Below are 67,811 nucleotides of genomic sequence, written 5' to 3'. Positions count from 1 at the left end.
ACTTTCCTCTTGGTAAGGGTAGAAGAGACTCTTTAGCTATGGTAAGCAGCTCTTCTAGAAGGGCACTCCAAAATCAAACAATTGTTCTCTAGTCTTTGGTAGTGCCATAGCCTCTGTACCATGGTCTTCCACTGTCTTGAATTAAAGTTCTCTTGCTAGAGGGTACACTCGGGCACACTATTCTGTCTAATTTCTCTTGTTCTTGTTTTGTTAAAAGATTTATACTTTATATAGGAAATATTTATTTTATTGTTGTTAGTGTTCTTAAAATGTTTTATTTTTCCTTATTTCCTTTCCTCACTGGGCTATTTTCCCTGTTGGAGCCCCTGGGGTTATAGTATCCTGCTTTTCCAACTAGGGTTATAGCTTAGCAAGTAATAATAATAATAATAATAATAATAATAATAATAATAATAATAATAATAATATTAATAATAAGATGATGATGATGATGATGATGATGATGGAATAATTGCCGAGATGATACTGGCCGAAAATGAAGTTTTACTCCTAGACTACTTATAAGATTATTTTGGAGAATGTGGCATGAAAAGGCAAAACCTGATAAATGGGAGTTAGGAGTGTTGGTGAAAATGGCAAAAAGGAGAACTGACTGATTGCAATAATTACAGAGGCATAACGCTTACGTCAGTTGTTATTAAAACATATAGTATGCTAATTCTAAAGAGACTGGAGAGAAAGATTGGTGAAAAGCTGAGAGATGAACAAGAAGGATTTAGAAAAGGTAGACGTTGCATTGACCAAATTTTCATTTTGAGATATGTTCTACAGCAATGCGTAGAATATAGAAATCCACTTTTGATGGCATTTGTGGACTATAAAAAAGCCTTTGATGGTGTGCACTGACCAATTTTGTGGAGAGTCCTGCGTTATCATGGAATTCCTCTTAAATATGTAAATTTGATTAAGTCTGGTCATGAGCATAGCAAGTGCAAAGTTATTGGAGTCTTATCAAATAAATTTCCAATGAACAGCGGAATACTCTAAGGGAATTTGTTGTCACCTATGTTGTTTATCCTCCTCATGGATTTTGTAATGCGTAGAACAGTCGGAGATAGTGGAGAAGGATTGAACTGAATTAATGATAGGAATTTAGCTGACCTAAAGTATGCTGATGAAACTGTCCTTGATGGAGAAGGCCTGAATTTTAGAATGAACTGCATGCCTAGTATTATGAACAGGATGGAACTGTCCAGGAAGATCTGAATGTAAAGAATGGTCAGAATTATAGAAAAAATCTTATGCAACATGCATAATGAACTAATTGAACGATGGTGCCAGAGACTGATATCAAGATCAGGAATAAGAAATTTGCCAGAGATCAATGGTGCCCCCTTTCTTTACTTGGTATACGATATCTTTAACATAACACTACAGAAAAATGTCCAGGGAAGTGATATCTGGTAAGTGAGGTGGCCAAGAAATTGGGGCATTCCTTCCAATCCACAGGTATGGAAATATTTGATTCTCACATTATGTGTGTTCTGTTTCCGAAAAATGTGAAAGGTTGTGTCATCATTAATAAAATAAAACTTGGTTGAGGAACATTTATTTTCATCCTCAGAGATTCGTTCCAGCCTAGAGGAAACGTCCCAGTCTTGCGATCGCCGGACCGGGGTTCAAGTCCTGCTCAAGTTCAATAGTTTCTTGTGTCTGCAACCTTACCATCCTTGTGGGCTAGGAATGTGGGGTTTGGGGGAGCCTATAGGTCGACCTTCTGAGTCAACAACAGGCATTGCCTGGCCCTTCCTGGTCCTAGTTTGGGTGGAGAACGGTCTTGGGCGCTGATCATATGTATATAGTAGGTAGTAGGTTGGCCAGGGCACAAGCCGCCTGTTGAGATACTACCGCTAGAGATTTATGGAGTCCTTTTGACAACTCAGACAGCACTACATTGGATCCTTCTTTCTGGTTACGGTTCATTTCCCCTTTGCATGCACATACACCCAATAGTCTGGCCTATTCTTTACAGACTCTCCTCTGTCCTCATACAACTGACAACACCTTGATTATCAAACAATTCTTCACTCAAGGGGTTAACCACTGTACTGTAATTGTGCATTGGCCACTTTCCTCTTGGTAAGGGTAGAAGAGACTCTTTAGCTATGGTAAGCAGCTCTCCTAGGAGAAGGACACTCCAAAATTAAACCATTGTTCTCTAGTCTTGGGTAGTGCCATAGCCTCTGTACCATGGTCTTCCACTGTCTTGGGTTAGAGTTCTCTTGCTTGAGGGTACAATCGGGTACACTATCCTATCGTCTTTCTCTTCCTCGTTTTTGTTTGAAGTTTTTATAGTTTATTTAAGAAATATTTATTTTAATGTTGTTACTGTTCTCATGATATTTTAATTTTCCTTGTTTACTTCCTCATGGGGCTATTTTCCCCGTTGAAGCCCCTGGGCTTACAGCATCATGCTTTTCCAATTAGGGTTGTAGCTTAGCAAGTAATAATAATGATAATAATATATATGACCAGTCTTTTAGGCATTGTCCTGCTAGGCAGGGCATTGACACTGTCGCTTGCCTCTGCCATTCATGATTGGCCTTTAAACCTTTAAACGCGCTTACATAGCCTACATATGAACTCGTCTAAAAGTTAATGATAGGCCTAGTTTCTAAATTTTCATTAATAGAATCATGATGTTGGTTGTTGTTTATCCACTCAATGTTTAAGATTTTATTAAACTATTTTACCATTTGATTGGTCACGATGGAGCCTGAGATTCCAACAGATTGTTTTTTTTTCATGTGGCTCTTTATGGCAAAATGCTGTTTCGCAAAGAAAATTTGAGGCAATATGACAACATTGCCATCAATATTCGATAATCATCCATTTATTTGTGTCTTTCCTTTATACAATATTAAGTTTATTAATACGTGACTTATTCTCAAAACTCTGATTTGATCATACACAATCATTTCTTTTGACTGTATAATCTTTTGTTCTGCATTTTCTATCTTACATTTTATTTCCATCAATTTCCACAAATTTTTTTCTTTTGTAAGATTTTTCTTCCACTTTCTAATAATATACATATAATATAATAATAATATAATATACATATAATGAGAATGACAAATAATAAATGGACAAAAATAATAAAAGAATTAATCCCTAGAGATTGCAAAAGAAGCAAGAAAAGGAAGAAAAGACCCATTCGTGAAACAATATTCAAGATGATCAAATTTTCTTGAATTGAATAAAGAAAGATTTTAGTATTCCTATATTATGCAGAACATATCTGTATCAAAAGTTACATTTTTAACTATTTTCATTTAGAAGTTAGAACGCAAAAATCAAGTCATTTTGGCCATGGGACTAGATATCTCACCATATAAACTATTATTTAAAAACTTGCTTTCTAACATCGGCACTAGGTTACATCACATTTATCATTATTATTATTATCATCACTTGCTAAGCTACAACCCTAGTTGGAAAAGCAGGATGCTATACGCCCGAGGGTTCCAACAGGGAAAATAGCCTAGTGAGGAAACAAAATAAGGAAACTACAAGTAAATAATTATCAATTAAAATAAAATATTTTAAGAACAGTAAAAAAATTAGAATAAATCTTTCATATGTAAACTACTGTATAAAAAAAAGAAAAAAAAATAAGAGGAAGAGAAACCAAGGGAACTCTACTCCAGGACAGTGAAAGACTATGGTACAGAGATTATGGCACTATCAAAGACCAGAGAACAATGGTTTGATTTTGGAGTGTCCTTCTCCTCGAAGAGCAGCTAACCAAAGCTAAATAGTCTCTTCTACCCTTACCAAGAGGAAAGTAGCCATTGAGTAATTACATTGCAGTAGTTAACCCAGTGTTTCCCAACCTTTTTTAAATGATTACCCCAAAATTTTATTTCCAACTAATCAGTTACCCCATTGAACATATACCCGGTAACATCGGATGGTTTTTTGCAGCCACCTGATGAACTGTATGGATCATGAAGCCCGCTATTGGCTGCTTATAGTTAAGGACCCAAAACAAATGCAAACTTTTCCATTTTAATGGATATCAAAATGATATCAAATTATGGGAATGTGAATAACTTAATTTCAGAACATCTTGATTACCCCCAAAATACGGGTCCATTACCCCACTGGGGTAATTTACCCCAGGTTTGGGAAACACTGAGTTAACCGCTTGAACGAAGAAGAATTGTTTGGTAATCTCAAGTGTTGTCAGGTGTATGAGGACAGAGGATAATATGTAAAGGATAGGCTAGACTATTCGTTGTATGGGTAGGCAAAAGGAAATGAGCCGTAACCAGAGAAGGGATCCAATGTAGTGCTGTCTGGCCAGTCAAAAGACCCAATAACTCTATAGCGGTAGTATCTTAACGGATGGCTGGTGCCCTGGCTCAAAGAAAATATATAGTAACAAAAACTAAATATACCAAAGCTGAGCTTAGGGAGTTTGCAGCCTATATAACGACAATTTTTTTGCTCAAATTAATAACCTTCTCTCACCTGCGTTCAAAGGTAGGTAATTTAATTTCAGTTTAACGATCCCGTTTCAATGCTTAAAAAGGTAATTTGTCAGGTTCACATTTTTACGCTAATTAGGACAAATTATATTACTAATACATCAGTGCCAAACGTATTTTTTCTGCCTATTAGAATTAATGTTATTGTTTCTATAATTGTATTTCACTCGCACCTGAATATTCGTATAAAAAAATGAGAATAAATAGTCAAGATTTGGGAAGATTGTATTATTTTACGCTTTAGAATGGCGACCTAATGGGAACATTATTATTATCATTTGCTAAGCTACAATCCTTGATGGAACAGGGCTCCAACAGGGAAAAATAGCACAGTGAGGAAAAGAAATAAGACAATAAATTAACTACAAGAGAAGTAATGAACAATATAAAATATTTTAAGAACAGTAATAACATCAAAATAGATCTTTCATATATAAACTATAAAAATAAAATAAAAAAAGAGGAATATATAAAAGACAGAAAATTGTGCCCGAGTGTACCCACAAGCGAGAGAACTCTACACGAGGACAGGGATAGACCATGGTACAGAGGCTATGGCACTATCCAAGACTAGAAAACAATGATTTGATTTTAGAGTGTCCTTCTAGAAGAGCTGCTTATCATAGCTAAAAAATCTCTTCTACCCTTAACATAAGGAAAGTAGCCACTAAACAATTATAGTGCAGTGAAGAATTGTTTGGTGATCTCAGTGTTGTCAAGTATATGAGGACAGGGGCGGGGGGGAGGGCCCCAGCGGTAGGGGGAGGGCCCCAGGGGTGAGGGCAGGGCCCCAGCGGTAGGGGGAGGGCCCCAGGGGTGAGGGCAGGGCCCCAGGGGCGGGGGGAGGGCCCCAGGGGCGGGGGGAGGGCCCCAGGGACGGGGGAAGGGCCCCAGGGGCGGGGGGAGGGCCCCAGGGACGGGGGAAGGGCCCCAGGGGTGAGGAGGATGTGGATTAAATATGCCATACTATTCGTTGTATGTGTAGGCAAAACGAAAAAAAAAACCGTAACCAGCGAGGTGGATCCAATGTAGTACAGTATGGCAAGTCAAAAGACCCAATAACTCTCTCGCGGTAGTATGTCAAAGGTTGGTTAAGTGAATATTAAATCGTTTATGATATCAGATAGTCTATACGTACGTAGGCCTATGTAGGTAGTTGGATGATCATTTTTTACATTCCTGTAAAAGTGTAATGATAGCATTGCATGCTGGCGTTTTAAAACATAAGAGATATAGAAAAAAAAAATGAACACCTGAAGTAAGATATGGTGTAGCCTAAACAGGAAGTCTAAACGAAACGAGATTTGTCAGAGTGAAAAAGTACCCGACTCCCATTCTTTAAGAATAGGAGTTTGAGTCCAAGTCACTAACCAATAGTTTTCAATAGTGTCCACAACATTGTTGTCCTTATAAATCTATAAATTCACTGTTGAATTCATCATCAGACATTGCTTAGTCCTCCCTGTCCCTGGATGAGGTGGAGGGAGTTTTAATTCGCGAATCCTATTTAGACCTATTTACTGATCGGGACATGAATAGGCACAATGATTAGTCTCTTGGCTAAGCCACTTATGAGCGACCTTTGGTTCTTATAGGAGAGATTTATTATAATTTTGTTCAAAGCTTCAATTCGTTAAAATCCGATGAAAATAGCTGTGAGGAAAAATTATAGACTTGGAAAAAATACTACGAGTACAGAACCTAATGCCATTGCACGGCAAGCAGTACATGTGCGCTTACAAACGAGGCATTGCCTGCAATTACATTACTCGAAGCTGTTGTTTGGTGTAATTAGGAACCACTTGTGGCAATCTGCATCGCTTCATTATCTTCTTTCGCAACTAATCACCAATTTAGTAACAGCCACGTCATCATATACCATTTTAAACTCGCATCACACATTGTAAGAGAAAGTTTGCACGATGTTCCATGACATGGACTTAAGAAGAAGAATGTTACGCAATGATTATTAGCAAAGATACTGTCGATATCATAGAAAATTGGAAAAGATATGAACAAAGGAAAAGAAAATAGAAAACGTCAAATCATATTGACAATAAAGATGAGACATTTAGGAAATCAAGAGATTCAGCGTTTTTATTATCACTATCATTGTTATTATTATTAATCAATGAATCCATCTGGATACTTTTATAGATTCCCAATAGTTAAAGAGGTTAAACAACCAAGTGGGAAGATACCAAAGATAACGAAGGAAAGGAAAAAGACAGACCCGTTATGCTGAGGACAGAAGATATGCTGAAAAAAAAACATACAGTAGTACTGCTTATACTGTGCATGTAAGACACCTGGCAACCATTATATTTTCATGATAGATATATGGCACATTCTATAATATACATATAATGAGAATGACAAATAATAGATGGACAAAAATAATAAAAGAATTAATCCCTAGAGATTGCAAAAGAAGCAAGAAAAGGAAGAAGAGACGATGGATTGACGAGCTACGAAAATTTGCACGTATAGACTGGCATAGAAAGACCATAAACAGGTGGGAGTAGAAGGATATGTCTGAAGCCTTTGTCCAGCATTGACTAGCAACGGTTGATGATGATATGCTAGATAAGTTATAAGTTAAAACAACCCATTGTTACGTAAAGAGGGCAAAATAAAAGACAGTTACTTTCTAGGATTGATTGATAGATCGATTTAAGATTTTCAGGCATCCTGACATCTAAGTACTTTCTTGGAGGGATCAGATAATTTCCAGCTTCTCTTTGGGTAATTATTTTGGATTAATAGAAATTATTAGAATTTGGTTCCTAATGAAATTACGTGAGTACTGTAGGAGAAGAAAGTAAATAGAATTAAGAAAATGGGAGCGACAAGAAAAAAAGTAATGGAAGAAAATTTTGAGAGATAATTATGATGAGACCTATAACATGACCGGGTTTTTTAGTGAAAAAAATAAAGAAATTAAAGGTCAGGAATCTTATAAAAAGGAGGTACGAAATATCCACTAAGGGATAAACTTGATCAATTATGCAAGACAAGGTTATACAGTTAATGCAAAAAAAAAAAAAAAAAAAAAAAAAAAAAAAAAAAAAAAGCTCGATAAGAAGAGATGAAATTGCAGAAGGTGAGGATAAAAATACAAATGCCATGAAAAGATGGACCATAACAGTGATATAGCGTATCATAAAAAACGTTCACTTGATTGATGAAACGTTGTCACAAGGAAAAACTGGAGTCTGGAGACCAAAATAAAGGTGGACATACAAAGAGGATATTTCTGCAAGATCAAAAATCCAAATTATCAAAGTGTCGTTCACAATGCATAAGTTAAAGTAGGAGTAATTCGTAAAAAGAATCATAACATGGAGCAGGAGAATTAACTGACACTTCAATAGAGATTAAGTGTTGAAGAAGAATTATCGAAATCGACAAAAAAAAAAAAAAAAAAAAAAAAAAAAAAAAAAAAAAAAAAAAAAATTTAGGTGGAAACAAGAGACCTATAACGACTCAAGATCGTGATTTCTTACGATGTAGGCCTACAGTACAATAATTTGATTTATTAATGAAGTTGGGAAACCATCATAGAAATAATATTAGGAGTGGAGGAAAACAGATATAGTTCCTTGTGCAACTGTATTATATAGAAAATGAATGCAAAATTTGAAAATCTAAATTTTGAAAATTTTAAAAATTGAAAATATCGTATTTTCTATATATATTTCTAGTGTTTTTATCAAAGCAAGAACATAATACTAAATAATTTGATACCAATAAGCAATGTAATTATAGTATCTTGCTTTTCCAACTAGGGTTGTAGCTTAGCTAGTAGTAGTAGTAGTAGTAGTAATAATAATAATAATTGGAATTTGTGAAGATTAAATCGAGAAGAATTTAAAGCATTTCTATTACCTTTCTTATTCAGCGTCATCATCTAATTGCTAAATTAGATCTAAAGAATACAACACTATTAAAAAGAAAATTGAGAACATAGGACAAAGAAGTTGATAAGAACACAACTCAACAGAGATGAAAATAAATAGCTAATGTTGAGTGTATAAAAGTTAGCGCACATGCACAAAGCAATGCTTAATGAACACTTTTCCTCTACCACTTGTCTTCCTTACACTAATCTAGATGGTCTAATATAGATTTAAACTAAATACACAAGACGACAGATACAGACTATTTGTTTTCGATACATAGCCTTCAGTTCGATAAGTACTTTAACTATCTTATCAAACTAAAGCAGGATACCTGGGAGTCATGTTTGGTTTTCAAGTGAGTAAGGAGTGTATGTGTCCTCACACATACACAGAACTACACTCCATAGAGAATAGCAGCATCGTTTCTTTTTTCTAGAAGGGACCAACTTTGCAGAGCTCTTCGTACAGTAAACTGTTTCCTGATTTGGAATGTCCCTATGCTCTCATTTTCAACTTGAAATTATAAGATAAAAAGAATCGTGATTCATCTTAAACTCGTTATCCCTGCGTCAGGAACGTCTTATGCGGTCTTATCCTAATTTACCTCTGTTCATATTTTCTTTCTTCCCTCTTTAAACTTCTATTTCTTATTGCAATACGGTCTTCCCCAAGTGGTACCTCGGCGCTGAATGGTCTCCCTGACTCAAGCCCTGGGCCATATGGCCTGAATTCTAATTCAATCCAGTCCTGCGTTAGGAGACACGATAGAAATGTCAGACTTTGTAGATGTGATATATACCATAGGCATAGTTGTGTTTGCTGAAAGCCACTGAGGATTTTATTTTTTTTTTCTTGCGTTATATAGCCTTAGGCCTGTAAGAGGCAGTTCTATTGCTTCCTCCACCCTTTCCTGTTTTTCCTCGATTCTTCTCATTTATTGAATGAAAATGCAGTGATTAGATCAGGTTAACTGCACTACCTTCCACTTGAATGTTTACCTTTTTTAATATCCTTTTCTAATAATAATAATTATCTCTCTTTCCAACGTTCACCTTCAATACTTTTCTTTCTAAAGATCTCTTCCATGCTGAAACCATTTTTTGCCATTCTTCTGAGTTTACTATAATGACTAAATCGTCTGCAAAAGTCAGATCCTAAACTTCTTCGTTGTTCCTTAATTCAAATGTCAAAGTGCCTATAATAACGATGAACAAGAATGAACTCAAAGCCGATCCTTATTGGAGGTCAACCTCCACAGGGAATGCCTGTTTCCCCATAATTTGCCTTTACAGTCACAATACAGTGGTTCTTACTAACCTTACCAACTTCCCCGGTACCCCTCTCTTTCTGAAATGAGTTTACTTTTACTTTTACTTTTACGGGTTTATTTCTCGCCCTCCATCAGACACTAAAGGTCTGTTCAGGCGGGCCTTGGTGTGTGAAAATAATTTCTTTCCAGTTAATATTTTGCTCTGTATCTTATCATTAAAGTTTATCATTAAAGTATTCATGTTTAGTTTTTAGTACAAAGGGTACTAATGTACAAGTCTCATCGATAAAAGAAACACATTTTATAATGATTTGCAATGCTTTTCTTTGGAATTAGGGATTATAGCGTAAAATAGCATTTGAGATGCATGATGTTTAATATTTGATGATTTTTCTTTGTATAGTACGGAAATAAGTTACTGGGTCAATCAAAGAAAATACACGTAAATAAGGTGTTGAGAGTACAGTAATCAAATGTGACTAATAGAAAAAAAATAAAGAATCGAAGGAGCAAATAACAGTAAGAAAACCTTTAATACAAATATATGTATATTTATATACACACACACACACACACACACACACACACACACACACATATATATATATATATATATATATATATATATATATATATACACATATATATACATACATATATATATATATATATATATATATATATGTACATATATATATATGTATATGTATATATATATGTATATATATACATATATATATATGTGTATATATATATATATATATATATATATTACTTACAAGCGGGAGAACTCATTTTCGGTATACATTTACCTTACACGTAGAGTACACGTAGTCACTTTAGGTCAATATTCCAGTGCATTCTGAAATAAAATAAACATTGCTGGTTATATGCGAAGCTTGAATCCTCGCGAAAGGAAAATTGTTCAAGTGGTAACACAAACATTTACGCCATCACTGCAATGAACATATTATCATTATTATTACTAGCTAAGCTACAACCTTAGTTGGAAAAGTAGGGTGCTATAAGCCCAAGGGCTCCAACGGGGAAAAATAGCCCAGTGAGGAAAGTAAATAAATAAATAAACTAATTAAAATAAGATTTTTAAGAAAAGTATCAACATTAAACAGATCATAAACTAAATATAAAAACATCATTGGATGGTAAACCTTTTGTAAATGATATGGCCATGTAAGAATCGGTGCTGATACACAAACTGTTTACAATAACAGTGAAATATACTTCAGTTACCGTTGGTCCCCCCACATGCCCGAGAAGAGATTACAGATTCCAAAAGGGGCAGACAAAATCTAACGACTAGCCATTATTTGAACAGAGATAACGTTTATTGATTCATTTCTTAGTATGATTAATTTTGTCGCCAGGCTAATGGTCATCAAGATTCTATTGGTCTTCTATTACCTCTCGTCTAGTCAATATTTGCTTGTCTCTAAGAATTTAGTTTTTTTGTTAAATAAAGGGACATTTGACGCCATATTTGTTTGAAATGCATATTGATTCAAAATTTGTTAACTAAAAAAAAAAAAAACACCATAACAGATGAATGATAATTCTATCGGAAACATCTCTGTCTGTCTGAGTGTGTGGAAGTGGGGAAATTACCGTCTCTCGTCTTCAAAGTCTGTGGCTTCCTCATCAGACAACATCTCAGGTAAAAGGCAGCAGGAGATGAAGTCATACATAAGACAAGGCTTCTCTGGATGCTTGAAAGCCTGGTGAGAAGCATCTGTTTTCAAAGGCGTTAATTGGAGATTGACCGTGGTCATAAATAAGAGCTTGGTCCATTTATTCAAATGTCTTTATTATTGAACAATGACCACGGTCAATCTGAAATGAACATAAAACATATTTAGAATAAATGCTGAACAATGTATATAACTCAAATGAACATAAAACATATTAAGAATAAATTATGAACAATGTATATAACTCAATGTTTATAACCCTCTAGTCTGGCAACTAATTGGACTTGAGTTTGAGAAACGCCCAAGCTCGATAGTTTCTTTCAGTATCTGCAACTTGGAAGAATAATACTACATTATTCCTTCGATGTCAGTGATCTCCTCCTTCTTGTAAGCTAAGGATTGTAGGTTTGAACTTTGGGGGATCCTATGGGCCTACTACTGAGTCATTAGCAGACATTGCCTGGCATTCCCTGGTCCTAGCTTGATGGAGAAGGGGGTCGGGCACTGGTCATATGTATATATGCCCAGTCTCTATAACATTGTACAGTCCCTTGTCTCTGTCATTCACGTGGAACTTTAAAAAGACAACGAATACAGAGTTTGCGGAGTCATATAATGATAACTCCCATTGTTAATTCATGAATAAATTAAAACTTGGAATAAATCCATTAAAAAAACATACATTTTATTATGGCTACCGAGTTCATTTGAGCAAGCTCTGTAAATCACGTTTGACTCGAGCTAGTTAATCTCCTCCCTTTTAACAATAAAAGTCACTTAAGAGGGTGTTCTTTTCAAGCACACTCAGCTGTTCGCGCACAAGCGTGCATGCTCACTTATATAGAAATTTGTTTCTACTTCAAACGATATTGTGTATTAATTTCCATCATACATTATTATTATTATTATTATTATTATTATTATTATTAAATGATAAGCTACAACCCTAGTTGGAAAAGCAGGATGCTATAAACCCAGGGGCCCTAACAGGGAAAATAGCCCAGTGATGAAAGGAAACAAGGAAAAATTTAATTTTTAAAACGATAGTAACATCAAAACAAATATTTCCTAAATAAACTATAAAGACTTTAACAAAACAAGAAGAAGAGAATGTAGATAGAACAGTGTGCCCGAGTGTACCCTCAAGCAAGAGAACTCTAACCCAAGACAGTGGAAGACCATGCTACAGAAGCTATGGCACTACCCAAGACTAGAGAACAACGGTTTGATTTTGGAGTGTCCTTCTCCTAGAAGAGCTGCTTACCATAGCTAAACAGTCTCTTCTACCCTTACCAAAAGGAAAGTAGCCACTGAACAATTACAGTGCAGTAGTTAACCCCTTGGGTGAAGAAGAATTGTTTAGTAATCTCAATGTTGTCAGGTGTATAAGGACAGAGGAGAATCCGTAAAGAATAGGCCAGACTCTTCGGTGTCTGGCCAGTCAAAGGATCCCATAACTCTCTAGCGGTAGTATCTCAACGGGCGGCTGGTGCCATCGCCAACCTACTACTGTACCTCATAAATTCCCAGGTATGTAGGACCAACGTGTCACAGTGCGAATAGGGCAATTTTAGTTAATGTACCCTCATCGGGAAAGCCTATATCACTATTCGACATAGCTCGTGCAAATTAACAAATTCCAAAATAGATGACATTAAGAATTACCACGAAGTTTGTATACTAAACGCTGAAAAAAATTAGAATACATAAAATCCTAATTTCATGCTCCATATGTTCCGACTAAGTTATAAGAGAGTGTCACTTCAAACCTTACACATGTGCATTAGAAATTGCCATGTAGGCCCTATATGTTCCATGTTACAAAAAGTAGACTTTACTTTATAACATGAGGTTTTTAAGTAAAGTTTTAAGGCATATTTATACTGTATTTGTGGCTTTTTAGTTGATCATAGTATAGTAAATAAAACAAGCGGATCCATTTGGTCTATTGATAAAGTAGTTATTTCATTGGAATTTTAAAGTCCACTGTTTTTCCTATAATTGAAATCTGCTTCTAGAAGTCTAAAACGTTATAAAGTAACTAAAAAATCTAGTTTACATTCATCGAAGCTCATGATGACTTGATCATTCTTGCATTTTATTCGTGCCGTTCCATGTAGCCTACCAATTAATTGAAGTACTGCTGGCCAATAGCTCTTCGCTTGAGTATTATACAATGCTATACTGTCGTTGATTCTTGGGTATTGTCACCTTACTCCTAAGCGTATTCATAGCAGAGTTGGTCCAGCAAAGACCAGGTCACCTGGGTTATATATATATATATATATATATATATATATATATATATATATATATATATATATATATATATATATATATATATATATATATATATATATATATATATATATATATATTAAAAACTTCGGATGCAGGTCACTGACATGTGTTTTGCGAAGAGTAAAATGTGGTTGAAACATGTTTTGTTATTTTATAAGATATGTCAAATTTATAGTATAGCTTCATAACTGTCTAATTTGTTTATCAAATACAAAAGAGTAAAGAACAAATAATTTCTAAGCGACACTTTGCTTCATAAAGAATTAAAAAAGCAGCTAGACTGAGAGATGAGAATGAACATGACACGCAAGTGGAAGGAAGTTGTCACTCTGTTAATTAACCATGCTATTTTACCGTCTTTATTTTCATATGAATTTAATTTTTGTATAATATAGTGAAAAGCTTATTTTTCAAACTAATATTGTGATAAAGTTTTGAGGCAAAATATGCCTACATGAGAATATACATTAACGGAGACTGAATAGGATTGCAAGATATCGCTAGAGTATTTAATACAGAATCCCGACCAAGTCGCCATATGATAGATTCCAGTGTTGACAGATATGAGAATTTATCCTAGAATTGGGGATTTTGGGTGTCTGATGGGGAAATTCAGTACAAATTTTTATTAAGAAACAAAGATGAGTAAACTTTTATATTGTTGCAATTAGTTTTCTTGCGCTTATATGAAGCATGGTGAGTAATTTCAATATTAGTAAAGCCTACATGATCAAGAAAGAAGATAATATGTTTGTTGAAATGGGGATTTTTAGGTGGTTTTGGAGGTTTTCTTAATCATGAGTTTTGGGGATTTTTAGACTAACCTATCTGGCAACACTGCTTGTTTACACATCGGACTGTAGTACGACCTCGACTTGGTGCTGTCTTTCTGAAGAAAAGTAGCTGTCAAAACAACATTTTGTTTGTATTTTGAGTTAAAATATTGGATACTCGTGTCCCGGGGGCGAGAGATGAACTCAGCAGCGGTGCCCACGCCCGTAGAAGACGTCCAAGGGGATGGAAGGTGGCTAAGTATGGTGAGGAACTGTGAATGAAATTACCTGGGCGGGGGAGCCTTTGGTTGCTATACCTGTGTTTTGGTTGTCATTCAACCAATAAATTTTCGAAAACGTCTCTTTAGGCGTTATAATTGATCTGTATGACAGTATGTCGAGTCTGTTTATGAACATAAACAATTGACTATAGTTTGTTGTACATTATAGGGAGCTGTTTCATTCAGAAACTTGATCGATGTCGTAAAAAATAATCAATAATCACCATGATGATTAAGCTTGGCATAAGTCATAAGCAATTAGAATTATATGGAATAGGTTGTATGATAAACATGTCGCATGCAAGGCATACATTAGCAGTGATATGGTTAGGAATAAAGAAATGATATTGTAGGTAGCCTTTTAAGCAGTTAATATCCTAAGCTTATAGTAGTGTACCAGGCAAGGCTTGGCCAGGCCAATAAGTCTAATTTGAAGTGTGACCTACCTTTAGATTCTACAATGTATTTACGAAGCATTTTTACTTTTTGGTGTTGATTTGCCTTAATATAATTCAAAGCAACAGGTAATTCCCTAGTTCAGTATCCTGGTTCATGGCCAGTTGTCGGTCAGTGTGCTATGCTAGTTTATAACTGTATTTGGTGAGTATGATATTTTAATTTGTAGCTAAATACCTGAACAGGAGCCTTTGTAGTTTATGGGGACACGCCGAGAAAAATGGACAACATCTAACCCAAACTTTCCCCCCCTAACCTGACCTACAAACCGTATCCTTACCTTCCTAATGACCTAACGGGGGGGGGGGGGGGGGGCTGCGGGCTAACGCCCCCCTGCGACCCCCCAACCACTGTAGCTATCATACAAACCCAACCACTGTCGCTATCATACAAACCCAACCTAACCGAACCGAACCGAGTAGGTCCCAGGTCACAACCCCTAGCTGGGGCAAGCCCCCGGACCCCCTTCTTGGGCTGAACTTAGAAAATATAAAATAACTTCATATTATGGTATATCGGATCAAAGTAAAGCACATCTTCCCCATAAGGAAAATAGATTGGGCTAGTAATAAGAAAGATATCGCCCTGTCCCGATAAACTACATTCACCCCCCTGAACCATATATTTTTTCGGTAAATATATGATACTTTAATGACTAGCGAAACTGGAGTTCGCTATAAGAAATGGACAAGTGTTGGCTAGTTTGATAGTGACCTAGGAAGGTGGTAAAGTGCTTGAAAGCAATTGCAAATAACAGTGCAGTAACCTACCATCAGTCTCCAAATAGTAAACAAAGGATGCATACAATTAAATAATGTTCACATTTTAGTTGATCGATACTTTAGTTATACCCCAGCCCCCATAGTCATGTAGAGAAAACTGCCAAAATAGCCAGCACTGTATTTATATTAGCAAATTCCATACAATAAAATAATGTTCACATTTTAGTTGATGATACTTTAGTAATACCCCAGACCCTATTAGTCATGCGGAAAAAAAGGCCAAAATACCCAGCACTGTCTATTTATTATAGCGAATTTCAGTTTCTCTTTAAATTAAGTATCATATATTAAACCCTTTATTTTTATACAGTAGTTATATTTACCAATATTGTTTCTATAGCTAGTAATTGGTTAGGTTGTACTAATAATTGATGGGCTGGTCAGTGTCTGTCTATTTTTCAGCAATAAAATTTAACGAACCTATCAGTAACTTGGCCACTTTGTGTGAGACCACCTGTAAATTTGCCATTGAAATCATGGGTTTGTCATCTTAAAATAACATACATCTACTTATAACGTTCATTTCTATTGGAATGTATGTAGTAGTTTCATAGATACACGACTCCCTTGAAGAACAATAACAAAAGGGGGACGACAGTTGAAAACATATTTGGGGGGGGGGTAAAACTAGTAAGATACATGGATGCATTTTGGTCTTTTCTCACCCACCTAACATAACCTAGGGCTCCTGGCCCTTGCATACCGGAAGGATTTACCATCCTGCTGCTAATTTGTATATTTTTGTAAGTTATTTCTATATTATATTCCTAAATCCGCTATGTATTGAGAGAGTGATAGGTGAATCATGATATGGCGAGAGATTACTGTATTTCATTCATTGTGTTGTAAATCCCAGATGGTTTATCCCTTCTTTTAATTTTTTCGGATCTACCACTAATCCAGGAAAAAAAATATGCTATACTGTACTATACTCTTGCATTTGAATCTAGAACATTATTATTTAGTTTGCTTCTCTTTATTGTTAGACTAGTGTCGGAGGATGGATATGGTAACTTTTTCCCAGCTCTTATTGACTTTTCACTTTGTTCCCATACTAACAAACCCTCCTTTATTTATGGGGATATTCTTTCAGCGGTAGCTGGAAGTAGCCATTAGACTTTAATTGCGAGGTGGCAACCCTGCCTAACTGCTTAGTAGGTAGGCAGGGGGTGGCTGGGGGCTACCCATCCACCTCTATATATACTCTCACAGCTGTCAGAGATGTCACTTTATGTTTTGGCTCAGTAGAGATCTGACGTGTCTGCTCTCCTCCTGACTGTCATTGGACCTTTTGATTTTTGCTTTCTCTTTTCAGGTGTATGCGTGTCCTTCTGCGATCGCCTCCATCATGCGAACGTGACCAGGGTGTGAGGGTGCCATGTGCGGGACCTTCATGTCGTCGTTGGAGACTGGCCCGCGCTCTCTGTGTTCTACGTGGCGAGGGCATTGTTACGAACAGGGTTCGTCTTGTGCATGCAGCGTAGGGAGTGGTCTGCTTTCCAATGGGAGAGGTTTGGAAGGCGCAGAAAGAAGACGTCTAAGCACGATCGTTTTCCCTCGGGCGACTGGGACGCGTTCTTCTTTTTCTCCCACCCCCCAAATCTCTCTCAAAAGCTCCTTCTCGCGCGCGCTCTCACGAGGGACGAGCTAGCAGGAGCGCAGATCGCTCATCTTCTAGGCCAGTGTTTCTCAACCTTTTTCTGGTGGTGGCCCCCTTCAATCCAGTGCAAGTTCTTGTGGCCCCTCCATGCCAACTTTGAGTTCTAATGCACCCCCCCAGCACCCGCCATCCGTCCATCACCTTAATACGCCTAGGGAAGTAGGTCTATTAATGGTTCTAGCTTGAATAGTACCATGTACTCAAAACACTAATTTCAGGTATAAATCAAATAATATTAATTAGAAAAATATTTTATTTGAATACTTATTTATTTACAAAAGGAATACAAAACAAGGAATACATGTAGGTACAATTGGCTTTATCTTGAAAGGTTTCAGTGGGATCCCTGTGACGGATGCAAGGCTGCCAACTTGTCAGTGTTTGGCTTGAAAGCTGTTAGAGCGAGACGTAAATTGCCTCTTTTTTTTTTTTTTTTCTATGTCAAGGCGAATTCGTGTCTTTGACAGCAGGCACATCACCCGATTGAAACCAGTCTCAACCAAGTAAGATGTGGGAAAGGCAAGTAAGAGCAACTTCACATCTTTCCAGAGTATTGGGTACTACTTATACATATCTTGATTCATCCACAGCTTTTGGTGTCCTCCATGCTTGAACCTTGCTTGAGCTGTTGTGTTATTCTGAAGTTCAATGAGACATTCTTGTAGGGTGACATCAACTTCAGATACATCAACAATGAAGGGATCCACAAACCAGTGTGGCACAGTCATTTGCAGTAGGTCAGAGAAGTGAGTTTCCATATCATTATGCAACTGCTTCAGATGGTCAACATTCACTGCTAGGTCATCATCAAGCAGTTTGGTGGATATAACTGCTAAGGAAGGTTCAATCAGAACAGCTTGAGTTTCCCTTTAAATGCAGTAATTGCCTCCTAGCAGGAAAACAGGGTGGAGTTATTTCCTTGAAGCTCTTTGTTCAGAACATTTAGCTTTTCAAATATGTCTGACAGGTATAAGATGTCACTCTTTGCATCAACAAGTTTCTGTCCAAGTTCCTTCCCACTAAAGAAAGAGATAACACTCCCTAAGTGCAATAAAAAATAGTGCACAGAAAGATCGCCTCTTTCAGCAATTATGTGAAAAGATGACAGCACTTCTTTTAAAATGCGTAAAGCAGTTTCCTTTTCCTTGTAATTTCAGGTTAAGGTTATTTAAATGTGAAATTATTTAATATTTCAAGTGTTTTGAACTAAAACCTGACTTCAGTGTGCAACGCATTTTCAAATTCTTCATTGTTCTTTTCACATAATTGCTGAAAGAGGCGATCTTTCTGTGCACTATTTTTTATCAAGTTGATAGCCTTGATAACATGCCCAAGTGCTTCATGCAGACGTCCTGCTAGGTTTTTGGCAACCAGGTGCTGCCAGTGAACAACACAGTGCACACAAACGACATTAGAAACAGCTTTTTTTAAGTAAGCACTGAATCCCTGATACCTTCCAATCATAACAGCAGCGCCATCTGTTGCACAAGCCACAATGTTCTTGAGTGTAATGTTATTCCCCTCAAAATAGACCTCAAGTTTTTTGAAGATGGATTCACCTTTAGTGTCATTCGTTAATTTCAATGCGAAAAGCATTTCTTGACATATTTCATGAACATCAAGAAACCAGACAAATACCACCAGAAGAGCAAAATTATCAGGTGAAGTTGATTCGTCGAGATGAAGCGAGAATTCATTCACCTGCAGTTTTGAGACTAATTGGCTTTCAACATCAGCTGCCATCTCATCAATGCGGCGTGATACTGAGGAGTTGCTCAGAGGAATAACACTAGTTACCTCTTGTGGACTCTGATGACTGTTGAAAGCACTGCAGCCACAGACGGCATGATCAGAGATTCATCGATAGTATGAGGCTTACCTGCTTTTGCAATCAAATTTGCTCTCTTGTAAGAAGCCAACATCCCTCTGTCTACTTTTGCTACTTTTTGGGAAAACATATGATTCACTGTCATCCTTCCTTGGAACTCATCAAGTAATTTTTTGAAGAAATCTAGCGGCTTGTCTTTATGTGCAGTCTCCAGATGCTTTTTCAGTTTGCTGGGACGCATACTTTCATTTGAGAGAGAGGTCATACATAGCAGGCACATATTTCACTGTCTGCAAAAATTACCTGGTACTGTATATTGAATTGAATGATGTTTAAACTAAAGTCAAGCATGATAAACAGAATATTCGAAGCATAATAATGATTTATTTCAAAATATTACACATTTATATATTTTGTGGGTCCTAAATTTTCTGTGGCCCCCCCATGGCCCCCCATTTTTCCAATTTTGTCTTGTGGCCCCTGAAAAATTCTCATGGCCCCAAGGGGGCCATATGGCCCACGTTGAGAAACACTGTTCTAGGCAACCCCAGGGTACTGGTGTGGTTGTTGCTTCCCCTAGAGGAGCACCTTCTCCAGCCGCTGGCGAGCCTTTTTCCCTTGCAGATTTATATCGGGTGTGGTTGTCCTTAGGGATTTTGGGACCCCCTTCGAAGGAGGAGCTGCAGCGCCATCTTCAGTGTGGTGCCACGAGGGAACCTTCTCTGGAGCCGTCAACATCTCACGCTCTGGAGATGTGTGAGGTCCATCTGTTGCTTTCCCCTGGTCCTTCCACGCGTGGGCGAGGTGATGGTTCACGTTTGCCTCTCCAATGACCCCCTGCTGATGAAGAACCCTCTATCCATCCTGGGACCTTGTCATCCCTTAATCCTCAACCCTCTGTTTCTTCCCTTAGGAACCCTCAGGTTGCAGGTGATGATTTTCCCGGGATCAGCGCACCTTCCATCAGCAGTGCTAAGGGATGAGCATCGCCATCGCCTCGCACTTCTGGAACTTCTTCCCCTGATTGTTGTTCGCGACGATTGGAAGATTGTAATAATCGTAGGTCATCACAATCAAAGTGATCTTCGCCTAGAAGATACTCACGCTCTAGAGCTTTGCGCTCACGAGACCGTAGGTCTCAACGCTCTTGAGATAGGCACTTGAGATGTTCATGCCATTCTCGAACGAGAGCCAGACGCTCGCGTTCACGAACATCATGATCACGAACCGCGTATTCGCGATTTAGGTGTAGAGGTTCCTCGTCTAGAGGTAGAGGTAGGGGTACGTGCAGTCCATTAGTGCGTAGCCCCTCAACCAGACCTTCCAAATGACGTCGGACCGAACCTGTTGATGAGCTTGACAATTCCTCAGACAGGCATCCAGCTAAACTCTCAGTGCCTTTCACAGCCTGAGGAGTCTTAGCTAAGCGCTCGACTACGCGACGCTCGGAGACGCGTCCCGCTGCGGCGCGTTCTCCTTCTAGAGTAGTCCCTACTTAAAGGCCTCCTCTGTGGGTCCTAGTGCTCCTGTTGCAAGCCCCTTCCTCAGACGAGAAGAGCTTCCAGCCCAACGGTGGTTGCGTCTCTTAGGTCACTTGTTATCCCTGGCCCGTCTAGTGGCTGAAATCTAGGTGAAATCAGCACACTGACTCCCCGCATACGTTGGTCCTCATGGGACTACACCAGATGACGGACCTTTGATGATGGGTGGCAGAAGAGAACCTACTCAGAGGGACAGACCTTCTCGTACCTCCCCTGGAATAAATGCTCTGTTCGGATGCATCGAAAGAAGGGGGGCCGCCCCACATGCTGCACCACATGACCTCATAGCTTTGGTTCAATTACGAAAGGTACCAGCACATAAATCTTTTAGACAGGAGGGCACCCTTCCTGGCTCTCCAACAGTTCCTGGTGGGTCACTCTGTGGTGCTGATGAGCGACAACACCACAATAGTGGCCTTTGAAAACAAAAAAGGCTGTACCTTTTCGCAGCCCCTATGCCATCTAGTAGGGGAGATGTTAAGGAGGACAGAAGACAACTCGGTGTCCCTATCATCCTGCTTCATTTCGGGCAAGATTAATGTGCTCGTGGACAATCTGAGCAGAACGACTCAGATAGTGGGCTCCGAGTGGTCTTTGAATCATCTGATAGGCAACAAAGTCGTGACTTTGTGGGGATCCCCGACTGTGGATGTGTTCGCGACGTCCCTGAACTTCAGGCTCCTTCTGTACTGTTCCCCAGTCCCAGACCCCCAAGCTCTCTGGCAGGATGCATTTGATTAACATCTGGAGACCCCCCAGCGCCACCTCTGTCAGAGAGGCTTTTCGCAACAAGTTGTAAGTAGGAAGGCTGGAATACCTGCGGCGATCTTCAGCTTAAGTCTACCAGGCTAAGTGGATAGTGTTCTGTGGTTGGTGTTATGGAATGTTTATCTCCCCCCTTGATGCCACTATTCCAACAGTAGCGAAGTTCCTCGTTTACATTCGGGAGGAAAAGCTTCTCTCGGTCTCAGCGGTGAAAGGCTACAGCTCATCTTTTAGCTGAGTTATGGGGTCCTTTGACTGGCCAGACAGTACTACATAGGACCCTTCTCTCTGGTTACGGTTCTTTCCCTTTGCCTACACAGACACCGAATAGTGTGGCCTATCCTTTACAGATTCTCCTCTGTCCTCATACACCTGACAACACTGTGATTACTAGACAATTCTTCTTCACCCAAGGGGTTAACTACTGCACTGTAATTGTTCAGTGGCTACTTTCCTCTTGGTAAGGGTAGAAGAGACTCTTTAGCTATGGTAAGCAGCTCTTCTAGGAGAAGGACACTCCAAACTCAAACCATTGTTCTCTATTCCTGGGTAGTGCCATAGCCTCTGTACCATGGTCTTACACTGCCTTGGGTTAGAGTTCTCTTGCTTGAGGGTACACTTGGGCACACTTTTCTATCTAGTTTCTCTTCCTCTTGTTCTGTTAAAGTTTTTATATTTTAAATAGGAAATATTTATTTTAATATTGTTACTATTCCTAAAATGTTCTATTTTTCCTTATCTCCTTATTTCCTTATTTCCTTTCCTCACTGGGCTATTTTCCCTGTTGGGGCCCCTGGGCTTATAGCATCCTGCTTTTCCAACTAGGGTTGTAGCTTAGCATTTAATAATAATAATAATAATAATTTGATAAATCCTCTTTGTTGGAGTTGTCCTCCTCATACGAAGTTATGAGCTTATGTGCCCCAGTCGGTAGTTAGATTTTCTTGGAACATTGTTTGTGTCCTTCAGTCTCTGAAGAGTGCTCCCTACGAACCATTATGCCAGGCAACAGAACGCCACCTCTTTGAAGACGGTTTTCTTGCTTGCTTTGACTTCGGCCAAGAGAGTTAGCAAACTTCATGGTCTATCCTACGACGTCGCTCATTCAAGGAGATGGGCGGAGGTAACACTTGGGTTCATCCCTGAGTTTATTCTAAAGATTCAAAATCCTGGTGTAGCGGATCCTAGACTTGGGCCCTTTTGAATTGGTAGTCTTCGTTGTGTAACCAATGACCCAGATAAACTGTTACTTTGGCCCGTGAGGAGTTTAAGGTATTACCTTAAACTCCGAGTGTCGGCACTCTTCGTCAGCACGGGGAAGCTCAAGAGGAGGCTCACAGAAATACCATCTCATCGTGGATTCGCAGGGTCATAGACAGTGCAATGAATCTCGACCCCTCTCCTGCTCGTCGACCTAGAGTTCATGATGTAGGGGCACTAGTATGTCCCTAGTATTCAAAAGAAGCTACTCTGTGATGCAGGTACTGCAAGCTGGCGTGTATAAGTGTCAGACGACCTTTACTGCCCACTACCTGCAAGATGTGACCCACTGATGGACAAGTAGCAGATGGTTTAGGGCATAGGTTACCCAGGATTAGTCTTGGGTGAATGTTAAGAATGAATGGCTCTTTCTTTCTTTCATCTTCCCTTTTTGGGGGACCAGCACCCATGGTCCTCTGCAAGTTTGCCTCTCCTATCTGCAGGTAATAACCATTTCCCTTATATAACTTAGAATAGAAATAATACTTGTTACGTCCTCATACCCCCCATGAGGTGGGATTGTGTAACGTCTATGGTTGATGCTAAGATTCCTACAGTATTTATCTCAGAGAAATCTTACCTAGACAGTCACATTGCTAGTATCGCAAGCAAACAGGTTGCTCAAGCTGCTATATGTGCGATGCCTGAAGTTTTAGCGAGGTGTCAGGGTTTCTCTTAGTTACATGCTAATCCAGTACAAGAAAACCCCGGGTCAAATGCCAAGCCACTTGGTGCGGACTTCCACCCTCCTGATACTGTAGGTGAGTCATCTCTATAAATAGCGAAAGGGTTTGTATTTAGTTTTCGAACAAATGACAAATTTGGAAGTAATTTTTAATTTTCCTAACTATACAGACCAGTAGCTATTTATACAAATTGTCCCGCCATCACCTGTCCCCCTAAAAAGTCCTGCCTTCAATGAAAAGCAAGTCCGACACACTTGTGTTAGTGAGAGGGGTAGCCAGCTACCCTGCTAACCCCCCCCCACCACTACCACCACTAACTAGCGGGTCGGTTGGTATACCTCGCTTAAAAGTCTTTATGGTTAGTCTTCCAGCTTCGCTGAAAGATAACCCTCATAAATAGCTCTAGTTTTGTATCATTGGGAAAATTACAATTTTCAATATTAAACTTACCCGATAATCATGTAGCTGTCAACTCCGTTGCCCGACAGAATTCTACGGAAGGGATACGCCAGCGATCGCTATACAAGAGGGGGGTGTACTCACAAGCGCCACCTGTGGCCAGGTACTGCAGTACTTCTTGTTGACACCACTTCAATTTTTCCTCTGTCGTGCTTCCGGCAAGACGTTCATGGATACGCTTATAATTTTGGAGTCTTGTTCACGGTTTTTGATGAAGTATTGCTCTAAGATTTCAGCTTTCGCTATTCAGGAAGTTTTATTATTAGCTTAGCTAGCTTTTGGAATTAATTTGATTAATTATGGTGACGAAGAGAGTATGAACTCTCTTTCACCTTTAAATGGCCGACCCTTCCCTTAGACGGAAGTGTTGGTGTCTAAGAGAGTATAGACTCTCTTTCTTAATTTTGCTTAACAAAAGTTATAGATTTATTTTATATCTCTCCGCCTTTTATAGGCCTCTTCGATTAACTTCCTTTTTTATAAATTTATTAAAATTAATTTTTATATTCGACCTTTCCTAATAGTAGGCGGTCTTTTCTTGTACCGAAGTTAATTAACATTGAGCCCGTCATTTCGGTTTTACCTGTTAATATATTATGCTATTTTAATGTTTTTGAAAGAATTTCTTTGATAGTCTCGTACTGTTTCAAAGTTGAACTAACGTTTTGTTTTGTCTCTGCAGTTGTTGACGTTCAGAACGTTCAACTTGCGCTCTATCGTTACGATAGAGAGAGAATTTTCACGGTGTCACGTTGCAGTAAGAGTAAACCGTTTATAGCGTTTTGTTCATTCTTTCTTAGCTTAATGGTTTTAATTCTAATAAAGGAACTTTTTATTTGGGAAATCTTTCAGTTTTTTTCCTTTAACAATAATATGTTTTAACGAGTATATATGATTGGGCTCTTCTCTCAGGTTCTAAGTCTAGAGAGAGAGAGAGAGAGAGAGATAGAGACGGAGGGAGAGAGAGCTGGATAAACGTTTCGTTCAAGCGAGTAACGTTGTTATCGTTTTTGCTCTTCTCCCTAGTCTCTTTAGGGGAAGAAGGTAAACGTTTCTAGAGTTTATTCTTGTTCTCAAGCTTTATGCGGTGAGAGATTTTAAACGTAGTTTATTTGATCTAGTGTTTAGTCTCTTTCCAGCCACTGAATTATTTATCTTTCATTAGATTTTTCTGTTACATTGTAATTCTGTTTTCGCAATTACTAACTTTTAAGGAAGGATAGAATTGCGTGTTTCAGGTACAAACCACTTAAAGTTTCGAGTTCAGTGAAATAAGTGCAAACAGAAATTCAAAAGTGATAAGTGATTAGCGCAAAGTGTGTCAGTGTTGTGCGTGAGGGTACTTCTGTGCGTGCCAGTCGTCCTCCCAGTCCGGGACCTCTTGCAAGCTCCCAAGCCCAGGGGAGAAGCAATGTCGAAGGGCAAAAGGGTTCGGCAGGCCTTGATCGGCGCACAGAAGTATCCTCGGTGGTTGCGGGCGTGTCTTACAGAAACCGTCACTCCCACCCGCAGACGATTGAGCCCTTATTTTACTCGTCTGCAGAAGAAATTTCGGGGAGAAAACGCTGGACTCAGGTCTCAAGACCTCTTAAACGTAAAGTCCAGACCTCTAGAGTTCAACAACCCGGATGCAGTCATTGGGTTAGCTCTGACTCTCCGCAGTCATCAGGTGACTGCACACCTCCTAAGAGAGGTAAGGTGATGCCGCAACAGACCTCATCTTCTGTTAAGGCTTTGCCTCAGCAGACCTTAGCGTCTGCCGACCCCAAGATGACTTTGCTGCAGTCCATGCAGTCACAGCTTGCGGTCTTAATGCGTGAGTGTCAGGCTGAGAAGGTTACACCTCCTCCTGCGATCGCTCCGCCTCACCGCAGTCCAGTCTGCCAGGCGTACGATGTTGAGGTTCCTCAGGATACCTTACCGCGTACTGAGTTGCCAGTTACCAGCGGTGTGCAGCAACCTCCGCCTTCCTTAAGGCAACCTCAGCAATGGGAGCAGGAATCTTATGCCTTACTTCCTCCGCTTCCGCTTGCGGTTCCACCAGCGAGGCAACAATCTCTTGAGGTACGACAACCTCTTCCATCAATGAGGCAGCCACCTCAGCACTCGCTGCAGCGACCTCAACCCTCCTCAAAGCGAGAGCCTCAACTCCTTAGGCTAGCACCTCAGGAACCTCAACTCGCGAGACAAGAACTGCGTTCTGCGCAGCCGCTACCTCAACTCTTGCAGCTCACACCTCAGGAACCTCAACTTGTTCCTCAGGAACCTGCTACTGCGCATCCGCAACCCTTACAGCAAGCGCAACTCTTGAGGCAGCAACCTCATGCTATGAGTCAGCCACCTCAACGCATGCATCTGCCACTTTCTCCTCAACTTGAGCCTCTTCCCATTCAACTTGGGAATAACAAATGACAATAATAACACCTCATTACTTTCATAACTTGCATTTGTAATCATATACATGTATGCCTACACAAACATTATGATAATGGAGGTTATTTGTATTACTTAATATAAAAATATATATGTATTCCTTGCAATATATTTTTAACAAAATCGCAAAATATGGCAAAAATATCTTCATAACAAAAATGAATCATGAGTTATGAATGTAAGGTAAATATTATGTTGATATTAAAACCCCATGCAAGCATGCATGAAGTATGCAGTGTTGCCAACAGGGCGAGTTTCCCTTTCCTGAGGTGAAGTAGATTATAGTACATTTAGTGCAGCTTAATTCTACGATTATCATGCCGGCTATCAAATTCATCAACAAAACAGTCTAAATCAATTCCCTCGGCACGTGCACTTTCAATGGACAGTAATGCGATATTACTCACTCTAGCACTGGTCATGGAATTTCTGAGAAATGTTACACGCCATGCAACACGCTCTGCTTACCTTACAGCATGCTCTAACTACAGCATGCTCTGCATACAACATGCTCTGCATACCTTACCGCATGCTTCTCAGTCACACATCTTTGGTTGTTGCCAACTCACTAGACTGTCAAGCAGTTTCATAACGTTGCCTTCTAGTCTGCTGCTTTTGCACCAGTGAAACCCTCACTGAGAGAACTTAGCTTTTCTCGGATATGGTCCCTGTAGATGAGAAAGTGCTTTTCTCCCTCCTTCTGATATTCCCTTGAGGACTCTGTCATTTGGAGAGGAGCCTTTAGCTGCGTAGCCTCTTATGGACTTTTATTTAAGCATAACATGCTTCCAGGGAAGGTAATGGTTCCACTTCAGTCGCTAACCCCGTCTGTTACCACACCTGCTCCCATAGACCTTGAGCTGTGTTGCAAGACATGCAGTCCAAGCTTAGTCCTTGTTAGAGGATTTTTTGTTTACGGAGTCAGTGTGTCACTGGGAAGACGTTCAACAACCAGCAGAAGTGACTTGTTGTGACGCAGTGCGGCAACCTCAGCAACCCGATAGGGAGTTGTCTGTACGACCCAGACAGTCTAGACAGCTTCGGGTTGTCACTGTACTTCCTCGCTTCCCCATGGTTGACAGTTCACAGACTGTGCAGCAGTACCATGATCTTGTGTCCGGCTCCGTCAGACGACTGGCTTTTAAGAGCTCCCACAAGTCGTCGCTGTCTGGAGATTCTCAGATGGACTATGGATCTGACCAAGGAACTGGGCCTCCTGGTCAATTTTGAGGAGTCTCAGCTCGTCCCATCCCAGACCATTGTCTCCCTGGGTATGGATCTTCAGAGTCGAGCTTTTCGGGCTTTTCCGTCGGCCCCAAGGATCTTCCAAGCCCTAGAATGCATCCAGAGCATGCTGAGAAGGAACCGATGCTCAGTCAGGTAGTGGATGAGTCTAACAGGGACACTTTCATCGCTGGCCCTGTTCATCGTGTTAGGGAGACTCCACCTCCCCCCCCTTCAGTATCATCTAGCTGCTCACTGGATAAAGGACATGACGCTAGAGACGGTCTCAGTTCCTGTTTCCGAAGAGAGGAGGTCTTCTCTCGCGTGGTGTAAGAACAGCTTTCTTCTCAAGGAAGTCTACCTTTGGCTGTTCAGAAACCCGACCGCCGTCTCCTCTCGGACGCATCAGACACGGGCTGGGGTGCGACTTTGGACGGACAGGAATGCTCGGGAACATGGAATCAGGAGCAAAGGACACTTCACATCAATTGCAAGGAGTTGTTGGCGGTTCTTCTGGCCTTGATAAACTTCAAGTCCCTCCAGCTTAACAAAGTGGTGGAGGTGGACTCTGACAACACCACAGCCCTGGCTTACATCTTCAAGCAGGGAGGGACTCTTTCGTGAAGTTGTTCTAGATCGCAAGGGACCTCCTCATCTGGTCTAAAGATCGAAAGCTCACGCTGGTAACGAGGTTCATTCAGGGCGGTATGAATGTCATGGCATATCACCTCAGCCGGAAGGGTCAGGTCATCCCCACAGAGTGGACCCTTCACAAGAATGTTTGCAGCAGACTTTGGGCCCTGTGGGGTCAGCCAACCATAGATCTGTTCGCTACCTCGATAACCTAGAGACTCCTGTTGTATTGTTCTCCGATTCCAGACCCAGCAGCAGTTCACGTGGATGCTTTTCTGCTGGATTGGTTCCATCTCGACCTGTATGCATTCCCGCCGTTCAAGATTGTCAACAGGGTACTTCTGAAGTTCTCCTCTCGCAAAGGGACACGGCTGACGTTGGTTGGCTCCGCTCTGGCCCGCGAGAGAATGGTTCTTAGAGGTACTGCAATGGCTGGTCGACATTCCCAGGACTCTTCCTCTAGGAGTGAACCTTCTACGTCTACCTCACGTAAAGAAGGTACACCCAAACCTCCACGCTCTTCGTCTGACTGCCTTCAGACTTTCGAAAGACTCTCAAGAGCTAGGGGCTTTTCGAAGGAGGCAGCCAGAGCGATTGCCAAAGCAAGGAGAACATCCACTCTCAGAATCTATCAGTCTCAAGGGGAAGTCTTCCGTAGCTGGTACAAGACCAATGCAGTTTCCTCAACCAGTACCACTGTAACCCAGATTGCTGACTTCCTGTTATATCTAAGGAAAGTAAGATCCCTTTCAGCTCCTACGATCAAGGGTTACAGAAGTATGTTGGCAGCGGTTTTCCGCCACAGAGGCTTGGATCTTTCCACCAACAAAGATCTACAGGACCTCCCTAGGTCTTTTGAGACCTCAAAGGAACGTCGGTTGTCCACTCCAGGCTGGAATCTAGACGTGGTCCTAAGGTTCCTTATGTCATCAAGATTTGAACCTCTCCAATCAGCCTCTTTTTAGGACCTCACATTAAAAACTCTTTTCCTCGTGTGCTTGACAACAGCTAAAAGAGTAAGTGAGATCCACGCCTTCAGCAGGATCATTGTTTTCACATCTGAAACGGCTACATGTTCCTTGCAGCTCGGTTTTTGCTAAACGAGCTTCCTTCACGTCCTTGGCCTAAGTCGTTCGAGATCCCAAGCCTGTCCAACTTGGTGGGGAATGAACTGGAGAGAGTACTTTGCCCAGTTAGAGCTCTTAGGTACTATCTAAAAAGGTCTTAACCTTTACGAGGACAATCAAAAGCGTTATGGTGTGCTATCAAGAAACCTTCTTTTCCAAGTTCTAAGAACTCAGTTTCTTACTATTCAGGCTTCTGATTAGGGAAGCACATTCTCATCTGAAGGAAGAAGACCTTGCTTTGCTGAAGGTAAGGACACGTGAAGTGGGAGCTGTGGCTACTTCAGTGGCCTTCAAACAGAGCCATTCTCTGCAGAGTGTTATGGATGCAACCTATTGGAGAAGCAAGTCAGTGTTCGCATCATTCTATCTCAAAGATGTCCAGTCTCTTTACGAGTACTGCTACACCCTGGGACCATTCGTAGCAACGAATGCAGTAGTAGGCGAGGGCTCAGCCACTACATTCCCATAATCCCATAACCTTTTAACCTTTCTCTTGAATACTTTTTATGGGTTGTACGGTCGGCTAAGAAGCCTTCCACATCCTTGTTGATTTGGCGGGTGGTCAATTCTTTCTTGAGAAGCGCCGAGGTTAAAGGTTGTGATGAGGTCCTTTAGTATGGGTTGCAGCCCTTGATACTTCAGCACCTTAGAGTTGTTCAGCCTCCTAAGAGGAATGCTGCGCTCAGTAAGGAAGACGAACTTATTTAAAGCAGAGTAATGGCTCAAGTCGACTTCCTTACCAGGTACTTGTAATTTCATTGTTATTTTGAATAACTGATAATATGAAATACGGGATACTTAGCTTCTTGATATACATGTACACTGGTTTTCACCCACCTCCCTGGGTGTGAATCAGCTACATGATTATCGGGTAAGTTTAATATTGAAAAATGTTATTTTCATTAGTAAAATAAATTTTTGAATATACTTACCCGATAATCAGGATTTAATTGACCCACCCTTCCTCCCCATAGAACCAGTGGACCGAGGAAAAATTGAAGTGGTGTCAACAAGAAGTACTGCAGTACCTGGCCACAGGTGGCGCTTGTGAGTACACCCCCCTCTTGTATAGCGATCGCTGGCGTATCCCTTCCGTAGAATTCTGTCGGGCAACGGAGTTGACAGCTACATGATTATCGGGTAAGTATATTCAAAAATTTATTTTACTAATGAAAATAACATATTACTGTACTTCCAAATTTGTCATTTTATCAGGCGAGTTTCCAGCTTCGCTGAAATTTTGTGATATTGTTTATTTGACTAAGAAATTACAAAGGTATTTTCTTTTTTTTATTGCAGCACAATAGATTTGTCAATCAAGCTCGAGAAATGGAACCAGATGTGGTGTTTGTGGGAGACTCATTAGTTGCTAATTTACAATCAACTGACTTATGGGAGAAATGGTTTGCACCAATGCATAGCCTTAATTTTGGCATTGGTGGAGATCAGACACAGCACGTGTTATGGCGACTTAAAAACGGAGAACTAGAATGTATTAAACCAAAGGTGAGATGTTTTACATATTGAGTCATTTTAGTGCAGACTGTACGCATATGTATATACAGTATAATATAAAATGAATGTATTCTCATTCGTTTATCTCAAATTCTCATTGTTGATAGTTTCACAAAGTTACGTTTTATGCCTGCGCATAATTGATTATGTTTGCTGTGTGGAAATGTAGATAGATAGGCTTTATGATTTTCCTTGAATTTGACTTTGATAAAATTGCTGGCTGTTCATTTTCATTTCTATCACATGAAAAATCAATAATTTACCAGGGTAAATTATATAACTTTTAAGTTTCACATTTCTATCAAGCTTCAGTTTTCATGATGTACATTTGTGCTTATATTTTACATGGTATAATGTTTGTTATATATACGTTTTATTCCATCATTGTGTTTACAGGCTGTGGTGGTACTAGTAGGGACCAACAATCATTCACATACTGCAGCCGAAATTGCAGAAGGAATCATGGAAATATGTCGTGCAATAAGAGAAAAACAACCTCAGGCATATGTCATAGTTTTGGTATGTATGATTTATATTACTAATGTATAAGTAATTTTCAATTTAGTAAATTTTCAAAATTTATTTGCATATACTTCGTGAATATTTTATTTGTGAATTTGGCTCATCATTAATAAAATCAGAGACATTTGTATTCCTCATTTTTGCCAAAAAATAAAACCCACGTGTGCTTACATATGCCTATTCCATAGACATGTGATGTAAGGAAGAATTGGTGAATGAGCACTGTAGGTTGGCTATCAATTTTACATTGGCTACCTAGGTAATAAATAAGAGAGCGCCACTTGAATAGTTTTTGAAATGCATTTGTAAAATGAGGTTAAAAAAGACAGGTTAGAGAAAAGGATGTTTTAGAACTTATGTAATCTTTGTAGTAATGTTTGATGGTTAGTGTTAGTTATCTTGAAAGTCAAGGGATTCGCTGTTAGTTTTCTTTAGATTCATTATTGTAACCACAATATTGTAATCATATTTATGAAAGGGGAACAGATTAGTTTTATCGTGGTCAATTTAGCGTGTGATGCATTCGGACAATAACACTACAGAATAGTATTCTACGTGGCCATTTAAACTTTACCATGTTGTCTACCCTTTATTTACAAATTTTTTTGCCATCTACTTCATGTTAAAAAAACTTGTTGCAATGGAAATTTAGAGGTTGAACTTGAATAGTTGCAGTGGGTTGTTAGGTCACTTTAGTTTGTTTACCTCTTAAGAAGAAATGTTGATGAGATTTATATATTCCAGACCCCAATCCTCACTCGAGGTAAAAAGTTTAAAAAAAGTTACTAAACATAAGAAAAAATCATATAAAAAAAAGATAACAAGAATAGATGAAATTAATAGAAATATTAACTTCTTCATCATTAGTAGGAGGGATTTAAAGGCTTTTGGTGAAACTTTCTTAAGTTCAGGAAAGAACTAAATTTGCATATATCCAATGAGATGATTCTCAAATATTTGCAACCTAGGTCTCATCTTCAGTAGTGTAATTTGATTAAACTAAATTGAGTTACAGCCCACAGTCAACTTGATAATTAGAGAATCATTCAAGCTTAGATTACTATCATAAAAGGAAATTACATAATTGCTGAACATCATGTTGCTTCCTTGACTGGATCCCAAATAAATGTCAAATAGATGATAAAATGAAACTGTTAAGGACACTGTCATGATACAAGAAGGTGATGAATGCAAGAGTTGATGGGAGAAGTACAAGAGGAAGGCCAAGGTTTGGGTGGATTGATGGAGTGAAGGAAGCTTTGGTGATAGGAGGATAGATGTGAGAGAGGCAAGAGAGCGTGCTAGAAATAGGAATGAATGGCGAGCAATTGTGACGCAGTTCCGGTAGGCCCTGCTGCTTCCTCTGATGCCTTAGATGACCGCGGAGGTAGCAGCAGTAGGGGATTCAGCATTATGAAGCTTCATCTGTGGTGGATAATGGGGGAAGGTGGGCTGTGTCACCCTAGCAGTACCAGCTGAACTCGGTTGAGTCCCTTGTTAGGCTGGGAGGAACGTAGAGAGTAGAGGTCCCCTTTTTTGTTTTTGTTTCATTTGTTGATGTCGGCTACCCCCCAAAATTGGGGGAAGTGCCTTGGTATATGTATGTATGTACTTGAAAACTTCTTGCTTACAGGACTTCATAAAGAATAGTAGGTTTAGATTATCAGTTTCACATCTATTCCCAGAAGGATGGGCAAAAAAATCTTTGGACAAAATGCCAATGAATATTTATAAAGAAAAAATATGAAGGGATAAATTCTTTGAGTTTTAACATTAGTAAAAGTGTTCATGATGCAAATAGTGAGATTCCCCCAATTGTTGAATGGGAGTAAGTTAGATAGGGAAAAAAATTATAATGATTTTAGTAGAGTAGGTAAATGTTTGAATATACAATTCTCACACAAAGCATGCACAAAAGTTTTTGATAACAGCCTTAATGATAATAGAAATTGGCACCAGTTTGGAAGTCTCACCAGGGATATTGATGCTATATTGGAATGGCTAGATGTAAAGGAATTACCTCTACTAAAAAAATTCACCCAAGCACTAAACTTCTCATTGATGTTCACAATGAATTTTTGACATCTAGGAAATCATTATATTTCTTCAGCATTCTGATGTTTAAGGTATAAGAGTTAGAAGATTTTAGAGTAGAATCCTACACATTTTAGTATTTTTCAAATCAAATATGATAATGTTTTAATTTTAGGGTTTTGTATCATAAAGGTAATTTAGACATGTGATTATAATAGATGAGGATCAGCTAATCAATACATGTAAGCAATGTACTCAAAATCCCTTAATAATGCCCCTGAAATTGTAGGGAAAGATCTTAGATTAAGACCTATTTAAGATGAGTATTAACACAGAAATTGAAACAAAGCTGAAGACATTGGAGAAAATTAATTTCACCTGTAACCATATACAGTAAAGGGAAGTTTTGACAGGTAAAGAATACAAAGGCTGCATAATTGAAGTTGCAATGTAAATGGATTGTGTTTTGAGGTCATTAGTATTTTGTATTTTTATTTATTATAGTTAATTGGACAATTTTCTTTATTTCTATTTAATGTTGTATCATATAGCTTAACTGATCTAATGTACAAAATGGTTTACCCTATCTACCTATTACTTATGGTTTTACTACTTTCTTTTCTAGACTTTACTGCCTCGAGGAGAAAAGCCCAACCCTCTTCGAGAGAAAAATAGAGAAATTAATGAATTAATAAAAGAAGCTGTCAAGAAAGTTGATTTATGCCAGGTGGGTTTTCTAGTTATGTAGTTATTTGCACATAGGAAATACCATTTCATAATTTTTAAGATCTTTGCAAAATCATCTCGAAAGCATGTCACTGATATATCTCCCTCTTGATGAGAGAATGCCTTGATGAAGTCATCGAGCTTCAGCACGGCATATCATTCCCGTGCTGAAACTTGGTGACGGGGAAGAGGCCTCTCGGACTTGGGGAAATTGCTCCCTCAGTTTGAATCTAAATTTCTCCTTGTTCCGTAACTGGAATACAAACCACGCTATTTAATAGGGGTATTACTTTCGCCGTAGCTGAAATGACGAGCCATTAATTTTTAACGAGGGTTAACTACCCACACCGCTAGTTAGTGAGGGTAGGGAGGGTAGCTTGCTACTGCTCCCCCTCACACACCTGTGATTGAGTTCACTTTGCTTTCAGCTCGGATGGTGAATGGATGTTGCCGCTCTTCATCGTCGCCGACAATTGGCAGCCATTAATGCTTTTTGCTTTTTCTTTTCTCTTAGTCTGTGTGTGTGTGAAGTTGGCTTCTGTGACCATGCGCACCTGCCCTGGACTTCCCCTGTGGAACATTCATGTCAGCGGTTGAGACCGATCCTCACGCCCTTTGTCCTTCTTGCAGAGGCCAACGGTGTGAGAGTGTCAACAAGTGTAGGGAGTGGTCTTCCTCCCAGTGGAAGTGGTTTTCACGACGGCGGAAGAAGAAGTCCATGCGGGATGTTTCTCCTTCGAAGGTTGCTTTGAAGGAAGAAAAACCCAAAGCCTCTTCTTGCGTCGCCCAAACCTCCTCCGAACCTCCTTCTCGGTCCGGTCGGTCTCTTTTGAGAGACCGTCGAGTAGTAGCGTAGACCGAAGCAGCTCCACCTCTCCCCCCGGGGGAGGCCGTGTCACTAACTTCTGTTTTCCAGATTTGGTCCTCCTTGGAGCTCATGGGTTCGCCCTCCAAGGAGGTTTTGCTTGATTACATCCGCCTGGGTGCTTCTGTCAAGCATTCGCCGTCACCGTCAGAGGTAGATCCCCTGACACCTGTCGACGTTGTTGTGTCAGAGGTGTCTCATGCGGCGTCACCCATCTCCTCTGCCGCTCCACACTCTACGGTAGCTGACGGCTTAGTTTCCCCCGTTCTTGACCATCCTCTGAGGGGGAAACTAAGTTCATCATCAGTCTCTCCTGCTAGTGTTTTTTTTTCCTCAGGGGAGTTCACTTACAGAGACTCCTCTTCAGAGGACTGCTGACGGTCAGCTTGCTGATCCAACGGCCTCCAGAGGGCGCATCCGTCGGAAGCTTCGCCTTTCTTTTCGCCTTAGAGGCCTTCCTTCACATGCGGTGAGGAGGCGCCTCTTTGGTTCAATGTCGTGTATGCAGTCCCCCACAGAGTAGCCTCTAGGTCGATCGTCCATCACTGCACCTGCAACCAGCCTTGTGACTTCGGTCCTACACCACTCAGCAGATTGTCGTGATCTCCTTCGAGGGATGGTCGTCCTTTTAAAGGACACGCCGACCATCCACCCGACAGACCTGCCGACCTTCCATCACCGTTCCTGCATGGGCCTAACAAGGCTCCTCCTGAGCGCGCTATTGCGCGCCAATGTACCGTACACCATGCAACCTAACCAGCGCTCATTAGTAGCTAGTCAGGCCCCAACACTGCGGGGCACCACCCATCTTCCTCGCTCTTACGCAGGGCAACAACCTCGCGCGCTTACGCGTCAACATGCACCTACGCACCAACTTGACCAGAGTTCTACCATGCACGCCCACATGTGCACACGCGCCAACAATCTCCTGCGCGCCAGGGCTCTCCTGCACTGACACGCCCTGTGCCTACGCGCCCACGATCTCCTACGCACCAGCGCCCACCTGCGTGCCAGCATTCACCTATGCGCCAATGGTCACCTACGCGCCAACGTTCGTCTGTGCAACAGCGCTCTCCCGCGTGCCAACATGTGCGCCCCACATCACTCTCCTGAACGCCATCTTGCGAGCCAGTCAAAACCTGCGCGCCATCACTCGCCGGCACGCAAGTTCGTATGTGAAGCAACAACCCAGTTGCCCTCACCTGCGTGCCAGCTCTCACCAGCCTCGCGCCCACCTGCGCGCCATCTTTCTCCTGCGCGCACTCACAGAGACACGCGCACCCGCGCCCTCTCTCTCCTAAAGACGCGCCCATCATGATTCTACTGGGCGCCCGCCCGCTCGGAGACATTCTCCTGCGTGCGCGAACACTCTCCTGCGCGCCGGCGCGAACAGTCTCCCATGTACCAACAGTCTCCTGCGCGCGCGAGCGCCGATATTCTCCTGCGCGCGAGCCTGCGCACAACAAGGAACGACATCCGGCAAGGTCGCCATCGCCTCATTCCCCTCCCCGCAAGTGCATACCACCGCGCATTGTGGGAGAACGGAAACATGCTGAGGGGTTCAGGATCCCAAAGCTACTTCCTAAGGCGAACCCACCCATTTCAGTAACTCCTTCCAGGGATCCTTCGGTCCCTTTCCCTTCAGGGGGTATGTCTGACAGTGCGTCTGTCAGCCAACAGCCCAGATCAGAGCTGTAACCCAGGCTTTCAAGCCTGTCCTCTCTGATCTGGGACACGGAACCATGGCTTCCTCTACCCCTTTGAAGAGGAAAAGAGGAGTTCTGGACGCGTTTATTACCCCGAGGGCGAAACTGACTCCACTCAGACCATCAAGGCAAGTTCCTCCTATTTCTCGGACAAACTCTCCATCCCTTTTGGACGAAGATCTCCCGTCACCAAGGGAACCACACGAAGAGAGATTTTCCCCCATCGCACTAATGGAGGAAACCTCTCTTCACGCCGAGAGTTCCTCACAGTCCGGCAATAAAAGGGACACGCCACTCTCATCAATGTTGGAGTCTTACATCCTTCCCCGGAAGGAATCTAAAGACTCCAAAACATTGCCAAAGTCCTCCACTAGGGCTAGGATGGAGCCAGCCAGCCACTCAGGGAATGTCCGCGACTCCCCAAGAAGAGCCTTTTGGGATAGAAGGAGAGTTTGCTGCAAGTCCTACAACAGGAGGAGATCAGCAGGAGTCAGAACACGTATTTTGGTAGGTTCTGACTCTAATGAGTGTTCTCAACGGGTTTTCCGACCTGGAGATCCCTCCTTGAGAGGGCAAAGACACGGTCCTAGACCACGTCTCTGGTACTCAAAAACCCTCTTAAGACCAGTGCAGTCCTGCCCTGGTCTCAAGGGGTAAAGAGCACCAGGGACAAGATCGCCCATCAGCTATACGAGATGTCCTCCTCCAACCGTTCCGGTACCACGAACAAGCTCCTCCTACCTCCTCGCGTACAGCAGAGTAGGTACTTCGAGATCCTGGAGGATCCTTGTTCAGCTCTTCCACTTCACCACAAGCTGGAAGAGCTAACCAGGGGAGTCCCTCTTGAGAGACTCTCCAACCAGCAGGTCTCATTCTTGGCCGCCGAGATCCTCAACCAGGAGAAGGTCGCGAAGTGTGCTATGCAAGCTACTTCGTGGCTGGATATCTGGTTGGGGACCTTAGGTATCCTGATACGATCTGAGGATTTCTCCAAGGAACGTACCAGGAAAGCTATGGAAACCTTCCTTCTCTCAGGTACTGGCGCGATCGAGTTTCTTGCCCACCAAATCTCGAACTTGTGGGCAGATACCATCCTGAAACGTCGGGATGCAGTAGCTGAGAGATTCCACCAGAAGGTCCCTAGCGACGAGATCAATAGGCTCAGACATTCCTCCATAGAGGGGTCTGTTCTGTTCGAGCCTAAGGATGTGGAACCTGCTGCTGAGAGGTGGAGGAAGTCTCATCAAGACTCCCTCCTCCATAGGGCTTTAACATCCAAGCCCTATAAACCTCCAGCACCACAGCAGTCCCGTCCAACCAAGACCACTACGACGACAACTGCAGTGAATACAATGGTGTCTAAGCCCTTTCCTGTCAAAGACAGGAAAGGCAAAAAGTCCTCCAGGGGAGGTAAAAATCCTAGAGGGAGCAGCCGAGGCCGCAAACGCTAGGATAGACAGTCCCCCTGCATTTCCACCAGTGGGGGGATGCCTACAGAGTTGCGCAAACAGGTGGCAGCAACTTGGGGCCAATTCCTGGACAATCTCCGTGATCAGTCTAGGATATCGCGTCCCGTTCATAACATCTCTACCTCCCCTGACCACGAATCCACTGTCATTGAACTCCCTTGCCATGAGATCGTCAAGGGGTCAAGTCCTTCGGGCAGAAGTCCAGACCCTGTTAAAGAAGGGCGCTCTCCAAGAGGTCCTCGATGGATCCCCAGGCTTCTTCAGTCGACTCTTTCTTGTAAAGAAGGCGCCTGGAGGCTGGAGACCAGTCATCGACCTCTCAGCTCTGAACAAGTTTGTCAAACAAACTCCGTTCAGCATGGAGACGGCAGACACGGTCAGACTAGCAGTAAGACCGCAAGACTTCATGTGCACACTGGACCTAAAGGATGCGTACTTCTAGATCCCAGTCCATCCGTCTTCAAGGAAGTACCTAAGAGTCAGCCTGGACAACAGAATATACCAGTTCAAGGTGCCGTGCTTCGGTCTTTCCACGGCACCACAAGTCTTCATCAGAGTGTTCACCTTAGTATCATCTTTGGCACACAGGATTGGCATCTGTCTCCTCCGTTATCTGGACGACTGGCTAATCCTAGTAGACGCGGTGTCAACCCTTCTTCAACACCGAGACAAACCTCTGAGATTTTGCCAGGATCTGGGGATCATGGTAAATCTCCAGAAGTCCTCTCTGCTTCCCACTCAAAGACTGGTATACTTAGGCATGATTATAGACACCACTCTCCACAATGCCTTCCCATCAGACGACAGGATAGCAAAGACGATGCTTGCAAGTTTTCAGTTTTGCAGCGTATGAATTTATAAATTATTTTTCAGCGGCCAGACGAATTTCATTTGGTATCATGAGGGTTTTTTCGTAATATGAGGTGAAAAGATCTTCATATCTCTTTTCGTATACAGAAACTTTCATGTTGAGAGGTATTACTGTATATTGAAAATAGAATTTATATATTTTGGTCGAAAAGTAAATCATCAGAGTTTGACAAAACTATTTGTGATATATAATACCATAATTTTTAAGGATGCTGAGTGGAGGTGAGTCATTCTAAAGAGATATAGGCCATTTCTGTGCCGATCACTGTATTATGCTAGTTTCAGCGCAATGTAAATTAAAATCAAAGTCCTAAAGCAGTACCTTTGTGGGTTCTATTAATTGAAATGTTTATTTTCTATCAAACCTCAGACATTCTGATGACGTGATTCGGTTTCATTCAGTTTTTTTTCTTTCTAAATTTATTGCAAACTGCAGATGCACACCATAACTAAGAAGCTTGAGCTTGACAAGAAGTTTGCTGTAAGCAATGTTGATACTGGGCTGAGGTTATGACTCATTAGAGCTACCTCATTTCTGTTCTGCATATTCTTTTGGGTTTTATACTGGTTATGTTTTTTCCTTGGTCATTTTGTGACAGTGATGCTATATAATTAATATTCCAAATTACTCTTGGCATTCTTACAGTATTTGGATCGGTGCCATAATTGATTCAAGCAGGAACGTGAGAATTTTTTTTTTTAAATAACCCAGATTTGCTGTATACTGTATATTTAACAGTTTTCGGATATTTTCTACACCACTCATATGGGAAATACAGTATTTCCAAAACTGATAAATATGAAATTATTAACATGTTTACTGGTAAAATGTAAAGTATTAAAAAAGGGTGAAACAGAATACAATTGTTCTGTCTTAGAATAGAATGTGATGAAAGAAACAGTCAATTTTGCTGAAGAAAACAAGCTAGGGATCACTAAACAGAACTGGTGCCAGTTCGGCAGACTCATGAATTATGGAATGGTTGGGGAATGGATGACTGAAGGTCCGGGGGTTGCTTCTGTGATGAGAGAGGGGTCTTCTTATGTAAACAAGACATGATTTTGGCAATTTTGCTTTTGGGGTTGTTTTGAACAAATAAAGCTATGTAAATATATAGCCATATGAATAGCAAAATCCAGAAAGAAAATATAAACATTTCTATCCTTATATACTTTAGGGCATTTTAGACCCCTCATGAGTTAGTCGAGTCAGTTACTTATTTCTAGTAATGTTATTTATAGTTAGCCATCTTTAAATTTGCTTGATGTTTTATTTATTATATGTATTTCTGTATTTTATCCATCCAAAAGCATAATCTGTATTCATATTCTTGCAGGTAGTAAATATAAATCGTGAATTGGTGTTGGGAGATGGCACTATAGACCATCGAGACATGTACGATTACTTACACCTCACTTGGCAGGGTTACCGACGTGCCTTTGAGCCAGTCTTTGAACTTCTCATGCAGCTTCTGATGGAGGGTGATAAAACACTACTCAATGATGATACACTAGCTTCCCCAGCCTCGGACAATCCTCCCTCCGATACTCCTGCTTCATGTGCCGAGTAGAAGACTTGCAGTATTTGAATATTTTACATTTTGCACTGCTCATCATCACATTCACCTAGGCTATATCAGGTGAGCCTTTAACAGTAACACCTGCTTTTGTTGAATTGCCTTCTCAGCTTATACTTTGTAGCTGATACATCACGAAGATTTGGATGAAATTCATAGAGAACCATTCTTCCACTAGTGCTGCTCAGTCATCTGACATTGTGATATATGGAGATTGCTTTCACGAGCTTATATGTGTTTGCGGCACTTTAAGTGTTTGCATACTATTACCCGAATGTGTTTTACATAAAATATTTCTCATTCTTCATAATAGTTTTGTGGCAAATTTCAGAAAAATGTAATGTTAAACCATGAAGAGAAATAGCTTAAATACTGTTAAGTTAATCTGCTAAAGATTGAAATTTGAAAGAGAATTTACTATTTTTTTCTTAATTTTACTTTGAATTTGTTACAAATATTTGAAGCACCATTATGTTGTTTTTGTGATGCACACAAAGGTTATTTTGTTGTAATGGTTAAGGAACAAGAAAAAAATGGTGTTAGAAAAAAGGGTGATTCTTTTAAGGCTGTATGATCAATTTAAATCACAGAATAGATATGTGAATAGGTTTCTATAAAAAGCAGTTATGCTTTCGAGTCAAAAGGTTGTTTTTCTTTTAACATAAGTTGCAACTGTATATTTTACAAGGCAGTAACGACTAGTCTAAGTGTAATGTAAATACTAATTTGATATGCTCCTTTTTCTTTTTATTATTATTTTATTTGCTTATGGGTTGTTAATGTGTGTGTGACTTGGGTTGGTTTACCTCTAAGAAGTGGTAAACTTTTGCATTCCTACGAACCAAAGTCTGGAACAGATATTCTTATTAAGCCTGTTCTTGTGATACTTATAAGTGATCTATTTTCAGTATTTATATTATATTTTTTTTCTTCATATTTTACATGTGCTTGTCTTTTAATGTGCTTTTAGGTATGTACAGTTGTCTGTACTTTTGCACTCAACCATCAACATTTGCAATATAATTTTAACTTTGTCTGTGACAGGTTTCTAATATTGTACTCAAAGTTTTGTGTCATGTATCAAAATGAATATGGTTTGCTGATTTCCTTTTTAAAAGAAGATAGTTTTTGTTTTGGAAGAAACCCAAAGTACGATTGATAAGAAAAGTTCTGGATGAACCTTATAATTATACTTTGTCGTATTGGTGAAGGATCTTGGGTGAACTGCTTGACACTGACTTTTATGAGATGAATTATTTGAATTTTGATAAGCATGCATATTTAGTTTCTTGCCATACAGTCTGTTAGTTGATAAGTATTTTTTAAAGTTACAGTCATAAAATAGTCACCTTAAAGAAATCTTCCAAAGTCATATTTAAGAAGGATGTGTAGGGAAACTATTACTTTTAATGCTCCATTTCATGTGTTAGAGCTTATTTTCTATTTTAGACTTTAATACAAGTTTTGAGGGCATATTATGTAGTACCCTATACATTTATTTATATGGAAGGGGATAATATTTAGTTGTACAGCAAAATTTCTATTTCCTTAGATTTGTTTGCTATACGAAAGTTACTTGCATATTTGATTGTGCTTTCAATGTAAGTACCCTGTGTAGCATTGCTGATACTGTACACAGTATTGGAATTACCCCTTTTTTATTCTTATAAATGGGATTACATCTTATGTAAATAAGAATGCAGCACCAGTTTCACTTGGGCTTTTATGATTTTGTAGATCCAAATTTATGATGAGGTAAGGTGGCTGGGCCTCTGATATTTTTCCTCTCCTTAAATTAAGGGACAGTTTGGTAGGGAAATATTTAAACAGACTTTTAATGAAAAATGTAAGTCATCTGACTCCTCCAGTGATAAGGTAGCAGGGAGATTAGATATTTGTACTGTATATTCTAAAGAGTGGATAAATAATCTGTTAACTGATAATGACATTTTAAATCCTGTAAAAGTAACATTTAAAAATCTGGAGAAGGAAGGTAAAAGGTATCTTTAAAATTTTCTATATTACTATGTATATCATTTTACACTACATTGTTCCCTGCAGCTCTAAAAATTCTTTATAAAATCTCCTCAGTCACCAGTTTTTTGCATATGTCTTTACTTTCAATCTTTTCCCACCTAGTTGTCCAGCTTCTTCTACTCATTCTTACTCAAATTTTTACTTCACGTTTAAGAACAAATCCTTCAAATTAGCTCCATTAATGTATAGAAGTGACTTTTGTCTCGTTGAAATACATATAGTGCAGTTGATGATCCCCCTCTAAAGTATGCCATCTTTCAGAAGTTTTCCTTCACTGTTACATAAATAGATAGGATATTGAGAATGTTCAGCAGCATTAGCGTAGTACAGTATTTCATTCTTCATTTGAAATTTGCATGTTCATGTTGTCTGTCTGGTAGATTATTTTTCAAGATACAGATCATGTTTTAAAAGTCTAACTTTTCTGGGAGTTGTGCTCTTCTGATTTTTTTTAGATACGTTTTACTTTTATATCTCTCAGTATTCTCCATTTTCATGTCTTATGATGAATATAAACCAAATTTATTTTTCTGGAAATTTATGAAAAATACTATTGTTATGTTTGCTTGCAACCTTGATAGTAGGTCTATTTGTTATTTACATGACAGCTGGGAAAAATTAAACTCTATAGATTTGCACATATGTAGGGAGTCTTGATTAATGATATCATTTCCCTGCTATCGGTAGAAGGGGATATATATGAGTTTTCTATCTCTAATAAGTCTCTACAATTTTCTAAACGCATAATAAACCCTCTTCTTGCTTTAAATCTCTTAAACTTTTAAGTGAGTGAAGATTTTTTGTCAAACTTGCTTTAACTTTTATCCACAAAAAAAAATAGTTTTACTAAGAAATAAAAGTTCTGTTCAGTAGTTTGTTCTAGTTGAAAAGCCCAGTTTCTCATGTGAGTTTACTCTATTTGTGAATTAAAAAATAAAAAATTGAAATTGGTTGGAAAAATATGGAATGTTATTAATTTGACAAGTCTTTTGGTGTTCCAATCAAATACAGTAATATGTAGTAATTTTTTCTAGGGAAAGTAAGATATAAATTACATGACAAAACAGTTATCCTTTTAAAGCAACCAAAATGTATAAGCTAAAATTAATAAATAAATTTCATGATGAGTTTTGTGTCTAGACTACTTTTTGAAGTTTGTTGTATTCTGTGGTGAAATTGTTTGTTGAAAAGATGTGAAAGCATAGTACAGTGACCATAAGATATTACATTGCTTAATTTTTATGTTGATTTGTATACAGTATCCTGTTGTCTTGAATTTGTTGAAAAATGTCATTCCAAATTACACTTCTGCCTTATTGTTACATATCGCTACCTCATTGCAAGAGGGTCGTAACTCCAAATTCCTGATTTTTCAGGAGACGCATTTGAAAGTTGCTAAGTCCTATGAATTTGATCATGTTTCACAAATCTTCTTAGTGCCATCTCTCGGCCGCTAATTCACCTAGATTTACGACTCTTTTACCAAAAGATGCAGAATCAATTCGGCAATCTTGTACACCATATAACTCAAAACTAGCAAATTTGGAGTTACGACCCTCTTGCAATGAGGTAGCGATATGATGAGATCAGGGTTACGTAAGATTGGAAATCCTTTGGATAATGGTAAAGTACCAGATATATGATGTCCAGTAAGATTGACAGAGCACACTGAGTAGAATTAATATAACAATATCATGAAGGAATTACAGGTGCAGCAGTCTCTTTCTGATTTATTTAAAAAAATTTTGTGTATAATTTTTTGGGGAGCATTGAAATGTCACTGTTGTACAGTATACTTTATTACTGTACAGGGTATTATCTTTTTGGAATGAATTTTAGCAAATGGATGTAAAGAATTAGTGATTTTAATCATTCCTGTAATATTCTGATAAGTATGTTAGAGAATGCTGAGATTTTTTGAAGTTCATAACTTCTGGGTATTCCAGCATGTTTTGCATAATGCCAGTGTTGATTCTAGAAACTGCTTTCCATAGAAACTAATTTCATTGGCAGTTTTTGAACGTTTTTTTTTTTTATTGAATGCAGAAGAAAAGAAATACAGTAATGCAGTGTTAGGAAGTTATGCAAAAGAGAAATACTTACAACCTTTTTGGGGTCACAAACTACATTATATTGCAGCATTAACTAAACAGGACATCAAGCAAACCTGTTTACTTTTGTGGTACCATTTTTCTACATTTTTTTCCATACTGACATTGTAAAATGACTGTGAGACATGAAATGTTGAGGTTGAATGTTAAGAATAATGTTTAAGCCCTTATGACAGTTGATATTGACAAATTACCTGGTATGTTGTGTGTTTATATGCATGAACTGCTTTGTAATGATTATTTTTTTCTTTTTTTTTATCTTGCATGAATTAGGTAATGCTTTAAAGTTGGCTCCCAGTACATAACATTTTTGTAAAAAGAATTACAATGGTGCTAATTTATTTGGATATGAACATAAGGTTTTATTAGATCTTTTAAATACATTTGCCATGGAATTGGCAGATCAAAATGTAATGTTGAGTTATTGGAAGATTTTCTCAAATTATTAGATACAATTCATGTGATATTAAATGTCACTTTAATTACTTCTGTAAATAAAGTAAGGAGCCTCTTTGGGGTATAACTTGTCATCATCCATGTTAAATTTCAGATTTATTGAAAGAATTTGTGTAGAAGTTGAAAAAAAGCGAAAAGTTAATTCTCTTTAGGGGAATTTTGCTTTTATAATAATTCTACCATGATAACTCAGATTTACTCCGGCCTTGAAAATATTTTTGATATTTACTCACTTTATTTTCGTCTTAAAGTTAGCAATGACAGGGTTCAAATTTATCCTTGAAAGGTGTGGGAGCGACTATTCTTATGTTATTTTCATGCTATCAGTAGATTTATCAGGCAGCTTACTATCTACACTATTTAACATCAGAAAAGGAATTGTGAGGATATTGCATTGTCAAAGTCTTGAGAATTTATTTTTTTCTACTTGCATTTTTAAATTTCAAAATAAAAAAAATGGTAAACTATGATTATCAAAGAATGGGGTTAAAGTACATACAGTACAGTATTGTCGGTGTGTTTTGTAGACCCACTCAGATGAAAACATGGTGTGTTTGAAGTCTCAAGAAATTTTTTGTTACATTTATGAACCTCAAAATGTTGAGAAACTAAGATTATTGAAGATTGTGATTGGAGTAGCCTACAGGAGGAGGTAAACGAGTATACTAACATTGTACTCGGTAGGCTCACTCAGTTTTTCCTGTTCTTAATTTATTATAAGGATGAACATTTTTAACTGGGTATCCTTTGATGTACTGCTACTTTGCTCAGTCATACAATTACGTAGTAGCTTTTTCACAAATCTGTAGCGGTTTGTTGATTTACTAAGGGAAGAATCTCACTTTTCTGTTTGAAGCTTTTACAATAACTATTGTTATTTTAAAGCATAGTGGAACCTACTGTTAATTTAACAGTTATGCAATTTTTGCACTCTTGGAATGCATGTTTTGATAAAAGACAAAGTTGTGTTTAGTCTGTATTGTTTTGTGCCTCTGGTTTTTGTGTATTAGTTTTGATAAATATGTTGTAAGTAGTATTTATTTTTACATGAAGTTTGGTTCATAATACACTGTAAATGCTCTTGCTTATATATATATATTTTTTGCTATAGCGGCGTCAATGTTATTTTCATGAATGGGCTATTGAACTTTAATAAATGATTGTTGCATTAAAGATAATCGATTTATTAGAGTTCTCAGGTGTATAGGTTAAATTTTTTTTCTTACTTTCCTACGTAATTCCATTAATTATGTATAACTGATTGTCACTGAGGTACTTTTATATCGGATGAACAGTATTTTTTCATTTAACATAAATTACTGTATTTCAAAATAAAAGGAATATAACCTGATTACTAAGCAGAAAAATTGTAACTGGTGCATTGAGTCAGTTTTCATATTAAAGCTGTAATGCAGTAAATATTTTTGTTTGAATTACTCTAAGTAGTTTTTTTTTATCCTATTAGGTTTTAAGCTACATTAACAAAAGGTTGTTTATTCAAGGTGTATTGAATCATCCATAGGCCACTGATATGGTGTATGTGGAACTTTTTCCCTTCCTTTTCCTTTTTTACTCTTATACTATATTTATCTTTGCCACCCGCTCTCCCAACTCCTGCATAACTGGATACAGCTGTCAGAGCACCTTACACAGTGCATTGTGCATTGTTAGACATCATGTGAGTCTGCATTGTTTTTTGTGCCCCTAGGTACAGCCTTTTTATCCCTTAGCTATACCCCTGTTCCCACTACATTACTTTCATCTTTCTCTCCATTCTCTTTAATCTTTTTCAAAAGCGCAATGACTTCATAATCACCAGTACTGGGCCGTATAATCCAATTTTTAAGTGAAGTTCATCTTTGACCCATGAAAACTGATTCTTGACTTGGGAATTGATATGAATATTTGGATAGCTGGGACATTTTGTTCAATTCAGTATAATCGAGCCCAAACAAAGTTTAATGCTAGGTTTCAGGGCTGTAATACAGTCAAATTTCTACCAATTAATGGCTATTGCCCAAATAATCACAGCTCTGTATTTGGCATGTGACTCCAGTATGTGATTAGCAGTGCATACTTTCACCCATCATAACTCCTATACCTGTTTATTGGGTGTTTGCATGCATTATAAATTGCATCCTTACCCACCTGAAATGTAGGGGAATGTTTCAGGAATATAGTGTAGCTTTATTATCAGTCAAATATAAGTGCAATGTAGGCATTTTTCATTTCATAGCTTCACCCATTTTTTACCCTTCTACTTTAACTTTCAGCCATCTTGCTGTTTAACCTCTAAATTTTTTTACACTAATACAACTGCTAGGTTTTACTGCAGTTGCACCTTGGCTCAATAATGTAACCTGGTCATATGACCTTATTTTCATAAATACATCCAATGAGTTTTTTTTTAGAATTATGAGATTGACAATGATATTAACTAATGTATCTCACAATTCTTCCAATGAAAAGTGCAACACTCAAACTCTCTGGATAAAGTGAGGAAAATGGACCTGAATGACCTTGACTCGTTCCAGACTATGTTTTAAGTATATGTACATACCATAAAGAAGTAGGTTTGCTTAAATTGCTACAAAGGCTCAACCAAAGGCATTGATTAATCTTCTTAGCCCCCAGTATCATGGTATGTGGCTTTAATATCATACATCATTTAAAGGTGCCCAGTTTCAATTACGGTATAATCTGATGAAATACTCAGCAGAACGTCAGCTGGGCAAGCCCAAAACCCCACTTTGGTGCCCAACTAAAGCAGTATTGTCCCCAGAAAAAAGTTTAAATTGTTGGTCCCATGGTGGGAGTGATCGCTGTGATACAAAATTACGTTAGGCTAATGAGTTACCACTTTACTAGCCCGGAAGCTAGTACATGCAGTGGTTTTAGTATGGAAATCAGCTTAATATGGAAACCGGAACAATATAAATAAAGAAAATTATCATAGAAAAACAAATTGAAGACATGAAGTGAGGCCATGCTTGATAAAAATTTGCTGACTGAATTTCTCAAGTCCGAAAAAATCGGCTATGTAAGTAAAATCTAATTAGAAATGTATTTGCAATAAGTCATACATTAGACATTTCAACGCAATTGAGATCCTGTCACAGAGTGAACCCCTAACTCAATCAGCACTCTGAAGAAAATGTTAAGGCCCAGGAAAATCTTTTAGGTGCTGCTCCATGGCTCAGAGGGAGGTAATTTAGTAACTGAATTTAATCTATGCAGTGACTACAACAATAGGAGTCGGGGGATAGCCCTCCAATGCTGAGAAGGTCTGATTTTACTATTCGTCCACTCATTGGGTTGGACATGTAAGGATCGCTTCACATAAGCAGGTTGAAGCTGCACGTATTAAAAATCAAACACACACACACACATATAGGCCTATATATATATATATATATATATATATATATATATATATATATATATATATATATATATATATATATACATAGCCTATATATAATATATATATATATATATATATATATATATATATATATATATATATATATGTGTGTGTGTGTGTGTGTGTGTGTGTGTGTTCTCAGTCATTTTTCATTAAATGCTAAAGTACTTACGGTATAAAATATTTCAAGACACTTTATTTAGTGTATTGTACTCTTTATCTTCTGGCCAGGAGTTTTGAAGGAAATTATCATATGTGTGATTGTGTTGCTCCATTTATTGAGGTTTGCCGACAGCTGTTTCAACCAATGATTTATGGCTATCATCAGGGCATCGCGATAAAGAAATTTATATCCTTACATAATGACTACATTCATGTAAACGAAAATTAGTTTTGTGGCACTCACATTTCTCTCCCGAGTCATCAGTAGTCATGAATGCATTTCCCTGTCATTTTCATTAGATCGAGCGAAAGAAGGGTTTCTGGTGACATCCGTGATTGATTGATTTGAAGTTCTCTGGCATGTGACATCCATGACTTTACTGTGAAAGCTCCCTTTAAAACGAATCATTTGATTTAGATTAAATTAGATTGCCATCGCTGGCAATACTTCCAGTCACGATTATTATGAATCGGTATGGTAATAAATTTCTTTATTTATATATCTAAAATAACTGGTGCCATATTATAGGCTAAGTATTGTATGGAACGTTGCCCGCATCTTATTTTGCAAACAATCTGATAGCTGTCAATGCATTGGACGGCTAATGCGAGCTACTGCTGTATGATATAATGTATATTTTACTAGTTAATTATGATAAGGTAGCGTTCTGTCTGCTTAATTTACTCCACAATTTAAAGGCTAATTTCTCTCGATACCTGGGTTGATATTATTATGCATGACACTGTTTACTGTTAGGTGCTTTAGAATGCTCGTCTCGTTCCACCGAATGTGCTTTGCAAAATCCACAACATGATGTAGTAGATTATGAAAAAAGATTGTCTTAAAGTATTCATAAATAATGAAACATTTAAGATCATATGCGCAGCGAGCAATAAAAATAAACATCGGCAGGTAAATATTTAAGCAAAAGAAACAAAGAGAAACATAAAATGAAAGAAATTAAAGGGCAGTCATAGTTTTTTTCGAACAAATTGAGAAACCTTTATATAATACAATGTATCTATGAATAGAGCTCGAGACGTACTACTACTGCGTCTGTGAGTTCTGCTCTCAAGTTGCGAGAGTTTGCTTTGGTGACTTGTGCCAGATCTGTCAGCTACTGTCTTATTGTTAGTCATTGAAAAAGGTTAGTGGTGTGAAATTCTTTGAAATTATGATGTCGTATTTTCATTAAACGTCTGTTTACTCTAACGATAGTTGACATAGTATTTGTATGAACAAAATCAGCTGCTTTGTCGTCTTTGTTTCGAGCAACGAGAGTGAATCATTTTCCGAGTTGTTTTGACCTCATCGGCCATGTTTCTCTGGTTCACTTTGCAACCTCGAACACAATAAACCGATTAGCATTTTTGTATAATATCCCCTTCGTTTATTGCAATTCATACCGCTAACCCAATGGACGTATAATGATTTATTTATTTTGCATGTGAATAAAGATGAGAATGCGTAGGCTTGTCATTATGATCTATATTTGCGAAATGAAACTTCGTTTTTGAGTCATTATCGAGACAGGGTTCAAGTCAATCAAAATGTTCACAAATGATGGTTCGGTGCAATACGGAAATTGTATCATTGAATAGGAAGTGAGGGACTTTTGAATTGATCCCATACATCTCTTAATTCCGGTTAGATTACTTAGCCTATACATAAATAGGTGGAATTTAGTGTAGGCGTTAATTAACCTTAAACCTACGTTTATTTTGAAATTAATCCAAGAACGCCGTGATGTAATTTGACATTTTGCAATATATGGGCATATATTATGAAGTATATTTTTCCAGTTTCAGCTCAATAAGGTAAAAGCCTCGTAATATGCATTGATTTACCTCTGAAACAAACAAACCATTGGAGAAATTTAATAATTTTCCAATAATTATGTTCATAGTCATATGCTTTTGACAACTGTCCAATTGTTAGGCAATGTACACTTTTTTTTTTCTTTTTACATACATGTAAATTACATGAGTCAGGTGTGGTGTGGGAAATCTTTTATTGATTATTCTGGAGTAAGGAAAAAAAAATAATTTGAAACAAGAAAAACTAAGAAAATAGGCTCATAGTATGTGTTTTGTGTGCAGTATAATCAATAATGATATCAATGAGAATAGAACGTGATATTGAAGGTTTGAAAATATTCCATCAGTAATGATGGCTATTTCCAAGCCTAGTCCCAAGATTCAATGTCTTGTATAATTGTTGAATTTTATTGAAAAGTTCGGTTGTAAAGCTGCACTCAAATGTTATAATATAGTCGTCTCATTGAACGTCCTTATGACAAAGGCTGAAATACTTTTCATCCAGTAGTACATAAGGGATACAACCTAACCTGAAGTAGGGTAAGGAATAGGCCTACAATCCACCCTAACCTAAAGTAGGGTGCGAATGTAGTCTTTCCTCGGAACAGTATACTGTACATTAAACATTTATGTATGGACGGTACAATACTTTATAACCATTCATGAATACGACTGTTTTAGTATTTCTAGTCACACAATCTTATTTTTATCAGTCTAGTTACTTCCATGTAGCTTTTCCTGGAAACTCCACTTTTGCATAAAGGTAATTAAAAGTTATTTTTGTCATATGTTAGTTCAGTGTTAGGGGCATTAGCTTTTTACATATGATTTCCTTACAACTTGAACTTGTTGGCGATTGTAGTCGTTATTATTATTACTAGTACGTGCTAAGCTACAACCTTAGTTGAAAAAGCAGACTGCTATTAGCCCGAGGGCTCCAACAGGGAAAATACCTCGGCGAGGAGAGGAAATAAGGAAACTACAAGAGAAGCTACTAACAACTAAAATAAAGTAATCTAAGAACAGCAACATCATTAAACTAAATCTTTTGGTTAATATAACTATAAAAACTTTAAAACCCAGGAGGAAGAGAAAGAAGATAGAATAGTGTGACCGAGTGTACCCTCAAGCAACAGAACTCTACCCCAAGACAGTGAAAGACCCTGGTACAGAGGTTATGATGCTACCTAAGACCAGAGGACAATGGTTTGATTTTGGAGTGTCCTCCTAGAAGAGCTGATTACCATAGCTAAAGTCTCTCTTCTACCCTTACCAAAAGAAAGTAGTCACAGAACAATTACAATGTAGTAGTTAACCCCTTGAGCAAGGAAGAATTGTTTGGGAATCTCGGTGTTGTCAGGTGTATGAGGACAAATGAGAATATGTAAAGAATAGGCCAGACTACTCTGCGTATGTGTAGGCAAAAGGAAAATGACCCGTAACCAGAGAGAAGGATCCAATGTTGTACTGTCTGGCCAGTCAAAAGACTCAATAACTCTTTAGCAGTGATATAGCATGTGTTTATGGAACTTTTTACCTACTGTAGAACCTTCAGTAACTTTTCAAGACAGATTTGTGGCCTTTGAAAGATTTAACAATCGAATGTTATTTAGTGGATGATATGCTGACTGTTGAAATGGTAAAGGAGGCTGGATTATCACATTAGCTTATTTTGGTGTACTGTATTTAGAAATTGCACTTGCATTGCCAGAAAGTTTGGGTCCAATTTACAGTTCGTGTAGATTTTTATTATTTTGATACAGTTATAGCCCTTTTCAATCAATATGAAAAATTTGGAAGTAATTCGAATTTTTCCTAATGATACAAATCTGGAGCTATTTACATTGATATTACTTTTGGCCTTGCTGAAAGACAAGCCATAAAACTTCTAGCGAGGGATAACTACCCCAACCGCTAGTTAGAGGGAGGGGTGGGGGGTAGCTGGTTACCCTGCTCACTCACAAACCTGGGCTGAGCTCCCCCTCTGCTTGAAGGCAGGACTTTCTCGGGTGACAGGTGTTGATGGACCAATATGTATAAATAGCTCCAGGTTTGTATTGTTAGGAAAAATACAAGTTACTTCCAAATTTGTCATTTATTCCATCACTGTACAAACCCTCGCTATTTATAGGGATGACTTATCTCATAGGAGGGTGGAAGTCCATACCAACTAGCTCTTGGTTTTGACCTGGGATTCTTTTCTTATGATACAGATCGTAATCAGAGGGAACCCTAACACCTCGATAAAAAAAAAAAATGTGCTGTGCACGATCAGCAACCTACACAAGCTATGTGCTCGGGATACTAGCAATGTGACTGGTCAAGGTATGAGCTCTCAGAGTCATAGGAATCCTTACCAGTATGATAGACATAGCCCAATCCCCGCCTCGTTAGAGGTATTGGGGACACAACACGTATTATTTCTATACTAGGTCACACAAGGGAAATGGTTCTTACCTACAGAAAGGCGAGCTCAGCTGTGCCGAGTACCCTGGTGCTGATTCCCCAAGAGATGGGAAGGGGAAGGAAGAAAGGAAGCTAGTCATTCTTAATAATTCACCACAGACTAACCCCAGGTAACCTTAGTCCTCAACTCTCTGCTGCTTGTCATTCAAGGATCCTGAGGTGTTTAGACCACTTGTTGTGCAGCCACAAAAGACCAATGGAAAATATTTCCATGCTCCTGTGGGTCACATCGTGCAGGTAATGGGTGGTGAAGGTCGTCTGACGCTTCCACATGCTCGCTTGCAGAACCTACGTAAAAGAGCACTGTAGTTCTTTTTGAATGCCAGGGACACTGCAATGCCCTGATTTCATGGGCTGTGGGTCATGGTGGTGGAGGAGGGTTAGGATTGTGATTGCCATTTCAGTGACTGCATATCTATGTAGAGATGGTGTTTTACGTGACCCTCCTTTTGACCTTAACCGTGCTGACAAAGAGTGCCGACGTAAGGGGGTGAGCTGCTGCTGTTCTCTTGAGGTAACACCTCAGACTTTTCACTAGGTAAAGTACTAGTTGGTCTGGGTCTTTGGTTACTGAACGAAGACTCCTTATCTGGATGGGCCAGGATCTAGGATCCAATATGCCCGGATTTTGAGTCTTAGCAATAAACTAATGGACAAAGTTAAGAATTACCTCCCCCCATCCCCTTGAATGGGCGACGTCCTGAGAAAGACAGTACAGTTCACTAACATTTGGCTGAAGCCAAAGCGAGCAGGAGCACTGTCTTCAGAGTTAAGGTGGCGATCTGTAGCCTGGCGTAATGGTTTGTAGGGGGCACTCTTCAGAGACTGAAGGACGCGAGCCATGATCCAAGGAGGAGGTCTAACTAAAGTCTGGGGGCAAGTGATCTCATAACTTCGTATAGGGAGAAAAAGTTCCAATGAAGAGGAAATATCCACTCCTTTCAGTTTAAAGGCCAGACTCATAGCTGACCGATAGCTTTTCACTGCTTAAGCCGAGAGGAGCATTTCTTCCCGAAGGTATACAAGAAACTCCGCTATTGCTGGAATAGTGGCATCGAGGGGAGAGAGATCCCTTCTAAGACACCAACCAAAGAAGACAGTCCACTAAGCCTGGTAGAGTGATACCGAAGATTGCTGAGGTGTTCAGCTATCCTTTTTGCAACTTGATGCAAAAATCCTCTCTGAGTGATGAGGTGCTGAACAGTCTCCAGGCATGAACCTGAAGCAAAGTTACGGCCTTGTGGAAGATGTTCAATTATGGCTATTTGAGTAGATCGTGATGAGGAGGGAGTTCTCTCGTAATTTCCATCAGGAGGTGTAAAAGGTCTGTAAACCACTATTGGGGATGCCATAACAGAGCTATTAGCGTCATTTATAGGTTTTCACATATTCTGGTCTTATTGAGGACTCTTCTCATCAGACAAAATGGAAGAAAAGTGTACAGATCGATGTTGTCCCGCTACTGTTGGAATGCATCTTGCCAGAGAGCCTGGGGATCCGGGACTAGGGAACAGTAGAGTGGGAGCCTGAAGTTCAGAGCCGTTGCAAACAGGTCCACAATCGGGGAACCTTTGTAAGTCACGACTTTGTTAGCTACTAGATGATTCAAAGACACTTGGAGCTTACTATCTGAGTCGTTCTGCTCAGGTTGTCTGCAAACACATTCCTCTTGCCTGGAACGAAGTGAGCCGGACACCGAGTTGTCTTCTGTCCATCTGAGTATCTCTACTGCTAGATGGCATAGGGGCTGTGAAAAGGTACTTGTTTGTTTATGCACGCCACTACCGTATTATCACTTATAAACACTGTGGAGTGCCCCGCCAGGAAGTGCTGGAACTTTTGGAGGGCTAGGAAGGCTGCCCTCATCTCTAGGAGACTTATATGCTGATACCTTTCTAATTCGGACCAAAGGCCGGATGTGGTGGGGTGCAGCATGTTGGCCTCCCACCCTTCTTGTAATGCATCTGAATGGAGCATCAGTTCCGAGGGGGTAACGAGAAAGTCTGCCCCTTTGCAGAGGTTCTTGTCTGCCACCCACCATCCGAGGTTCATCTGTTTCTCTAAACATATCTGGATCAGGATGTCCTGGGAATCGCTTGCTTGATTCCACTGGGACTTAAGATCTTATCCTGAGGCAACCGTTGGGAACCAGATGGATCAGGGATGATAGGTGACTATGAAACACAACCAGTGCTGGGCTGGGAGTTCTTCTCACCTGAAAAAGGGCCTGGCCCTGCTACCTTCCTCAGCTTCTGTACTCTTTTGCCTGATGGGAAGGCTTTGTGCTGAACGGTGTCTTTAATCATGCCTAAGTGTATCAGTCTTTGAAAGGGGAGCAGGCTTTACTTCTCCAGATTTACCATGATCCCCAGATCTTGGCAAAACCCTAGAAGTCTGTCTCTTTGTTGAAGAAGGGTAGCCCCCAAGTCTGCTAGAGTCAACCAGTTATCCAGATATCTGAGGAGACTGATGCCGATTCTGTGAGCCCAAGCTGACACTAGGGTGAACACTCGTAAAAACCTGAGGTGCAGTGGAAAGTGAAGCACAACACTTAGAACTGGTATTGTTTGTTGTCGAATATGATCCTTAGATACTTCCTTGAAGATGGATGGATTGGGATCTGGAAGTATGCGTCCTTGAGATCCAGTGTACACATGAAGTCCTGTGGTCTTACCGCTTGTCTGACCGTATCCGCTGTCTCCATCTTGAAGGAAGTTTGCATGCTATACTTGTTCAAGGCAGTAAGGTTGATGTTCAGCTTCCAGCATACAGATGCTTTTTTCACAAGAAAGAATAGACTGAAGAAGCCTGGGGACGTGTTGAGGACCTATTGGAGAGCACCCTTCTCCAACATGGTCTGGACTTTGAACTCCTTCATAGATCCCTTCGCTTATTTTTTCGTGTAGGAGTTTGACAGCACTGGATCCCGAGTCGGTGGAGGGAGAGATTAAATGAACGGGACACAATACCCTGAACGAATCACTGAGACCGTCCAGGGTTCAGCCCCGAGCTGCAGCCACCTCTGGCAGTGGCTTTGCAAGCATCCCCCCACAGGTGGCAAGTGGGAGGATTGCCCATCTTAGCAGGAGTGGCCTTGGCCACCACCCATTTCCCGTCCCTCCACGGAAGGACTTAGACCTTATACGATCTATGTTGTAAAAGGGTTTCTTGGAGATCTACGTTGTGGGAGCCATAGCCCTACTTGTCTGCTGTTTTGGTGGAGGTTGTTTCTTTTGTGGCGTAGCTTGGTAGGATCTCGATGTCATGGCCCTTAGGGAAGGGAGTACCGGTTAGACTTCCTCCATCTCTCTGCCACCCGCTCGACGTCTTGCAGCTCCAGGCTTTTACAGTTGAATTTTTCTTGTGAAAAAGGCGACGGGAGGCTGGAGACCAGTCATAAATTTTTCCCCCCTAAACAATTTTGTTACACACTGTTCAGGATAGAGATGGCAGACACGGTCATCAAGGACACATACTTCCAGATCCCAATCCATCCGTCTTCCAGGAAGTATCTCGGATTCATACATGAGGACATGATATACCAGTTCGTCTTGCAACAGACCCTTAGGTCTTTACTAGGTGGTTTGCCCTTGTGTCAACTTGGGCTCACAAGAATGGCATTCGTCTCCTCAGATATCTCGACGACTGGCTAGTTCTGGTAGACTCAGAGACTACCCTTCTTCATCACCGAGACATGCTTCAAGAGTTTTGTCAGGATTTGGGGTCTTGATAAATCTCAAAGTCATCACTGCCTCCTTCTCAGAGACTGGTATACCTTGGTATGAGCATAGACACCGTCCAACAGGAAGTCTTCCTACCAGACGAAAGAGTACGCAGGCTGAGAGAAGTGGCATTACCCTTCCTCAGACGGGAAGATCTACTGACTTGTCAATGGTTGCGTCTGTTAGGTCACCTAACCTCTCTCCTCCGTCTAATTCAAAACGGCTGTCTCAGGATAAGATCCCTGCAGTGGCAGCTGAAGTCTGTGTGGATCCAACACTTAGATCTGATGGACATTCAAGTTCCAGTCGCTCAAGAACAAGTGACGAAAACTTTTGCTGAGGTCAAGATCTTCTCGTCCCTCCTCCGGACTTGAAGCTCTATACAGTTGCAGCAAAAGAAGGATAGGGGCCCCACTCGCTGTATCACACGATCTCCGGCCTTTGGTCAGAGTCCGAAAGGTATCAGCATATAAATTTTCTAGAGATGAGAGCAGCATACCTAGCTCCTCATCAGTTCCAACAGTTGCTGGCAGGTCACTCTGTGGTGTTGATGAGGGACAACACCACAGTAGTGGCTTAGAAGGCGGTACCTTTTCGCAGCCTATATGCTTTCTTGCAGTAGAGATTCTGAGATGATCAGAAGAACATTCGGTGTCCCTATTGGCTTGCTTCATTCTAGGCAAGAGGAATGTGCTTGCGGACAATCTGAGCAGAGCGACTCTGATAGTAGGCTCCGAATGGTCTTTGAATCCTCTGATTGCCAACAAAGTCCTGACTTTGTGGGGTTCCCCGACAGTAGACCTTTTCCCAACATCTCTAAACAGCAAGCTTCCACTGTACTGTTCTCCTGTCCCAGACCCTCAGCCTCTATGGCAGGATGCATTTCAACAACAGTGGCACAACATCGACGTGTATGCCTTTCCCCCGTTCTGTCTGATGAGAAGATTGCTCAATATGAGCATCTGAAAATCTAATGATGACCCTTGTAGCTCTTTCATGGCATCACGCAGAGTGGTTCCAGGATTTCATGCAATTACTGGTACTGTAGATCTATCGAGAGAACTCCCTTCACAGCCAAATCTACTCAAACAACCACACGCAAACATCTTTCACAAAATAGTGCAGTGGCTTTAACTTTATGCCTGGAGACTATCCAGCGTCTCCTCTCTCAGAGAGGATTTTCATAAGTTGCTTAGAGAATGTCCAGATACTTGCAAAAGTCCTGAGCCTCAGTGTACCAGGCTAAATGGACGGTCTTTTGTGGTTGGTGTCATAGAAGGAATATCTCCTCTCGATGCCACTATCCCTTTAATAGTGGAGTTCCTTGTATACCATGGGGAGGAAAAGATCCTTTCAGTCTCAGCGGTGAAAGGCTATCGCTCAACATTGAGCCTCACTTTTAAGCTGAAAGGAGTGGATATTTCCTCTTCGTTAGAGCTTACTTTACTCATACGGAGTTATGAGATCACTTGCTCCCGGTCTGAGATCAGCTCCTCCTTTGGACGTGGTTTGCTTAGAGTCATTAATTTAATATACTGTCCACGTCCCCATTGCTTCCGGCGAGGTAGGCAATGGGTAACGTCTTTGTTTATTTCCTATTTATAAACTTGGAATGTACTTCCATACACATTCATATGATATCTCATGACAACCGGATTGCTCAGGCCGCTATCATACTCACTTTGTATTGTTAGCGATGTGTCAAGATTTCCCTAGACCACAGTCATTACAGTACTGTACTAGGTAAACCTGGGTCAATGTCCATGCCAGAAATTAGGACTTCCACCCTCTTAAGAGTGAGTCATCGACATAAATAACGGATGGTTTGTTAGTATGGGAACAAATGACAGATTCGGAGATAATTTGTATTCTTCCTTAACTAATACAAATCTGTAGTTAGGCCCATTTATGAGAATTGGCGTGCCATCACCTGCCCCCCAGTAAGTCCTGCCTGCAATCAAAAAGTGACGTAGCGTAAAGCTGTGAGAAGTATATATAGGTGGTTGGGTACCCCCCAGTCACCCCCTGCCTCCCCACTCAAGTGGTTAGGCATGGTTGCCACCTCACACTTTTTAGTCTAATGGCTACCTTTCAGCTTTGCCGAAAGATAATCCACATAAATAACTACAGGTTTGTATTAGTTAGGAAAAAATACAAATGATCTTTGAATTTGTCATTTTTATTATGTTTTATGAAATAAAGGAAGGACATGTACGAGGCTTTTGTTCTACAGCGGACTATTAACGGCTGATGATGATGATGAAATAGACTTTAATTGAATATTAAAAAGATCGGGACTTATTGAGAATGAGGCCGTGGCAGTTGAAGCATAAGCCAATTTTTTTGTGCAATTGAAGAAAACACTGAACTAATGTGTTTCTCAAAAGTAAATTTGCTGTCGAGAATCACACCTAATATTTTATAAGTCATACAAAGTTAAGGAAAAATTGTCAATGCTGAGATCCGGATGTTGAGGAGCCACGGTCCTTGACCTACTTACAGTCATACTTTGAGTCTTGTTAGGTTTCAACTTCATACCCCATAATTTGCACCATGCACTAATTTTAGCTAGATTTCTATTAAGGGATTGTTTCTGGTTAATTTATGCAGATTACAGCAGTGTATGAATTGCATTGTTCTAGTTTAGCTGAATTATTTTCTGTCCACAGGAACAGTTTTCTAGACAAAATGAAGAAGAAGCGTTCAACTGTATGGAGACATTTTAAAGAAGAACCTGGTAATAAAGTTTCTTGTAGGACATGTCACAAGATTCTTACAAACCACGGCAATACTTCCATTATGTTACGTCATCTGCGTGGTAAACACCCTGAACTGGTTGGCTGTCTTTTAGAGTTAGATGGCCCAACTGTGACTGGAGAGGTTACTTGGCCTGTGGATAACCAGCCTCAGCAAGTGGTGGTGGATGAAGCTGAAGCTGTTGTAGATAATACATCAGGTACAGTAGTCTATTATGATCACTTAGTAAATTTGATTATTGAGAGATTTGGAGAAAGGTAGTATTCTATAGGTGGAAGTATGGAGAAAGTACAAGACTTATGAAAAGAACTATGCTTTGTGCTCTTCAATAGGTAGACTTTTTTTTTTTTTTGACCGATATAAATCACTGTTTGTTCCGTAACTGGAATACAAACACGCTACTTATTAGGGGTATTACTTTATAGCAAAGCTGAAAGGACGAGCCTTTAAAATTTAGCGAGGGTTAACTATCCATCCCGCTAGTTAGCAGGGCGTAGGGGTGTTAGCTAGCTACCCCTTCACTCATACACCTGTGACTGGGCTTCACTTTACTTTTGGCTCGGAGGGTGTGCTGTCGCCACTTTTCCTCCTCGCCTATTTTGGACTGTCATTAATTTTTGTCTTTTTAACTTTGTTTTTCAATATTTAACTTAGCCGGTGATTATATAAGCTGCAACTCTGTTGCTCGACAGAAAACTCTACGTTAAAAATCCGCCAGCGATCGCTATGCAGGTAGGGGGTGTACTTCAACAGCGCCATCTGTCGTGCAGGTACTCAGTGCTCAATGTAAACAAAGAACTCAATTTTCTCTCTGTCGGGCTACCGGCAAGACCTACTAATTCGCTGTTGCTAACTGGATTTGTTTTCACAACTATTGGTGAAGTACACTATTCTAGTTTTGAGCTTTCGCTATGCAGGTGTTTTATCTTCATCTCAAAACTTGAACTCGTTTTGGATAGATTTAATTATGGTGACAAAGAGAGTATGGACTTTCTTTCACTTTTAAATGGCCGACCCTTCCCTTAGACGGAAGTGTGTTTAGGCTTTTAGTAATTATCTTATCACGTTATAGATTTTCCTCTATATATTTTATATCTCTCCGCCTTTATTAGGCCTCTTCGATTAACTTTCCATTTTTTATAAACATATAAAATAAATTTTAATGCTTTGTTTATATAGACCTTTCCTGAGAGTAGGCGGTCCTAACTTGGAAACCGAAGTTAATCAACATTGAGCCCTTTATATCGTCTTTAGCTTTTAAAGGTTTTAAAACTTTTTAAATGTAATATTTTATGAAAGAATTTCTTTGATAGTCTTCGTACTGTTTTCAAAGATGAACTAACGTTTAGTTTTTTTATGCTACGCAGTTGTTGACGTTCAGGACGTTCAACATGCGCTCTATCGTTACGATAGAGAGAGAGTGTATCACGGTTTCACTTTGCAGTAAGAGTAAATCGATTCTGACGTTTTGTTCATTCTTTCTTAGCTTAAATGTTTTAAATTCTAATTTAAAGGAACTTTTTAATTGAAAAACCTTTCAGTTTTTTCCTTTAGTCAAATAACATGTTTTTTTGACGAAATATAATTGGGCTCTTCTCTTAGGTGCGAAATCAAGAGAGAAAGAGAGAGAGAGATAGAGACGGAGGGAGAGAGAGGAGAGAAAACGTTCCGTTCAAGCGGGTAACGTTGTTCTCGTGTTACTCTCGTCCCTAGTCTCTGCACGGGGAGGAAGGATAAAACGTTTTTAGGTTTTTATTCTCGTCCCCAGGCTATGTGCGGTGAGAGATTGAAAACGTAGTTATATGAACTAGTGTTTAGTCTCTTTCCCAGCCACTGATTTTTCTTTTTATCTTAAAATATGTTTTCTGTTTTTTGCTGGTATTATGACCTTGCATTATACGACTAATTTCGCATTTACTACCTTTTAATGAAGGGTAGAATTGCGTGTTTCAGGTAGAAATAAGTGCAAAACAGAAAATCGAAGTGATAAAGTGATATGCGCAAAGGGTTACAGTGTTGCGTCCGAGGGTTCGTCTGTTCGTGCCTGTCGTTCACCTAGTCCGGGACCTCTTGCAAGCTCCCAAGCCCAGGGGAGAAGTAATGTCAAAAGACTTATGGGTTCGAGAGGCCTTGACCAACGAACAGACGTTTTCCCTCTATGGTATCGGGTGTTTCTTACCAAGATCTCCCCTACCATAAGACGAGAGAGACGTTGTTTCTCCTCGCCATCCGTAGGCTTTTCGCATAAGAAACCTGTCACAAGGTTTCGAAGCCCTTAAGCGAAAGTCAGTCCTTTCAGGACAGGTCCAGCGTCCTGGTTACAGCCATTAGGACAGCTCTGACCCTATGCAGTCATCGGATAACTGCTCGCCGCCTAACAAAAGCGTAACACAGACTCCGAAAGTCTTTTTTTATAGGCAAAGTGTTGCGGTCACAGACGTTACCCTCGTCTATTACCACAACCATTTCCGTTGATCCTTAAGGGGTTGTATGGCAAAACATGCAGTATATGCTTGCCTCCCTTATGGAAGACTATTCTGTCGATTAGTCCGTTGAGTCTAGCCGTTTATCTCATCGATATCCTGGCTTTCAGCCAACCTAACGTTCCTTTGTGCTTACTGTTGACGTTGGCGTAGCTTAGTCACGTCAGTCAGGTTGTTTAGAACCACACTCGATGCGGTCTCGTGTGGTTTTTCAGCCGCATTTGGACGTTAGGCCACTGGCTGATGCTCCTGTTGACGTTCTAGACGTTCACTAACAATCGGAGTTGACTTGTTTTGACGCGTGCGTCAACCTCCGCATTCTAGAGTTGTTTTGACTGCTCAGTCTAGGCAGTCAAAGCAGTCTTGAGTGGACGCTGTACGTCCTCACGCACCTGTTGTGGTTGACAGTTCAGTTGTTGACAGTTCACAGACTGTCAAGCAGTTACATGACGTTGCGTTCTGGTCCGCTACTAATGCACCAGTGAGAGACTCAGCTTTTATCGGACAAGGTTCCTGTAGATGAGGAAGTTGCTGTTCTCCCTCCTACTGATATTCCCTTGAGGACTCTGTCAGATGGAGAGGAGCCTTAAGCTGCTTAGCCTCCTATGGACTTTAATTAAATCATGATGATTTTTTTAAGGATCTTCGTCCGGATCTTGTAACTGCTGCTCCTCGTTCGCCTAAACGTCAGAACTTACACTAGGCCTAGCTACTTCGAAGCCGTTGTTTTTAAGCTAGTGCTCTCTCACTCTCCTAGAGAGCGTTACGTTGGCTAGGCGACTGGTTTTTCACCAGGAGGAGTTTGGGGGATACAGCCTTTGCTTTCACTTCTTTTAAACTGGTTTATAGAGCGAGAGTCTGATATGACACGAGAGAAGTTCTCGGCTTGGGAGTTCATGCCTCTGCCCAGATACACTTCTCAATTCTGGTAGACTCTCCCTGGCGCCTAGGCAGGAGACGCTCCAAGTTGTTTACAGGTCAACTTCTCAGCTGTTGTCGAGCCTTTGAAGTTTTGCTGTACTATTATGTCACGCATAACAAGGCTTTCAGGGATGGTAAACGGTTCCGCCTCAGTCGCTAACCCCGTCTGTTGCCACACCTGCTCCCGTAGACCCTAAATGGGCTTTGCTGCAAGACATGCAGTCCAAGCTTGCGTCCTTGATAGAGGACTTAAATGCGGAGAAGAACCTTCTGGCCAACAACCTTCCAACCGGTCGGTTGTGCGCCCTGTTGACGCTGAGGTAACCTACTCGCGTCTGCCAGTTGAGGTGGTTCCTCCACCGATGCGACCCAGTGTGGGTTGCCAGCCGCACGTTGACGTTAAGCGACGCTCGGAGGTGGTTGTTGACGTTCAGGACGTTCAACAACCAGCAGAGGTGATTTGTTGTGACGCAGTGCGTCAACCTCAGCAACCCGGTAGGGTGTTGACTGCACAACCCAGACGGTCTAGACAGTTTCGGGTTGACGCTGTGCTTCCTCGCGCACCCATGGTTGTTGACAGTTCACAGACTGTGCAGCAGTTCCATGATATTGCGTCCGGCTCCGTCACGCATCCACCAGTGCGACCGGATTCAGCGAGTCAGACGTTGCCCACTCCGTTGCCGTTTCCTCATCAGTTTCGGATGAGGAACCCTCTGATGAGGACGTTGCTGAACAAGACGATCAGCCCCCAGCCCTGCTATCCATCCAGAAGATGCTGAAGAAGGAACGCTGCTCACTCAGGCTGTGAATGAGTCTGGTAGGGACGCTGTCATCCGTGGATCAATTTGTGTCACTAGGAAGACTACACCTCCGTCCTCTTCTATACCATCTAGCTTTTCACTGGAAAAAGGACAAGACGCTAGAAGTGGTCTCGATCCCGGTTTCCGAAAAGATAGTCTTGTCTGACTTGGTGAAAGGACTATATCAACCTAAGAGAGGGTCTTCCCCTGACTGTTCAGACTCCCAACCACGTTCTCTTCTCGGACGCATCGGACGTAGGCTGGGATGCGACATTAGACGGTCGGGAATGCTCGGGATTATGGAACTCGAGTCAAAGGACAATGCATTTCAACTGCAAGGAGCTACTGGCAGTACGTCTGGCCTGGAAAAGCTTCAGGTCTCTCCTTCAAGGCAAAGTGGTGGAGGTGAACTCGGACAACACCACGGCTTTGGCGTACATCTCCAAGCAAGGAGGGACCTACTCTCTGACGTTGTACGAGATCGCAAGGGACCTCCTCACCTGGTCAAAAGGTCTAGACATATCACTAGTAACGAGGTTCATCCAAGGCAACTTGAATGTCATGGCAGATTGTCTCAGTCGGAAGGGACAAATAATTCCAACAGAATGGACCCTCCACAAGGATGTATGCAAGAGACTTTGGGCCACCTGGGGCCAGCCAACCATAGATCTCTTCGCAACCTCGATGACCAAGAGGCTCCCAATATTTTGCTCACCAATCCCGGACCCAGCAGCAGTTCATATAGATGCCTTTCTCCTAGATTGGTCACATCTAGATCTATATGCATTCCCTCCGTTCAAGATTGTCAACAAGGTACTGCAGAAGTTAGCCTCTCACGAAGGGACAAGGTTGACGCTAGTTGCTTCCCTCTGGCCCACGAGAGAATGGTTCACCGAGGTACTTCGATGGCTAGTAGACGTTCCCAGAACACTTCCCCTAAGGGTGGACCTTCTACGTCAGCCACACGTAAAGAAGGTACACGAAGGCCTCCACGCTCTTCGTCTGACTGCCTTCAGACTATCGAAAGACTCTCGAGAGCTAGAGGCTTTTCGAAGGAGGCAGCCAGAGCGATTGCTAGAGCAAGGAGAACATCCACCCTTAGAGTCTACCAATCGAAGTGGGAAATCTTCCGAAACTGGTGCAAGTCAGTATCCGTTTCCTCGACCAGTACCTCTGTAACTCAAATAGCTGACTTCCTCTTATATCTGAGGAAAGAACGATCTCTTTCAGCTCCCACTATCAAGGGTTACAGAAGCATGTTGGCATCAGTCTTCCGTCACAGAGGCTTAGATCTTTCCAACAATAAAGATCTACAGGACCTCCTTAAGTCTTTTGAGACCACGAAGGAGCGTCGTTTGGTTACACCTGGTTGGAATTTAGACGTGGTACTAAGATTCCTTATGTCAGACAGGTTCGAACCGCTACAATCAGCCTCCCTGAAAGATCTCACCTTAAAGACTTTTTCCTGGTATGCTTAGCCACAGCTAAAAGAGTCAGTGAGATTCATGCCTTCAGCAAGAACATCGCATCGGATTCTCCTCCGAAACGGCTACATGTTCTACAACTTGGTTTTCTAGCCAAAAACGAGCTGCCTTCTCGGCCTTGGCCAATATCGTTCGATATTCCAAACTTATCGTATGGTTGGAAATGAACTAGAAAGAGTGTTATGTCCTGTAAGAGCTCTTAAGTTCTATTTAAAACGAACTAAACCTTTACGAGGCCCGTCTGAAGCTTTATGGTGTTCAGTTAAGAAACCATCTTTGCCTATGTCAAAGAATGCTTTATCCTATTTTATCAGACTGTTAATACGAGAAGCTCATTCCCATCTGAATGAGGAAGACCAAGCTTTGCTGAAGGTAAGGACACACGAAGTTAGAGCTGTCGCAACTTCCGTGGCCTTTAAACAAAATAGATCTCTGCAAAGTATAATCGACGCAACCTATTGGAAAAGCAAGTCAGTGTTCGCGTCTTTTTATCTTAAGAATGTCCAGTCTCTTTACGAGAACTGCTACACTCTGGGACCATTCGTAGCAACGAGTGCAGTAGTGGGTGAGGGCTCAACCACTACAATTCCCTAATTCCATAACCTTTTTAATCTTTCTCTTGAAATGTTTTATTATTGTTTTTGGGTTGTCCGGAAGGCTAAGAAACCTTTCGCATCCTACTTGATTTGGCGGGTGGTCAAAGTAATTTCTTGAGAAGCGCCTAGATTAGAGGTTTTGATGAGGTCCTGTTGTATGGGTTGCAACCCTTGATACTTCAGCTCCTAGGGGTCGCTCAGCATCCTAAGAGGATCGCGAGGCTCCGTAAGGAAGACGTACTTAAAAAGGCAGAGTAATTGTTCAAGTCGACTTCCTTACCAGGTACTTATTTATTTTAAGTTTGTTATTTTGATAACTGCTAAAATGAAATAAAAAATCCTTAGCTCATAATAATGTAAACATTTATTGCTGGTCTCTACCCACCCCCCTGGGTGTGAATCAGCTTATATAATCACCGGCTAAGTTAAATATTGAAAAATGTTATTTTTATAATAAAATAAATTTTTGAATATACTTACCTGGTGATTATATATTAAAGGACCCTCCCTTCCTCCCCAATAGAGACGCAGTGGACCGAGGAGAAAATTGAGTTCTTTGTTTACATTGAGCACTGAGTACCTGCACGACAGATGGCGCTGTTGAAGTACACCCCCTACCTGCATAGCGATCGCTGGCGGATTTTTAACGTAGAGTTTTCTGTCGAGCAACAGAGTTGCAGCTTATATAATCACCGGGTAAGTATATTCAAAAATTTATTTTATTATAAAAATAACATTTTTCTATATACAGTACAGTCATACTTATTTACATGCAAGAATCTGCTTATGAAATTTTCACACTGCCAAACGAGGTGCGAATATTTTTATGATTCACATTGCAAAAAATGTTTCATGTTAAGAAAAGAGATTTGCCGGCCAGGCCGAGAATAAAATAGTCACCCATTAAAGAAAGTTAAAGAAAATGGGTTTACCCAATAGAAAATGTAGCTGTAGTCTATAGTAGGGGTAACTATAATAGTACAGTCCATATGGTACTGTATATTTTGTATATGTACAGGATTGTTCTGTATATATTGTCAAGAATTTTTCTTCAGTCTTCTTCCTTTTGTATTTTGGTCTCGCTCCCAATACCGTAGTTACCCCTTAAATGTTCTCTCCCACACTTAAGTTTTCTTTACTGAAAACATTGGGAGAACTGAACTGAACTCGTGACGTCACTGCGTAGAAATGCCCAGCAAAAGCCTTACGCCGGTGTATGATGGTGTTTTCGTCAAACTACTTGTGTCGAGATAAATTATTACACTGGTTTTGGATATAATTTTAATACTGGTGACTTAAATGCAGCCTTTATCTCTCACTATTAATTCTAGTCTCTTAATTTTAAGATGTATGCCCATCGCACCAGCCATTGCTAATTGCTCATTTAAATTATTAATTCTTAGCACTCCAGAATAGGTAGGGTTCTTGTGTATGTATATTTCCTTAGAGCTGCAAGATTTCTCTAAGTATTTTGTACAAAATCCTGCCTCCTTCTCACTCCCTACAACAATACATTGTCCTGCCCTAAAGTCCCGATATGGCACCTCAACTGCGTTATTCTATGCACCAGGACGCTCACCTGTTTTGAAAGGTGAAGACAGGTGAACCCAGGCAACCTAAGGGTCGACCCATTCGCGCACGAGCTGTAATTGTGACCGGCTGACCAACCAGGTCAGTCAATCTGTACAT

At 40.2% G+C, this 67,811-nt stretch overlaps 2 protein-coding genes across 3 annotated transcripts in view; both read left to right on the top strand.

Moving 5' to 3' along the window:
* The first annotated feature begins 14,536 nt into the window (after positions 1–14,536).
* On the top strand, positions 14,537–44,410 carry LOC137658454 (platelet-activating factor acetylhydrolase IB subunit alpha2-like). Its single transcript, XM_068393180.1, has 5 exons — positions 14,537–14,730; positions 30,901–31,107; positions 31,513–31,635; positions 34,298–34,399; positions 40,646–44,410. Exons 1-5 carry the CDS (start codon positions 14,665–14,667, stop codon positions 40,877–40,879), a joined length of 732 nt encoding a protein of 243 aa, XP_068249281.1. The 5' UTR covers positions 14,537–14,664; the 3' UTR covers positions 40,880–44,410.
* A 5,713-nt stretch (positions 44,411–50,123) lies between these two features.
* LOC137658448 (uncharacterized) overlaps positions 50,124–67,811 on the top strand; it is a 413,371-nt gene continuing 395,683 nt past the window's right edge. For both annotated transcript variants that reach the window (XM_068393174.1, XM_068393173.1), the window contains exons 1-2: positions 50,124–50,223; positions 59,751–60,037. In XM_068393174.1, the coding sequence (XP_068249275.1) occupies positions 59,770–60,037 (268 nt within the window). In that variant the 5' untranslated portion in view covers positions 50,124–50,223; positions 59,751–59,769. The remainder of the gene's footprint in view (positions 50,224–59,750; positions 60,038–67,811) is intronic.

The sequence above is a fragment of the Palaemon carinicauda genome, chromosome 19, assembly GCF_036898095.1.
Source record: "Palaemon carinicauda isolate YSFRI2023 chromosome 19, ASM3689809v2, whole genome shotgun sequence".
Taxonomy (NCBI): Eukaryota; Metazoa; Arthropoda; class Malacostraca; order Decapoda; family Palaemonidae; genus Palaemon; species Palaemon carinicauda.
This window is presented reverse-complemented; position numbering and strand designations above follow the sequence as displayed.

Coding starts and splice junctions, on each gene's coding strand:
- LOC137658454 (XM_068393180.1), top strand. CDS start 14,665: ATGAACTCAGCAGCGGTGCCCACGCCCGTAGAAGACGTCCAAGGGGAT. Junction 31,108..31,512: donor TAGAATGTATTAAACCAAAG/GTGAGATGTTTT, acceptor TTGTGTTTACAG/GCTGTGGTGGTACTAGTAGG. Junction 31,636..34,297: donor AGGCATATGTCATAGTTTTG/GTATGTATGATT, acceptor TTTCTTTTCTAG/ACTTTACTGCCTCGAGGAGA.